The sequence below is a fragment of the Herpailurus yagouaroundi genome, unplaced genomic scaffold (assembly GCF_014898765.1).
Source record: "Herpailurus yagouaroundi ecotype Mexico unplaced genomic scaffold, PumYag 194, whole genome shotgun sequence".
In the NCBI taxonomy this organism is placed as follows: domain Eukaryota; kingdom Metazoa; phylum Chordata; class Mammalia; order Carnivora; family Felidae; genus Herpailurus; species Herpailurus yagouaroundi.
This window is the reverse complement of record NW_024412425.1, coordinates 3,527,822-3,599,910: the sequence shown is the minus strand read 5'-3', so window position 1 is coordinate 3,599,910 and position 72,089 is coordinate 3,527,822. Positions and strand designations below refer to the sequence as shown.

Genomic DNA, 72,089 nt, shown 5'->3' with positions numbered 1-72,089 from the left:
ATGCTGACCCTGCGGAGTCTGCTTGATATTCTCTCCTCCACTCTCTCTGCCTCTACCCCACTTGCTCTCTCTCAAAATAAGTAAACTTAAAAAATTTTAAAAAGGATGGAAAACATGTATACCGTGTAAATACTAATCATAAGAAAGCTAAATTGGCTATAATATCAAACAATACAAATTTCAGCACAAAGAATATTATCAGGGATTAAATAAGGCATTTCAAAATAACAGAGGGGATCAATTCATGAGAGAATGTAACAATTCTAAATGTGAATGCACCTAAAAACAGAACTTAAAAATACATTAAGTAAAAACTGATAGAAAAGGAAAAACAGACAAAACCAAAATTATAACTGAAGATTTCAACTTTCTTCTCTCAGTGACTGCTACACAAATAGACTGAAAATCAATAAGGATACAGAAGTTTTGGGGCACCTGGGCGGTTCAGTCAGTTAAAAGTCTGACCTCAGCTCAGGTCACGATCTCACTGCTTGTGGGTTCAATCCCTGCATTGGGCTCTGGGTGACAGCTCAGCGCCTAGAGACTGCATCCGATTCTGTGTCTCCTTCTCTCTGCTACTCCCCTACTCATGCTGTCTCTCTCAAAACTAGAAAATAACTTAATTAAACCCAAAGTATTGAGAAAAAAAAAAAAGGAAACAAAAAAGATGTGAAGAAAGAGGAAACAGAAAAACAATGGAGTAAACCAATGAAACCCAAAGCTGGTACTTTGAAATGACAAATGAAATTGGTAAAACTCTAGGCAACTGACCAAGGAAAAGAATAAGACACAAATTATCAACAGCAGAAATGAAAGAGGGGCATTGCTACAGATTACACAAATATCAAAAGGATAAAAAGAGTATATTTTTGACAACTTTGTCAATAAATTTGACAAATTCCTTGAAAGATACAAACTATAAAAGCTCACTGAAGAAAACACCCTGATAACCTGAATATCCCTAATTCTACCAAGGAAATTGAGCTGCTAGTTAAACCCGTTCCCACAAAAAAATCTCCAGGTTAACATGGCTTCACTGGTGAATTCTTCTTTTTTAAAATATATTATTATTACTACTTATTCATTTTCAAGTTAGTTAACATACAGTGTAGTTATGTAGTGGCTTCAGGAGTAGAACCCAGGTATTCATCTCTTATATGACACCCAGTGCTCATCTCAGTAAGTGTCCTCTTTAATGCCCATCAACCATTTAATCCATTTCCCCACCCACCTCCCCTCCAGTAACTCTCAGATTGTTCTCTGTATTTAAGAGTCTTTTATGGTTTCCCTCCCTCTGTTTTTATTTATTTATTAAGAAATATTTTTTTTTAATGTTTTATTTTTGAGAGAGAAACAGAGCATGAGCAGGGGAGGGGCAGAGAGAGAGGGAGACAGAATCTGAAGCAGGCTCCAGGCTCTGGCCTGTCAGCACAGAGCCCAATATAGGACTCAAACTAACAAACCACGAGATCATGACATGAGCCAAAGTTGGACACTTAACTGACTGAGCTACCTGGGCGCCCCTCTGTTTTTATTTTTAATTTTTAAAGATTTATTCACTGGTGATTTCTAACAAACACTTTAAGAAGAAATAGTACCAATTTACACAAATTCTTTTAGAAAATAAGAGCGTATACTTCCCAACTTATTTTAAAAGAATTATCCTGATATGAAAACTAAACAAAGGTATTACAAGACAAAATATAGACCAAATTCTTTATGAACCACAAACAACTCCTTAACAATGTACTATATTAGCAAATTCATCAAACATTACATAAGTGGGATTTATCCTAGAGCTAGAGCTTCTAAGTTGGCTGAACACTTCAAAATCAATATAATTCATGGTGTTAATAGAAAAAAGAGAAGGGGCACCTGAGTGGTTCAGTCAGTTAAGTGTCCAACTTTGGCTCAGGTCATGATCTCATGGTCTGTGAGTTTAAGCCCTGCATTGGGCTCTGTGCTGTCAGCTCAGAGCCTGGAGACTGCTTCGGATTCTCTCTGCCCGCCCTGCTCCTATGCGCTCTCTCTCTCTCTCTCTCTCTCAAAAATAAATAAACATTAAAAGAGAGAGAGAGAGAGAAAAGCCAAATAATGGGGAATAACCAATAGATGAAGAAAAACTTTTGAAAAAATTCAGCACCCTCTCATGATAAAAACTATCAGCAAACTGGAACTTCTTTAACCTGATAAATCAATGCAAAATTATAACTAATATCATACTTAATAGTGAAACTCTGAATCCCTTTCCCCTAAGGCAGGAACAAGGCAAAAATGTCTGTTCTCACCATTTCTATTCAACATTATACTGAAGGTTCTAGACAATGCCGTAGATGCATAGTTTGAAAAGCAAGAAGGCAAACAGTCATTATTTACGTATGACATGCTTATCTATGTAGAAAATCCTAAAGAATACAAAAAATTACTAGAACTAATAAGTGACTTTAGAAAGACTGCAGGTCAATATACAAAAATCAATTGTGTTTTCATATATTAGTGAACAGTGAAAATTTGAAATAAAAATAAATAGCATTTACAATAGCATAAAAAAAATACCCAGGGATTAACATAACAAAACGTGTAAGACTGTACACTGAAAACAACAAAACATTACTGAGAGAATTTAAAGATCTTAAATAAAAGGAGATGTACATCATATTCGTGAATTGGAAAACCATTATTATCATTGATTACTATTATTGAATTTAAACTGTTAATATTTTACCATCTTCCACTCCCCTAAAGGGCTATCTTTATACATTCTTCTAATGTGCTTTAGTTCTGATGCTATAAAAAGTATAAGGTTAACAGTCACCGATTAATGTTATAAGTACAGAGTTTCTGTCTGGGATGATGAAAAAGTTCTGGAAATACATAGTGGTACTGGTTACACAACGCTGAATGTATTTCATGGGGCTAAACTATACACTCAACAATGGCTAAAATGGTGAAATTTTACACTACGTATATTTTACTACACACACACACACACACACACACACACACACACACACACACACACGGTTAAACAGAAAAGCAAAAGAAACACAAAGATCCATAAGTGAGCAGTGGGGTGAGCACTTGGAGGAACAAAGGTGTTATATGGTAAGACAAGTGACCAGGATATGAGAGAGGCACTCAAAATAAAGATATCAAGGGACATGAAGGCAACTGTGGTATAAGGAATAAAATCACCACTAAATTGCATAGTGGAAGAGAGATATTTATTTAACTCAAGCTAGCTATATTAGCAGGTGGGTATGGGACTGGGGCCAAAAGCAGATAGAAAACAAAACAAAAAAGAACACGATGGGCAGGAGATAATGAGATAAATCTTGGGCATGTGCCTGAAGTATCTGTGGAATATGCAGGTGGTGATTTTTAGTTGGAGATTGGATATGGTTTTGACACTCAGAACAGAGGTTTAGGTTTACAATTATGTGAGCATTAGAATAATGGTGGTAGACTGTGAATAGGAACAGGGAAATGAAAAAAGAAGAGAACCAATAAAGAATCTGAAGTACAGGGGCGCCTGGGTGGCTCAGTTAGTTTAAGTGTCCAACTTCGGCTTAGGTCATGATCTCACTGTTTGTGGGTTCGAGCCCCATCAGGCTCTGTGCTGACAGCTCAGAGCCTGGAGCCCACTTCAGATTTTGTGTGTGTGTGTGTGTGTGTGTGTGTGTGTGTGTGTGTGTGTGTCTCTCTCTGCCCTTCACACTCTCTCTCTCAAAAATAAATAAACATAAAAAAATTATAATAATAAAAGAATCTGGAGCACAGTAGTATTTAAGAGGTCCAGATATAAAGATGACATTTCTGAAAGAACCAAGAGATAACAACATCTTTGAAACCAAGGGCAGGATATTTCAAGAGTTATACTTGTAATTCAGTATGGTGATCCAAGCATATATATTTACTTCCCTTGCATCCAAATATAAAATTAGAGAAGTTTAAAAATAGGAACACCATTAGCATAATGGGGGAGTGTTATTGGCAGGCCATGGATTTTTAGGAATTGTTAGCAGCTATGGGCAAAACTGGAGGATCAGATAGGAGAAAAGCAAGATTCTCTGTTCTCTGTACAATTTGCCAAGCATAACTCTTTTCTTAAAGCCTCAAGACAATAGTCCTTGCTACTTACTAAAAGCAACATCAATTCCATCTCCATCTTGACTGTTTTTATTTAAACAAGCAAAGTTCATGCAGTAATATATTCTCATTTGAGGAAATGCATTTTTTGTCCCAGCTCTGCTTCTGGGAGAAGACAAAGAAAGATGTTTAATGATAAACCCACTTAATGTGTGAAAATTAGTTAAAATTAGAAGGAGCATTTGTGGAAGGAAAAGGCTTATCTGGCCAATATGGAAAGAAATGGGGACACTTTCCTGAAGGGGAAGATAGGCAGGAGGATTTAGTACAAGAAAGGCAAATGCTCAAATATCCTTAAAAAAAATTAAAAAAATAAAGATTATTTTGGAAGAGAGGAACCATCACCTCACCTGAGCCATGGTTTTGAGATTTGCAAGAGGTGACCAGTCTTCCTTTAGGTTCCTCTTTGGAAAAGAGGCAGTTCCTAAGAAGGCAAAGCCAAGATGAAAAGAAGCCAAAATGACACTATACACGACTTATAGCTCTCTTATGACTTAAGTCTCAATTGAAATCGCCTCCATTTCCCTTGCTTTGGCCTTTGACCACTCTGCACATTCCACATAATTTACAGGAAGGAGAATAAGCTAGACAAATCTTATTTTATCCCAAAATCCAGAGATAGAGGCTCTTGGGCAAGAGGTTAGATTTTGGGCAAGTTCCCCTCCTTTCTAGCACTAATTTTTCTCTCTTAGCAGCCTACCTTCAAGCTGCTCTCCAGAAGGCTCTACCATTTACACTATCACCAGCAATATATGAGAATATACTGATACACCTTGATAAATGCTACTGATACCAACTTCTTGATGTATGCCAATACCTTGATAAATGCTACCGATACCAACTTCTTGATGCATGCCTATCTAATAGGTAGAAATTGTGGTTCTGGGTTTTATTTTTCCCATTATAAGAGAAAATAAGCTTCTTTTCATAAGTTTAAAAAACATCCTTAGTTTCTCATCTGTTAATGGTCTCTTATAATTCTTTCACTTTTCTATTAGATTTTTATTTTCTAAATTGGTTATTAGATCTTTTTTTAAAGGAAGGAAGTACTGTATTCACTTCAAATAATTTATAGTTTCTCATTTGACTTTGTTTTTGCCATGCAAAAATAACTTATAGCAGGGGTGCCTGGGTGGCTCAGTCGGCTAAGCGTCCAACTATTGATCTCAGCTCAGGTCTTGATCTCACGGTCATGAGTTCAAGCCCTGCACTGAGCTCTGCAATGGGCATGAAGCCTACTTAAATACAAAAAAAACAACAACAACAACAACAACAAAAAAACCCAAAAACTTTCAACAGATTATTGGCCATTGGTTTAATACTGTCAGGTGTTCAATAATCTACTGTTTCCTCCACTCATCAAAACTGCCATCTTTATTGCTTCTTGGCCTTTTGGCTAAGATCAAGTATAACCATATACCTTACTTCCTGTATATATCTGAGTAGATCTGGATTTTATATTTAGTTTTACTGATCTGTTCATTTAATTGCAAAGATGACTCGGCAGTTATTAGTTTTAAAACATATTTTAGTATCAGGTAGAGCTACTTCCCCCTTCGTTATTTTCTTTCAGAATTTTTGGCTTATTCATATTCTCATAAGAACTTTTGTTCTTAGAAATTTCTCGTAGAAAATTCAAAATTTTTACTGAAAATTTAATGGAATTGCATGAAATGTTAGGGAGTTTTGACACTTTGTCACATGTCTTCCTGTTCTTTTATTCAAGTCTTATTTTTTGAGTCCCTTAGAAACATTAAAAGAATTCTTTTACTTATACATTATGAAATTCTTTGTATCTCATATTTTTGATGACCATTGGTCATTTTCCATAGTTTTCTGATACATATATATACACATAAGCACACATATATAAATGAAGCTTATTGATTTGTCAATGATTTTTCCAACAACCTCTGAATTTTCTAATTGTTGTCACTGTTTATAACAGCATGGTAACTTATAAATTTTTCTCTCAGTCTCAGCAGATGTTCCAAAGATGGTGAGGAAAGCAAGCTTCTAAGTGTCCCTCATTCTAAAATAAAGTCTTATAAAAAACATAAAGTTTTGCTACCATTAATTTAACTCCTACTTTGTCTAAGAGAGTAAACTATTTTTTAGGACATAGTTTTCCAGGTGAAGAAAAGTGGGTGCTTTCTTATAAGAAACAAGGGGCCCCTCAGATGCTGATGTCACTGGGAAACAAAGTGGTAAAGGGAGTTTTGGGGAAAAATGTACATATTTCAGGATTTGAGAGGGCAAAGTGACTAAGGGGCTAATTCTCACCTGAGCTCTAGATGGGCAACCCATGGATGGAGCCTGCCTGGAATGGCTTGGATTCTCTTGTCCAAGAGGACTCACTGGAGAGACAACAAGACCCACCAGAGCAGGTGGCCAACTGCGTGCCCAGAGGAAACATTGAGAAGACAGCTGGAGAAGTGGCTGTACCCATAAGAAGGGAAGTGTATCTGGAAGTTCCCAGCAGTGGGTTCTCTCAGAAGGTAAGAGATGACTTACAATAAATTATAATGGTACCAATCATGTTAGCCTCTTCTTGTCCCTAACTTCTTGTCTCTTGTTTTCCAGCTCCCAATCCATTCCAGCCAGAGACTACCCACCTAGAGGAAGTAGAGACAAAATAGAAGTTGAAGAATTAGAAAAGAAGCTGATCATGTACCCTTTTCCCAGGCAGGCTTCCAGTAGGAGGGAGGGTTTTTATTTAAAACAAGTTTGAAGTATTGGTGTCTATAGTGAATGTTTTTTAAAATATTCATTTATTTATTTTTTGAGAAGGAAAGAGAGAGCAAGCCAGGAAGGGGCAGAGAGAGGGAGAGAGAAATCTTAACCAGGATCTGCACTGTCAGCAGAGAGCCCAAGGTGGAGCTGGAACCCACAAACTGTGAGATCGTGAACTGCACTGAAACCAAGAATCGGATGCTCAACCAACTGAGCCATCTAGGCGCCCCTATAGTGAATATTTTATTTAACTAAATAGTTATTATGAGACTGGTCTTGTATTTAAATGTTCAACAGATTCAGTCTTCAGAATGAGCAAAGAAATTACTCAATCTGTCTCGCAATGCATCCAGTAGTAGCAGGGAAAAAAAGGGATTCACCCAAATAGAAACTTTGAGTGGCAGTTAGGGGAGAAATTTTTTGTGTCTTGCCCAATTTTTTATGGTGTCCTACTCATTTCAACATACCAATCATTAGTCAGTGTGGGGTTTCCCAATATACAATCCTACCATCTGAAAATTATTTTTATTTCACTTCCTCCTCTCCATCAAAAAAAAATCTCTATTTCACTTATCCAGTTGCCATAGAGTGAAATCTATAAGCATATAAAATGCCAGTATTCAGATAATCGAAACAATACATATTTAACTGGTCATGCATCCAATTTCTCAAGCGCTCCATCTCAGTCACATAATAACATTCACGAATTACTGCGGATTGTACACACAAGATACTTTAAAAATTAGACAAAGACACAGTTATATTACCCACGACACAATCACAATCCCATAGGCACATCACAGGCATAATCTCACAGAGCCCATAACATACTTCACACAAAATAGCAAAATTTTACTCACAAAAACCCCTTACTATCGTCTCTCCAAAGTCGCATGCAGTCTCAAAAACAAATCAACTCGCATCCTATTTGAAAAATTAGACAAACACAGAGACTTTATCACTTTCCAAACAACTGGTTCCACAACGTCACACGGAGTAACACATGCCCAAGCTGCACAAGAACGGGCACAAAAAGCTACACGAACTGAATGCCCGTGTGTGCCAGGCCGCACTCCGAAAGCTGGGGTTTCCACACGGTGTGGGGTGGGGGTGGGGGACAAAATTCCTGCCCTCCCCAAGCTCACACCAACTCGGGCTTCCAGTTCCCTCTTCGGCGCTGTCCAGCCTGGACTACCGGTTCCCCTCTAGGACGCTCCCTGGCCCGGGCTCCCTATTCCCTTCTCGGCCTTCCCGGCCCTGGCTCCTTCTGCTTAGGTTCTCGCCTCCCTCCCGTTCTCTCCAGGGCCCAGAACTCTTGCCTTCTTCCCCGGCCTTCCTGGCCAGGTTCCCGCCTCCCTCCTCTGCATTCCCCCCAGGTCCCGCCATCACCCGCCTCCACCGCCTAGGTGGGACCCACCAGCCTCACCTTCGACCACTGGCCAGCGGTCTGCGCCTGCGTACTCCCGCGCGAGCTGTACCTCCCAAGTGTCTCTGCGGTTCAGTCTTTGAAGCCGCAGCCTCCTTGCGCGCGCTCGACATCCGGGCTTTTCCAGCCTTGAACTACATTTCCCAAAGCCCCCTGTGCAGCTTTTGAAAAGAACTTTGAGCCCTGGGTCCTCTCTGGTTATCCCTCAAAGTCTTCGCGCTCCGAGTGGCCGCCGGAGTCTGGGCGTGGCGGGCGCGCCAGTGAGGAAGCCCCGAGCCCCCAAGGTGCAGACAGGGCGCGTTGAGCCTGGAGCTCAGGCCTGTGTACGGCTGTTTGCGTGTGAGCGTTTGTGGCGGTGACGAAGACGAATGAGAGTGTGGGCGGTGCTGAGGCCGTGACAGGTGTGTGATTGTGCGTGTACGTCCCAACGCGGATGCGGAACGTTTGGGGTGACTGGTCAGCCGTAGTGTGAGGCACGTGACACTGTGGGGTTTGAGACCGCCCATCATAAGACAGTGCTGTTACCTACTGTGATGGAAAAAGCTTTTAATGCTTTGACTGGTACGAGTTCGGTTGTGTAATGGGATAGAGCTTCATTTCTTCAGTTCTGGGTTTAACGTCGGGACTGAGGGGTCTTTTGAAGACCTTTTTGAGAGTATATCTGCGCTTGTGAAGACTGCGATGCCTGTATTAACTTGAGTCGCCCTTGCACTAAAGCATGGTCTCAGCTGCCTTCGTCAGGGCACCGCCTCCCTCCCCTCCTCCCCAACGTCCAGTGCCTAGCTTCCTGCTTAACACAGTGGGGTATCAGTAAAGTGAGTGTTGCCCATCTAGGGGCCAATTTTAGGTTCTAACCTTTTTTAGGATCTGTATTCCTGGGTTCCCTGCTGCTTCTTCTTTTTTTTTTTCTCTTGCTTTACAGCCATGGACCCCAGCTGCAGAGAAATGGTCACCAAAGGGAGTCCGATATTTGAGTGGTAGTATAAAGTTACATGCAAGCAAAAAAGCACAAACCAGTTTTTGGAATGAAATTTTAGAATTGGAAGAGTCCTTTAGGCAGAGTTTGGAGAGCCTAGGAGTGGCATTCCTTCCTTAGAGGATCTCCCTTGGGAGCTGAGGTCAAGTTCCGTGTTTTAGAACCACATCATTCCCAAAGCTGTCTCCCCAGGAAACTTGCTGTGAACTTGGAAAGTTTTCAGCCCTGGATATCAGTGACCCTGGCTTTTCCTTTTGATACTAAAAAGGATTAGCAGTACTCCCCATCTCCCTTTTACTTCTGTCCAGTATGTGTGTGACAGATGGTGAGAGATTGTGTGGTGTTGAAGAATTTCTTCCAGTTTAGCTAGTCTGTGCTCCAAGAAAGGTCTGGTGTCTAATGATTCCTACCCTTCCCATGCCCCTTCCCTTTCCCTACAGAGCTGTTCACTGAGAGAAGAGCTCTGAATAAAGGAAAACATTACTGGGCATATCTGAAACCAAGCTTAAGGTCAGGGATTTTGTTCTCCTTGTTCCCTTTTTGTTTTTCAGAAAAAGGAGTAATTGTTCTGAAATGGTTAGGTTACTAGTAGGCAGGGCCTTTTGATGGACTTTGGCAAAAAGCCTGTGGTGGAAGTGACATTGTAAGATTTGTGAGACAAAACCTTAGGAGGTCCGCTCTTTTCCTCTTCCTGCCCTGAGGCCACCTTTTACTGAAGGTTATGACTAGCTTGCTTGAAGATAGAAGATCACCTGGAGACAGAGGCCCAGCTGACAGCAACAGCTACCAGATATTTCAGAGACCATCTTGGACCATCCAGCCCCCACCAAACCACTGGCTGCTGTTAGATGAGTGGAATCAGTAGACCCACTCAGCCAAACCAAGCCCAAATTGCCAACCCCAGAATGAGCTAATGAATGTTTTTTAAGCCACAAGATTTTGGAATGGTTACATAGCAACAGATAACTGAAACAGTTGTTTAACTTTTTTTTGTATCACTCAATATTGGTATAATTGTATTTGTTAATCTGTTTTGTAAAGTGATTTCTCTACTGATGTTATATCTTGAAATTTTTCTATATCCTTGATTACTTCCTACAGCTTTGGATTTGTTTATCTTAATATTCTTTTACATGGATATTTTGTAATTTATTTAACTATTAACTTTGCTGAGCAGCTCCTTCTTACTGTCCAGCTCCCATGTCTTCACCAACTTTGCATTCCCTTCTAGAACCTTATCAGGATATGAGTTCCAGTCATTTTAGGGGTATGTAGACCCAGGAATGTGGAATTGACTTCTGCTGAGTGGAGTATAGATAACTCACCCCACTCGGAAGAATTTGTTCAAGGGTGTGATAAAGGATCTATGTGTATTTATTTAATCAACTGGGTCTCCTGGATTATAATATCTCTTTTCCCTTTTCCAATTCAAAGTCTGCATCCTAGAGCCATCTTTCTTCACTGTGACTCTTTAGGGTACTTAGCTAATTTTCTGAAGGACTGATTTAAGATTCCTGGAAGTAGAAACGGGCCTCTCTGCTGTGTTTTCTAAATTGTCATCATCCTGATCCTTCAGATTACTTTCTCAACTTCCTTTTCTGCCTAATGATCAAGGGAATGGTCTGAATTTCTACACAGCCACATCAGGCCTAAGTTCCATTTCTTCTCCTATGTGCAGGGTTTAATATTAATTTCCAAGGCAGATGTGATTTCCTTGTTGGAGCAATGACTGGTGGAGGGATTGGCAGGCAATAATACATCTGAGCCTAGGTGAGGGGCAACCAGGAAGAGGAATCCAATGTGTAATAAAATCTTAGTTTCAAGGTTTAGGATCTTTAAGGTAGTAGTTGAGTTATTCATCCGAAAGGCTTCACATCTATGAAGAAACTTCAGGCCACCCTAAGCCAGAATTTAAACCACTACTGCACTACACTCCGTATTTCATATACATCTCTTATTATTTCTTCTGCTCTCAAAGAGGGAGGGATTAGCTCTATTATTTTTTCTGATTGTTATTCAGAAATTTAGAAAATACAGAAAAGCTCAAAATAATGCTCACTTAGAAACAGCTTATTTGAACATTTTATTCTAAATCATTTCATATTTCTCTGTGAATTAACACATGGATATAGGCACATAGGATTTGTTCATTCAAAACAGAATCATACTACAATACTGTTTTGTAATCTGCCTTCTTCATCTGACAAAATACAGTGAAAGTTTTTCATGTCATCAAATTACAATCTATCATAATGTTTGACTACATTGTCTGGATATACTATGTAACCATTTCCCTATTGAAGGATATTTAGCTGCTTTCCCCAATATTGCATAGTGTTTCACTGCACACTCCTTTTTGTGCACACATATAATTATATCTTTTGAACAGAGTCTTAAATATTGTTGAGAATGAGGCTTTCACAGTTAAAACTGACTTACATCATCTTCATCAATTGCCCTGCTTAAAATTTCACCAACATACCATAAGAGTGTCTCTTTTACTATAATATAAGGCATCATCAGTCCTTTAAATCTACCAATTTAGAGCAAGTTGTATTTGTTTAAATGAATTACTTATGCTAGGGTTTCATTTAATATAATAAAATCTGGGCTTCTGGGGCAAAAACCAGAATTGAAAGAGAACTGGTTTTGTAGTTAGAGAAATGTGGATTCAAAACATAGATCTGCCATTTACTGAGCATGTATGATTTCTTTTCCTTATTTTAAATGTTTATTTATTTTGGGGGAGAGAGAGAGTGTGTGTGTGTGGGGGGGGTGCGCGCATGCACACAAACAGGGGAGGGGCAGAAAGAGATGGAGAGAGAGAGAATCCCAAGCAGGCTCCACACACAGTGCTGAGTCATGGGGCTCAATCCCACGACTGTGAGATCATGACCTGAGCCGAAATCAAGAGTCGGACACAACTGACTGAACAATCCAGGGGCAACCTCCATTCTCTTGTTGATGGGGTATTTGTTTCTAGTTTTGGGCTATTATGAGTAAAGCTGCTATGAACATTCTTGTGTCAGTCTTTTGGTGTGCATATGAAATTAGCTCTGTTTGTATTATGTACTCAAAAAATAGAATTGCTAGGTTAGAAAGTACACATATGTTTAGCTTTAATAAATATTGCAAAATAGTGTTTGAAAGTGAATGTTCGTTTACACTCCCACATGCAGTGTATGAGCATTCCAGTTGCGCCACCCAACCAGCATTATTATTGTGTCTTTTGAATTTTAGCAATTCTAATAGGTGTGTAGTGGTACATTTGTATTTAATTTGCATTTCTCTTGTGACCAATGACGCTGCAAACGTAAATTCCAATGGATAATAGAATAATTTCATTATCCACAGAGCTGGGAATGAACAAAGTTGAAATAAATGAAGTTTCACAATAAAAAGTAAGTGCAGAGCTTATCATACAACCCAGCAACTGCACTCTTGGCCATTTATCCCAGAGAAATGAAAACATACGTTTATACAAACACCTATATGTGAATGTTCATAGCAGCTTTATTTGTAATAATCAAAAACTGGAAATAACCCAGATGTCTTTTAACAGGTAAATGGTTAAACAAACTAGGGTATATCTCTACCATGGCAAAACATTGGCAATAAAAAGGAATGAACCACTGAAACACACAATTTGGATGGTTCTCAAGGGAATCATGCTGAGTGAAAAAGAACCAATCTCATAAAGTTCTAATCTGTATGAATCCATTTATATAACATTCTTAAAATGCAAAAAGATAGACATAGAGAACAAGTTAGAGGATGCCAGGGATTGGGTGGAGAGGAGGTGGCTATGACTATAAAAGGGTAGCACAAGGGATCCTTGGGATAGAACTGTTCTGAATAGTGATGGGAGTGGTTGTCAAATGACTCTCCACAAATGATAAAATCACACAGAACTAAATATACACAGAGATACACAAACAGTGCATGTAAAACTGGCAAAGAATGTGAATAAGTTCTGTGGATTGTATCAATATCGAGATCTTGGTCATGATATTGCACTATAGTTCTACAAGAAATTGTCACTGAGGGAAACTGGGTGAAGGTTATATGGGATCTCTATATTCTTACAACTGCATGTAAATCTACAATGATCTCAAAATAAAAAATTAAAATATAAGCACATAGCTCGGACAAGTTTCCTGGTTTGCCATTTGGAAAAAAATAAAATTCTATCCATACCTTACATCATACCAAACAGATTAGGAATGTAAACATCCTAGAAGAAAGCATCACAAATAAAGGCCTAATATTCCTGTACTAGTTTGCTAGGACTACCATAATAGAAGACCACCAATTGGTATGGTTTAAACGACAGCAACTAATTTTCTCACAGGTCTGGAAGTGTGAGATCACGGTGTTGGCAAGTTGACTTTCTCCTGAGATCTCTTCTCCTTGGCTTGCAGATGGCTGCCTTCTGTGTCCTTAGATGGTCTTTGTATGTATGCATCCCTGGTGTGTCTCTCTTTATACCCTAATCTCCTAATAAGGACACTGGTTAGATTGGATTAGGGTCTACCCTAACAGCTCATTTTAATTTAACTAACTCTTTAAAGGCCCTGTCTCCAAGTAAAATCACATTCTAAAGTATGGTGCAAGGGATTAGGGCCTCAACATTATGAATTGGGGTGTGGAAGGGAAATGATTCAGTTCATAAGAATTCCTAATATTTAAAAAAACCTCTTCATTTCAAAATATATACAAATATTGAATCATTATGTTATACATCTGAAACTAATGTTATATGTCAATTATACCTCAGTTTAAAAAAACTCTTAAAATTTAGAGAAATACCAAAAATATTGACAGAAAAAAATGGCTAAAAGGAACAAACAATTCACACACAATAAAATGTAAAATAAAACTTAAATGTATGAAAAGAGAAATTCAAATTAAAATGATACTGGGACCATTTTCCACCTTATCAGAACGGCAAAATTTAAAAGGATAACAACATATTCTATTAGTAAGACAGGGTATAATGGGCTGGATGGTGACTTCCAAAAAAGGTATGTCCATGTCCGAATCTCTGAAACTTATGAATGTTACTTTATTTGGAAATTAATTAATAATTAAATTAGTTATAATTAAGGATCTTGAGATGAAGAGTTTATCTTGGATTGTCTAGGTCAACCCAAAATCCAATGACAAGTGCTCTTGTAAGAGTGAGGCAAAGAAAGCTTTGACAGGAAGAGGTGGCAATGTGACCATGGAGGCAGAAATTGGAGTGATGGGGCCACAGGTCAAGGAATACCTATAGCCATTAGAACCTGGAAGAAGCAAAAAGTAGGTTCTTCCCTAGAGTCTTTAGATGGAGTCTGGCTTGGATGACTTCTTGATTTTGGATTTCCAGCCCCAGAACTGTAAGAGAATAATTACCTACTGTTTTAATCCACCCAGTTTGTGATGATTTGTTACAGCAGTCATAGAAAACAAATACACAGGGGATTAGGCAGTATCATATATTGCTGGTACAAGCCTTACAGTGGGGCATATAATAGTACGCTTAAAAACTATCTACATTAGGAGCACCTGGGTAGCTCAGTCCATTGAGCATCTGACTCTTGATTTCAGCTCATGTCATGGTCCCAGGGTCCCAGGATTGAGCCCTGTGTTGGGCTCCACACTGAGCATGGAGCCTGCTTAGGATTCTCTTTTCTCTCTCCCTCTGCCACTCTCCTTGGCTCCCACTGTCTCTTTCTAAAATAAAAATAAATAAAAGAAATTTTAAAAAGGAGAAAAATACATTAAAAACAAAAATAAAACAAAACTATCTACATTTGACCCTGAACAACACAGGGATTACAGATGTGTATTGTCTGTGCAGTTGAAAATCCATGTATAACTTTTGACTCCCCCAAAATGTATAGCCTACTGTTAATCAGAATCCTTACTAATAAAACAGCTATTGCCTATAAGTGGACCTGTACAGTTCAAACCTATGCTGATCAAGTATATATTTACCTGACATCCAATATTAGGAATTTACCCTGAAGATACACTTCCATCTTTTTTTTTTTTTTAAGTTTATTTACTTATTTTGAGAGAGAAAGAGAGAGAGTAAGAGTGTGTGTGTGAGAGTAGGGGAGGGGTAGAAAGAGAATCTCAAGCAGGCTCAGTGCTCTCAGCTCAGAGACCAACTCAGGGTTTGATCCCACAAACTGCAAGATCATTACCTAAGCCGAAAATCAAGAGCCGGACACCTAACTGACTGAGCCACCCAGGCACCCCTACACTTCCATCTTTAAAAAATACAGCCATTACAGGGCACCTGGGTGGCTCGGTCGGTTAAGCATCTGACTCTTGATTTCAGCTCAAGTCATGATTTCATGGTTCGTGAGATTGAGACCCAAGTCAGTCTCTGTGCTGATAGCGCAGAACATGCTTCAAATTCTCTCTCTCCCCCTCTCTCTCTGCCCCTTCCCTGCTCTCTCTCTCTCTCTCTCTCTCAAAATAAATAAACTTAAAAAAAAAAAGCCATCTGGGTCATTAGTGTATTGCAAAACTCTAAAAGTTAGTTTAGAATTTCCTGGTTATCAATAAAACTATATTTCCCCCATGGTCAATTAAAAAAAAAATACAGCCATTACAATGGATGCTATAGACCTTTACTTGTTGGCATGGAAAAATGTTCACTTGTGTTAGGTAAGGAAGAATAGCAACACGTAGCCAATTCTACTTTTGAAAAGAAAGTCTGTGTATACAAGGAGGGTAAAGAGATTTACAATATAATGTTCACAGTGGGCTATTGTTATTTTAGGATTCACTGTTTTCTGAATTTCACTTTTTAAAGTTTATTTATTTTTGAGAGAGAGAGAGTGAGAGAGTACATGAGTGGGCCGGGGAGGCGCAGAGAGAGAGGGGGACAGAGGATCTGAAGCAGGGTCTGCACTGACAGCAGAGAGCCCAACAAGGGATTTGAACTCATGAACCGTGAGATCATGACCTGAGCCAAAGTTGGATGCTTAACCAACTGAGCCATCCAGGCGTCCCATGTTTTCTGAATTTTAATGCTCTGTGTGTATTTCTTTTATAATCACAAAGTCTATAAAGCTAATCCTCAGAGAATTATAGAAGTAGCTACAGACACAGTCAGAATTGGAATGATGGTGTGTGTCTTTGGGAATTTAGGCTAAAGAAAGTTTCTCGAACATCCTAAAGATCTAGCTCTTCACACCAGCTGGGCTTTTACTTGTAATGGCTTCCCTCTTCCTGGAGCCTGTTTACTCGCTACTTGCTCTACCATTCAGGGCTGTCTCCTTTCCTCTAATAAGGAAATCACATCTGGCTTAGAGATATAAAATACTATAGGATTTTGAAATGGGACTTAGGTCTGCTGTGGTGATGCCAATCGGGGAAGAATAAGAGGGCCAGAGGAAGATCAAGTCACGTTAGGTGTCAAGAAAATGAAGCCTCAGTAATTACAAAATGCAGTTGTTTGTTTCCAATTGTACAAATGCCAAATCAGTTCTTCAAAGGCACTCCAGAGATTCATATTGAAAGAAGATACTTCCAGTAGGCAGATTATAAATAATGAGCCAAAATTTTCTTAATGGAAAAAACAGGCTCCAACATCCCATCCTTGTAGTTACATCCTTCTGAACATCACTCTTCACCAGGGAGAACTTGATGGATATCTTTGGACGTGATAATCCTGCAAATGACAAAAACATTCCAATTCCATAAATCCTAGCGCCATATGATCCTGGAAGAAAGGGGAAGGTGGTCCAGACATGGGAGCTAGGCAGGAATTTCTCTCGTATGGTTCAGTTTTGTCAGTCCAGCAAGAATATACAAATTTAATAAATTCCAAAACTTCCTCACAATAAGGTATTAAGTAGCCATTAAATATTCAATCATACAATAACCAAAAAATATAGAAAAATTCAAAACACACTGACAGTGGCTAAATCAGGTTACTATACAACATATACAACTATCCCATTTACTAAAAAGGTACATATATGTCATTATGGATAGAATGCCAGACATCAGTGATAGAAAAATATCCGGGGCGCCTGGGTGGCTCAGTCAGTTAAGCATCCGGCTTCAGCTCAGGTCATGATCTCATGGTTTGTGAGTTCGAGCCCCGCATTGGGCTCTGTGCTGACATCTCAGAGCCTGGAGCCTGCTTCGGATTCTGTGTCTCCCTCTCTCTCTGCCCTTTCCCCACTCATGCTCTGTCTCTCTCTCTCTTTCAAAAATAAATGAACATTAAAAAAAGTTTTAAAAAAAAGAAAGAAAGGTATCTGGATTTATACCTCTAAATGTTAACATTGTTGATTTCCAGTCTGTGATACTTATTTTTTAAGTATATTTCCATAAACTTATATAAATTTAAAGTATACTTCCTATTTTCTTTACAAGAACTAAGAATGTCTTGATTTTAGAATGTATAGTCTAAGAAATTTTATTAGATTGAAGTTCCTCAAAAATAGGTGAAAAACAGTCTCTGTTACAGGTCTTTATGTTAGATTTATAGCTCAGCATATTCTTTTAATTTTTTTTAACGTTTATTTTTTTGAAAGGGAGACAAAATGCAGGTGGGAGAGAGGCAGAAAGAGAGGAAGACACAGAATCCAAAGCAGGCTCCAGGCTCTGAGCTGTCAGCATAAAGCCCAACGTGGGGCTGGAAATCACGAACCATGAAATCATGACCTGAGCCAAAGTTGGCCGCTTACTGGACTGAGCTACCCAGGTGCCCCTATAGCTCAGCATATTCTAAATTTACTTGGCTATGAATGATTTCTGTTATGTTCCCTTCTAACAGTTTCTAAGCATACTTATGGGTGTTCTGCCTAAAGAGCGAAGAGGCTCAAACCTTGGTGTAGTCGCTTTACATCTTTTTGATGGAAGGATTTATCTCACTTCTGAACTATTAGCCATAATGCCCTGCAACCAGTGAGAGAATCACCTTGTTCCATTAGTTTCCCTTTGGATATAACATCAAGAGAATCAAAACTGTAAGGCATAAACTTGACTAGGGAAAATTCACACTCAGAATTCCTGTGAATTCACAATAATTTGGGATTTGGACATGTAGCTATAGTTAGAATTCTTTCTTGTCAACTTCCATGGTTGATCATCGGTACTTCTCCAGAGGTCTTTGTCGTGCTCAGCCTTTGACCTACTTTTATTTCCCCTGTTGGATTATGAACAACATAAAGGAAGCAATTATATCTTATTCATTTGTGTTTCTTCCAAGTACATAGGCACCACTTTTTGCATACTGCAGTCATGTCCAGTGTCTTACACAGAAATCCCACTTCTAGGATACTTTGTCTTAGGAAAAATTAAAAATGAACAAATAAATATTACAAGGATGTTCACTGAAGAATTCCTGATAATAATTAGAAAAAAGTTTCAGAATAAACAATGTGTAAATAAGATATGATAGACCACATTATAATCATTATAATTTTGGCTTCAATTTAACTGTCAAAGAGGGATACTCATCAGGAATGGCTTAGCGAAAGACAGCAGAAAGTATAGAGTTGGAAAATAGTAGAATCTGTTAGTTAAATAAAGACTGAGTGTGGGGTGCCTGGGTGATTCAGTTGGTTAAGTGTCTGACTCTTGATTTCAGCTCAGGTCATGATCTCATGGTTTCATGAGATCCAGCCCCAGGTCAGGCTCTGTGCTGACAAAAAGAAGTCTGCTTGGGATTCTTTCTCTCCCCCTCTCTTTGCCCCTTCCCTGCTTATGCACACTATCTCTCAATATAACATTAAAAAAAAAGATTGAGGGCTTGGGAACTCAAATTCTGGTTTAATCTCTCAGGAACTCTGCGACATTTCACAATTTATTTCAGTCCTTGATGCCTCACTTGCTTAAGCAGTTAACTGGGAATGGTAACACCTCCCTCACAGCGTTCTCATGAGGATTAAATTAGACAATGCATGTACTTAGAATAGTGTATTAAGAGTTCTCCAGAGAAAAAGAACCAACAGGATGTGTGTGTGTGTGTGTGTGTGCGCGCGCGCGCGTGCGTGTGTACTGAGAGAGAGAGAGAAGAGGTTAAGAAAGAGATTTTAAGGGGGCGCTTGGGTGGCTCAGTCGGTTAAATCTATGACTTAGGCTCAGGTCACAATATCACAGTTCATGAGTTCAAGCCCTGCGTGACAAGCCCTGTGCTGACAGCTCAGAGCCTGGAGCGTGCTTCAGATTCTGTGTCTCCCTCCCTCTCTGCTCCTCTCCAACTCATGCTCTGTCTCTCTGTCTCTCTCTCTCTCTCTCTCAAAAATAAACAAACAAACAAACAAACATTAAAAAAAAAAAAAGAAAGATTTTAAGGAATTGGCTCATGAGATTATGGAAGCTTAAATCCAAAATCTGCAGGTCACATCAGCAGATTGAACACCCAGGGAACAGTTGCAGTTTGAGTCAAAAAGCTTTCTGCTGGCAGAGTCCCTTTCTGCTCTGAGGGAGGTCAGTCTTTAGTCTATTTAAGGCCTTCAACTGATTGGATGAGGTCCACCCACATTCTGGAGGGCAATCTGGTCTACTCAAAGTCCATTGATTTAAATGTTAATCTCATCTAATAAACACCTTCCCCGAAACATCCAGAATATTTGACCAAATATCTGGGCATCATGGCCTAGCCAAGTCACATAAAATTAGCCACCATAAGTCCACCCCTTGTCAACTTGGCACCTATATGTATTTTCCTAAACATACTTAATATCGGAATAAAAACAATAACAAGGTCATACTTCCACCTACATGATACAACTATCCTGTATAAAACCAAAAAACACACTAATCCTTCTCCTAGATGAGGATGCAGTCTTGCATGATGTTTACTTTTCTCTCTTATATCCCATTGCTTAAATATTATGATGTCAAGTTAATAATACTTAAATACTATAAGATCAAAACATTTTATAGTACATGATAAAGGGATAAAAAAAAGGAACAAAGATATTTCTATACATACATACAAACACAGAAAAATAAGGAAGAAAAACTCATGAAAATTATAGTCCTAGTTTCCGAAACTGGTTCACATGGTTGTAGTGGGCATTTAAAACTACCTTCCTCCACCACCCATTGCATATTCCCTTTGCCCTCAGCAAGCACCTCAGCTGGTCATAGTTCTTTACTTGGTAGAGTGACCCAAACATTTATACTTGGAGTCTGGCCCATGAGTAATCCTGCCTTTATAGTTTGTAGTTTGCCATCCACTTGAAACATAGGGCATGGTAATATTAAGAGATGCCCCAAAGTGGGGTGCCTGGCTGGCCCAGTTGGAAGAGCGTGTGACTTTTCACCTCAGGGTTGTGAGTTCAAGCCCCACATTGGGTGTAGCAATTACTTAAATAAATAGATAGATAGATAGATAGATAGATAAAATTTAAAAAAGAGAGAGGGGGTTCCTGGGTGGCTCAGTCAGTTAAGCGTTGGACTTCAGCTCAGGTCATGATCTCATGGTTCGTGGGCTCAAGCCTTGCGTCAGGCTCTTGTGCTGACAGCGAGGATCCTGGAGCCTGCTTTGGATTCTGTGTCTCCCTCTTTCTCTGACCCTCCCCTGCTAGCACTCTGTCTCTCTCAAAAATAAACTTAAAAAAAATAATAAATAATAAAAAATGAGAGAGAGATGCCCAAAAGGATCTCCTGTAATTTAGATATACTCTTCCTCATCTCCCTTGTGGAGCAGCAGTCCAACCACCCCTTGGTAGTCAAGATCATTCACCCCAACCAGCACACTTACTTCCTTCTTTGCCTTTTGATTCAGAGGGATGAGAAACCCAAAGTGGCTGGGTAGCAGTCTTAAATGGAACCATTGTATCTCCTGGTGAAAGCATTCCTCCTTTTGGAACTAAGTCCTCTAGGCAGCAGAGTACAGGTTGTGGGGAGGGAAGCAAAGATTTTGCTGTTGGGTTACTAGGGGTAATAGTGAGTGGTGTCACTCCCATTTCTACCCCTTGATTCCTGGCCTTGTGAATCTTGGCTATGGGAGAAAGAGTACCAGATATTGGATGCTGATACCAGAGCATATACAGCCTTCTGCAGAACCATGCCCCAGCCCTGTCAGATACTGCCATCTAGCTGGCATTGTAACCAAGTCTTCAAAACATCATTCCATTGTTCTGTCAAGCCAGCAGCTTCAGAATGGTGGGGAACTTGGTAAGACCAGTGAATTCCATGAGGATGGGCCCACTGCTGCACTTCATTTACTATGGCATGAGTTCCTTGATCAGAAGCAATGCTGTGGAGAATACCATGATAATGGATAAGGCATTCTGTAAGTCCATTGATAGTTTTGGCAGAAGCATTATGTGCGGTAAAGGCAAATCTGTATCCAGAGTGTCTGTTCCAATAAGAAAAAAATGCTGCCGTTTCCATGATGGAAACATCCAATGTAATCAACCTGCCATCAGAGAATGGCACCACATTGAGGATTCAGTGTTGGTCTCTGCTGCTGGCTGACTGAGCATTCAGCAGTGGCTATAACTAGGCTGGCCTTAATGACTGGAAACCCATGTTGCTGAACCATGCATAATCACCACTTTGTTCAAGAGCTCATTGGATGATGACAGGGATGGCTGAGGAAAGAAACTGACTGTGCCCACAGACTGGGTCATCCTATCCACTTTATTAAAATCCTCTGCTGAGCATTTAGCATGGGACACAAATAGCTTCACTTTTACCCTTCAGAGAGGTCTGTCCATCTTTCTGAGATTTCCTTGGCATGTTCCCTTGGCATTTTCCAATCATGTTCCCTTCCTACCATCCAGCCAAACCACTGACCACAGCCTGTGAATTGCTATGTAATTGCACATCTGGCCATTTCTTCTTCCAAGCAAAAAAATAAAATAAAAATAAAGGTAACAACCAGGTGCACTGCTCAAAGCTCTGCCCAATAGGATTACTTGTGCCTTCAGGGCACCCTTGGCCTAATCACTTATACATCACTTTATGGGAGTGCTGCTATGTACACCTAATTTAATGGCTTGTTGGGTCAGATTACACCCAGTTCATGATGGGCAGCTCAGGTCATGTGGTAACTTGGTGGCCAATGGTTTAGTGTTTAATCTCTAAGGCCCAGTAGCAGGCCAAAATTTGTTTCTCAGAAGGAGAGTAACTACAAGGAACGGCAGTGCTTTGCTTCAAAATTCTAAGGGCCTGTGCTGTGACCCACCTTTGGGTCCTGCCAAAGGCTCTAGACAGCATCACTATCTGCCTCTGATACCTCAAACACCATTGGATCTACTAGTCTTATGGCCCAAGTGGCAAAGTGCTTGCACAACAATTTGGACCCGTTGCAGAGTCACAGAGGCTTCTCTTGTTCTGGACCTTACTCAAAATCTGCAGCTTTTCATGTCAATTGATAAGTGGGCCAAAGTAACACACCCAAATGAGGAATATGTTGCTCCAAAATCCAAAGGTTCACGAGGCTTTGTGACTCTTTCTTACTTGTAGGAGGAGCCAGAATACAATGACTTATCCTTCACTATTTTTGAGAAGAGAGAGCGCATGCACAAGCACGTGGGTGGAGGAGCAGAGAGGGAAACAGAGAATTCCAATAGCTGTCAACCCAGAGCCTCATGAACCGTGAAATCCTGACCTGAGCCAAAATCAAGAGTCAGATGGTTAACTAACTGAGCCACCCAGACTCCCCTATCCTTCACTTTAAAAGGGATATCATGACATGTCCCAAACCACTGGATCCCTAGAAATGTCACTGAGGTTGTAGAACGCTTCTAAGTTCTTGTTGGATTTATTTCCCAACCCCAACATACAGATGTCTTACCAGTAAATCTAGAGTAGTTGCCAATTCTTGCTCACTAGGTCCTATAGGCATAATGTCATCAAATGTAATTGATCAGTGTAACACCTTGTGTAAGGAAAAGATAATTAAGATCCCTGTGAACTAAATTATCATCCCTGTAAACTAAATTATAGAGCTGGAGAGCTGATGTACTGCTGAGGTAGGACATTGAAGATATATTGCTTGTTCTTGCCAACTGAAAACAGCTGCTTCTGGTAGTCTTTATTAACAGGGATGGGGGGGGAATTCTCAGTAATTGCATAGCAGGTACCAGGGGATGCGTTAATTTGCTCAAGCAATGAAACCACATCTGCCGGAATAGCTACAATTGGAGTTACCACCTGATTAAGCTTATGATAATCCACAGTCATTCTCCAAGATCCGTCCTCTGCAGAGGCCAAATAGGCAAGTTGAATGGCGATACGGTGGGAATCACCACCCCTGAATCTTTAAAGTTCTTAATGGTGGCACTAATCTCTGCAATCCCTCCAAGCATGTAATATTGCTTTTGGTTTATTTTTTTTTTTTAGTAATTTCTACTTGTCCTTTCCCATTATATTAGCCCTCACTCAACAGGCCAGAGAGACAGTTGCTGAGTATACCTATTCCAATTATCCATTACAGAATTGGGGGAAAAACACACGATGGATTCATGGGTTCAGGCACCCATTGGGTCTGCTATGAGATGGACCTTAGCTAAAACTCCATCGCTCACCTGACCTCTATAAGCCCCTACTCTGATTGGTAGACCAATGAGGTTTGGGGTCTCCTGGAATTTGTGTCAGCTCAAAACCAGTGTCCAAGGTCTGATTATTTCCTTTTCCTTACTATCGAATCACCTGGTAAAGGCTGTGGGTTCCTTTGGGAAGGCATGGGGGAAAGTTATCAGCATACATTTCTAGCAGTGTGACAAGGGTTTTTCATTCAAGGGGTTCTGTGTCTGTATATGCAAGGGTCAAGTCTGAGAATTGACTGAAGGGCCATAACTGCTTTTATGTTTTTGTTCACTTCACCTAGAACTCTCACTTATACAGATTAAGAACTTAGTAGACTTCCCACCTATTTCACTTCCACAAAAGAATACCAACCATACTCCGAGTTACTCTATAACAGAGATTTAAAAAAAAATCTTTCATGATCATTTTGCATTCATCACAATAAATTACTTCACATTTTTAAAACTTATTTTACTTTTTTAATTAAAAAATTTTATGTTTATTTTTGAGAGAGAGAGAGAGTGCAAGCAGGGGTGGGGCAGAGAGAGGAGACGCAGAAGCAGGTTCCAGGCTCTGTGCTGTCACGGGGCTCAAACTCACCAACCGTGATATCATGACCTGAGCGGAAGTCAGATGTTTAACTGACTGAGCCATTCAGATGCCCCTTAAAATTTATTTTAGAGAGAGCGAGCGTGGGGGAGAGGTAGAGGAGAGAGACAGAGGGAGAATCTTAAGCAGGCTCCACGCTCGGCACAGAGCCCCGTCAGGTTGCAATCCCATGACCCTGGGATCATGACCTGTGCCAAAATCAAGAGTCCGAGGCTCAAGCCACTGAGTCACCCAGGTGCCTCAAATTATTTCATATTTTTAAAATCATGTTTTAAGTTATAGTTAGGGTTTTTTTTAATTTCCCTTGGAAATTTAATTTTCAAGTTAAAACCAATGCTCCAGGAAACTTAATTATCATTATCTTTCTAGAGATAAGTAAAGAGGTATAGAGTGGGTATCACCACATACTCAATTTCACACACTCCAGAATACTGCAACGTCTCATATAGTTACTACATTCAGATAATAACCACTCCATCTTCCATCCAGATTTCTAACTTGCGTAAGTTGCATCAAAACACACAAAAACAAATTAACCAAATCCCTCACATGAGTCACACTCAGTTAAATCTCACATATATCAACCTCAAAGTTACAACGTTTAATCACCTGCCCTTTCACTGTCATAGAATTCATCCAAGACTTGGGTACAGTCACACATCACTTTCACATACTTTGTATATTTCACTCAACACCTTGGACAATATCAAGTGCAAACCATCTCATACACGTAACCAAAAATCAGACTCAGAAACAATCACTTGTCACAGATACATTTCCTCACATCACAGTTTGAAATGGGGTTTCTGGACTTTCAACAAGGTTAGAAATCTTTAGATCTGTCCCTTCTGGCAGCTAATCTGTACTAGCTTCCACCCCTCTCAGTCAATTCTGGTATCTCACACACACTTAGACGTCACATGTCGCTGCATGCCTCTCCCACGCATATATGCAAGGCTCAGTACGCGCTCGCCCCGCCCCTCTGCGTCCCCCGGGTCTCGGGCAGGTCCAGCTTCCTTCCTTCTCGCGACACTCACTACAGTCAACCGCTCCTGCTAGTATGGTAGTAGACTCAACACAAACAGCCTCCCACAGAATGCTACAAGGTCACTGGTCGCACAGCCTCGTCTCCCGCAAGCGTGCGTAATCAATCATACCGTCTCAAATGGCCCCTCACGCATAAGCCACGTCATATTACACCACCTCATAATCACTGAACGTGGCCGTGTTCACCGCGTGAACTCACACGGGTATACAGCACGACCGCTATTTCAAACGGCCTCAAAAACGTTTCACAAACGAGTTTCCTCGCGTATGACAACTCAGTCGGTGTAACGTACATCCTCTTCCTCTTGTGCCCACTCACCCTCGGGCACTCGCACCTTCCGACTCAGACAACATATCTCGCACCGCCACCTTACAGATTTAAGCCGGATCCCTCCGCACCAGACAACAACAATCCTCTCAAACCACAGCACGTGCGCGTCCACGTTGAGGGGGTAGGGACAGCCACGGTGCCAGGCCTGAAATCCGCCCTTAGAGGAATCCGAGGTCCAGAATTCAGACCCCAAATTCGGGTCTGAGCCTTGGAAACGGGGAGGTTGTGACATCACTCGAGGCCCGAACGAAGCTGCGCAGGTGCATCCCGAAGCCTGGAAGATTTACCTGGTTCAGTTCCGGGGGGTTTTCTCTTTCGGACTACGTTTCCCAGAAGACACTGTGGTCCAACGCTACTTCCGGTGGGAAAGTCGGCCGCAGAGGGCGGTGAGGCAGTGGTGTGTGCCGGGCGAGTCGTCCGGCCTCGCCTGGAATGCGAATCAGAATTTGGACTAGAACCTTTCCTGAGGATGCTGAAGGTAAGGAATCCTGGAGCTCGAGGGCTTGGTAAGAGGAGTGTCTGGAGTGTTAGGCCTCTTAAGTGTGGGAGCTGCCCTAGGGTGGATAGATTGGGTTGTTGTGAGTGTGTGAAGGAAACTATAGAGTTTAAGTGTATAAGTAAATTTGGCTGTTTGTTGTGACAGCGACTGGATTCGGGATCGTCTTTTGTGACAGTGTAATTGTCTGCACGACCTTTTGTGTGAATGGGGTTTGTATGTGATTGTGACTGTGATTGCGGGTGGTTATTTGTGTAAGCCCCATATACTTGCATAAAAGAGAAAAGCACAGTTCCACAAATCATTACACCCAGACTCACCTAATCAGTCAGTTAGGGAGACATTCCAGTAGTCACTTGTAGATTCATACAACACAAGGCAAAATCACATTATCCAACCCACGTTTATCATCACACATCCTTGGACAAAGCCACAAGTATGGTAAAACAAAACAAAATAACCCCTCCCCAACCACAAACTGCCCTCATACCCACTTAGCCCTTATCCCCAACAATTATCTGAAGAACTCATACACATCACGAAGTATCATAGAAACATAGTTACCATGGCCACAGACAATGTCTACTCCACATCACCTCAAGGTCACACAATTTTTAAGCTTCAAGAAAGGCTTGGTTGGGGGCTCAGGCCGCAGAGTATGCAACTCTTGATCTCTGGGTTGTGAGTTCCAGCCCCACGTTGGGTGTGGAGATTATTTGGGAAAGGCCTGGTGTCTCCTAGTTCTCCACTCTCTACCTCACTACTTCTGCCATTCACCTTAAAAACACCTAGAGTAGGAGGAAATAATGGCACTATTGCACATCCAAAATCAGTGTCTAAGATTATTTATTATATACTCTTTCTTATCTGAAATGTTCATATTAACTTTAAACATTTTTTATTATACTACTTCATTTAAACTAAAGTTGTCTGTAATTCTTCAACCACTCTGAACACCTTATTACAAATGCTTTCACCTTCCTTATATGCATACATATATGCATATATATATATTTGTGCATATATGTATGTATTTTCCCGCCAAAGATTAGACTACAATACACATTGTTTTGTAATTCTTTATTATAAGATATTTAGGTCTTTTTGTCTGTACTCAGGAATAAATTTCAGAAGATTTTCCAGGATGCTTCCAGGTGTGATTTTTTTTTTTAAAGGGTTTTTTTTTTTTTTTTAGTTTATTTTGAGAGGGGGAGTGGGGGGGGGGGGGGGAGACGGGAGACAGAAAGAATCTCAAGCAGGCTCCTCACAGGCAGCAGGGAACCCAGTGAAGGGCTGGAGCTCACGAACCCATGATATCATGACCTGAGCTGAAACCAAGAGTGGGACGCTTAACTGACTAAGCCACTCAGGTGCCCCCAGGTGTGATTTTTTTAATTTCACCAGTACTTCAAACTGAAGTCTCAAGTATTTATTTTGTTCTGGATATTTTTGTTCTATTTATTTTTTCTTTTCCATCTGTGTACCATCAGTCTCTATTTTTGAAATTCTTGTGAGACATTTGTTGGAACATTAAAAAAATTTTTTTTTAATATTTATTTTTGAGAGAGAGAGCGTGAGTGGAGGACGGGCAAAGAGAGAGGGAGACCCAGAATCTGAAGCAGGCTCCAGGCTCTGAGCTGTCAGCACAGAGGCTGTCACAGGGCTGGAACTCACAAACTGTGAGATCATGACCTAAACCAAAGTCGGGCGCTTAGCTGACTGAGCCACCCAGGCACCCCTCGTTGGATCGTTTTGATCCAAGTGATCATTGGATCATTTTCTATCCCTGATCTTTTTGTAATGTCTATTTCCTTTACCTTTTCCCTTTTATTTCAGTGAAGATCTTGTCAGGATAAGTCTGAACATGTTGGTTGGGTCCATTTTATCATAGGGTTTGGACACTGGTCTGACTCTCTAAATCTTTCTTGCTAAAAAACCTGGCTCCAGTCTTTCTTGAATCCATCCTGTTATACCTGGCTTCCCTCCTTGTTTTGAGTAAGGTTGGGATTTGTCCAATCTCTCTCTAACAGTTTATGTATGTGTGTATGGGGACTGGGCATAGTAGACATGTAGGGGGAAGAAAAATGTCATTCTACATTAGCACTTTGGGCGCTAAGAGGCAAGACCATCTGATGTCTTTTTTTTTAAACCCCTTTCATCCAGCAATACTTTCTTTGGACTGTGAGTTTCTTCTAAAGTGGAACTAAGAAGAGGACTAATAAATACATTGAATTCTAAAAAAAGCCATGGCCCATGTAAGTTGGTGGGTTTTTTTGTTCCTAATTGATACAGTCTTTTTATATATATATAGTCATAGGAGTATTAGCATTCTTTATCCTGATATTGTTGCCCAATTGATTATCATACAATAACTGACTAGTGAGTAAGTGTTGGTTTCAAAAATTCAAAGTCTTCCTTTTTTGCTCCTCTTCTTTCTAACCAGTGTTCTTATACTCATTCAGTAAGTCATTTTTCATTTCCCATATGCTCAGCCTTCTGCCAGGGGAAGGAGAGAACAAAAATACTGTTCTTTTGAGGGAAATATGTTTCTCTTGTGAGAAATATGTTTCTCTTGTTTGATGAGGTGATTTAATAATTATTTATTGAGTACCTGCTATGTGACAGGCACTCTTCTAGGTAACTATGAATAAATCAGTGGCGGGGGGGGGGGTGGGCAGGGGAAAAAGACACCTACAAATTGTCCCTTATGAAACTTAACTTGTAGTGAGAGAGAGAAAAAATAACTAATATATATAACACCAGACTTAAGATTTAAGGCACAAAGGTACACACACACACACACACACACACACACACACACACACACACACAGTGTGTATATGTAAAGAGCAAAATAATTATAAGATAAAACAAAGACCAAAAAACAAATATATGTCCTATCAGTAAATATACATGATTTTTAACTCACCTATTAAAAGAAAAAGTCCTTTAGATTGAGTCTCAAAAACTCAACTCTCTGCATTAGACACTTAAGTGATTCAGAAAATTTAATGAAAGATGGATAAAGTATACCACACAAACGGAAACCAAAAACAGACAAAAATTCAGGCTATATCCCACCATTAAACATGGCAAAGAAGGGCACTATGTAATTCTAAGGTATACATTTCAAAATGAAGACAAAATAGTTATAAATGCACATGTATCAGATAGTATACCATCAAATTTCCTTGAGCAAATAGGAAAGCAGATAGAAACAAGTGGTAGAGGATACTAATTAACGCTTTCAGTCAAAGTCAGGCCAAGTGAACACATTTTGTAAGGATGAAATACTCCATCAAATCTACCTTTTTGATATATATTCAATTCTGTATCCTAGTAATGATGAATATACATTCTTTTCAAGTCTCCATAGACCATTCAGAAAAAATGATAAAATATTAGGCCACACTGAAGTCCAAATAAGTAGAAATGATAAACCATGTTCTCTGAACACAAATGCAGCTAAGATAACAACAAAATCAGAAAAATAAAGTTACTCTTAGCAACAATTTGTAAAATCCATCTTAATAACTCCTGGATCAAAGAAGAAATATAATCTAAAAGCAAAGGATCTCTAGTACGCAATGATAGTACTATATTTTGGAACCCATGGGATTTAGTTTAAGTAAGACTCTAAGGGAAAAGTTACAGCTTTAAGTCCTTCTAACAAAAATAATGAAAATATTTAAGTTGAAAGGAAGTAGTAGGAAATATGGAGGGGATTTATAAAAATAAAAATTATATGTGTTAGAAAACAGGAAAAACATTATTAATAAGATAATATGACAAATCTCAAATTAGGAAAGAAAAAGAAAGCACAATATAAAAATTTTAAAGGGAAAATCCACAGAAGTGAAGGATCTTGAAAAAATACCTTATTGGATTATTTGCAAATGCGTCCATGTATATACTATTTTCAGCTACTCTCACTTCTTGAGATCTGAATTTCTGTTTGATATAATTTCTTTTTGTTTTTAATTTTAAATTTTATTATTTTTTTTAACATACATTCATTTTTTGAGAGACAGAGACAGTGCAAGCCAAAGAGGGACAGAGAGGGAGACAAAGAAAACGAAGCAGTGAGAGAGACCTGTCAGCACAGAACCTGATTTGGGGCTCAAACCCACAAACTGTAAGATCATGACCTGAGCCAAAGTCGGGTGCTTAACCGACTAAGCCACCCAGGCGCTCCTATATCATTTCTTTTTAGCTGAAAAATCTTCCTTCAGCATTTCCTATAGTTTGTGTTTTCTGATGATAAATACTCTCAACGTCCTTTATGTGAAAATGTCTTTATTCTACGTTAATTTATAAAATAAGTCAAGAAATGCATCCTCTTTTGTTTTCTGGAAGAATTTTTTAAATGGTGTTATTTCTTCCTTAATTGTCTGATAGACTTCAACAACAAATGCACCTGTGGTAGGCAGAATAATGACCCCCAGTATTATCTACATGCTAATCCTGGAACCTGTGAATATGGTACCTTATCTGGCAAAAGGGAATTTGCAGATGTGATTAAATTAATGATTTTGAGATGGGGACATTATTTTGGATTATCTGAAGAATCAGGGTCAGAGGGAGATGTGAGAATGGAATATGCATACTCCTGGCTTTGAAGATGGAGGAAGGGGTCCATGACCTACCTAAGTGGCCTCCAGAAACTTGGCAAGGCAAGGAAAAGGCAAGGAAATAGACTCTTTCCTAGAGTCATCAGAAAGGTACACAGCCCTGCTGGCACCTTGAATTAGTCTACTGAAACCCTTGTTGGACCGCTAACATACAGACTGTAAGATGATAAATGTGTTGCTTTAAGCTACTGTATTTGTTGTAGCAGCAGTAGAAAGCAAATACAATGGAGTTTTCTTCATGGAGAGACTTTAATTTCTTTAATTGACAGGGCTTTTGGGGATTTTATTTCTTCTTGAATCAAGTTAGTAATTTATCTTGTAAGGAATTAGTTTATTTCCATTTTGATGTCAAATTTATTAGCATAAAGCTGTTTATAATATTCTCTTATCCTTTTAATGCCTGTCAGATATTGATAATTCATGTCTATTTTTCTTGGTCAATATACAAGCAATTTATCAATTTTATTGATCTTTTCAAAGAACTAGCTTTTAGTTTTATTGATTTTTTTTCTCCAGTTTACCATTGGTTAGATTGCTATTTCATTGATTACTGATCTTATTCTTTCCTTCTTTCTGCATACTTTGTGCTTAATTTTCTCTTCTTTTCTGAGTTCATATTTCTGTTTTTTCTTTTAGCGATGGGCCACTTAGAAGAGTCTTCTTTAACTTCCAAATTTTGGGGGACTTTTTAGATCTTTCTGAATTCTGAATTCAGGTCTTTCTGAATTTCTTTCTTAATTCATTTAATTCATGATTTACTTCTGTTGTGGTCAGAGAACATACTCTGGAACATTGATCCTTTTAAATTTATTGAAACTTGTTTTATGGTCCAAAATGTGTACTGTCTTGGTCAATGCTCAATGTGCATTTGAGAAAAAAAAGGGGTGTTATACTATTGTTAGATAGCGTGTTTATCAATGAAATCAAGTGTTCTATGTTTCTAATCTTTTTTTTTTTTTTTTAATTTTTTTTTTTCAACGTTTATTTATTTTTGGGACAGAGAGAGACAGAGCATGAACGGGGGAGGGGCAGAGAGAGAGGGAGACACAGAATCGGAAACAGGCTCCAGGCTCTGAGCCATCAGCTCAGAGCCCGACGCGGGGCTCGAACTCACGGACCGCGAGATCGTGACCTGGCTGAAGTCGGACGCTTAACCGACTGTGCCACTCAGGCGCCCCTGTTTCTGATCTTTTGGTCCCTTGGTCTATCAATTACTGAGAGAGGACTGCTAAAATCTACAAATAAAGCTGCATATTTATCTGTTACAGTTCTGTCAGTTTTGCTTTATGTGTTTTGAAATTCTGTTAGGTGCGTGCATATTTAGGATTGCTGTGTCCTCTTTTTTTTGTTTGTATTTTATTTATTAAAAATTTTTTTTAATGTTTATTTTATTTTTGAGAGAGAGAGAGAGAGAGAGAGAGACAGAGTGTGACTGGGGGAAGGGCAGAGAGAGGAGACACAGAATCTGAAGCAGGCTTCAGGCTCTGAGGTGTCAGCACAAAGCCTAATGCAGGGCTCAATCTCACGAACTGTGAGATCATGACCTGAGCTGAAGTCAGCACTTAACCGACTGAGCCACCGAGGCGCCCCTGTTTATTTATTTATTTTTAAGTGATCTCTACACCCAACATGGGGCTCAAACTCACAACCCTGAGATATGAGTTGCATGTTCTTCCAACTGAACCAGCCAAGTGCCCCAAGATTTCTATGTCCTCTTGATGAATTGACCCCTTTATTATGAAATGTTCCTTTTGGTAATACTCTTTTTCTTGCATTCTGTTCTCTTTATTAATATAACTGCTTCAGGTTTCTTTTATTGTTACATCATGGCATATCTTTTCCCTATCCTTTCATTTTAACTGATTTTAAGTGTATCTCATATAACAGCACATAGTGCAGTTCTACTTTTTTATTTAGTCTGATAATCTCTACCTTCAAGTATCTAGACTAGGGGTTGGCAATCTGGCATGCTGGCCTAGTCCAGCCTACAGCCTCAATCTATGAAGGATTCTGCGTTTCTGAAGGGTTATAAATAAAGAAGAATATGTGGTGGGGACTATATGTGACTTATAGAGCCTAAAATATTTACTAAGTGAGCCTTTTCAGAAAAAGTTTGCTGACCTCTCCATGGACTGTTTAAATTCAACGTAATTATTAAGTTTTAATTTATTTTCTTGTCATCTGTTCTTCCTCCCCACCCACCCACCCCCATTTTCCTGCCTTCTCTTGGACACATGTTATATTTTTTAGTATTTCATGTGTCTCCACTACTTTTTTAGTATTTTATTTATCTCCATTATAGGATTATTAGCTATACTATTTTACTCTTTTATTGTTTTAGGGACTGTTCTAAGGTTTCCAATATGCTTTTATTTTAATTTTTTAAGTTTGCTTATTTATTTTGAGAGAGAGAGAGAAAGCAAGCACAAGTGGGGAAGGGGCAGAGAGAGAATCCCAACTAGACTCTGTGCTGTCAGCATAGAGCCAACTGCAGGGCTCAATCTCATGAACTACGAAATCTGACCTAAGTGGAAATCAAGAGTCAGATGCTTAACCAACTGAGCCACCCAGGCAGCTTCCAATATGCCCTTAAAAATAGATAATTATAGTCTTCTAGTATTTAAAAAGAAAAAATATTTTTTTTTTACATTTGTTTTTGAGAGAGAGAGGGCGCGAGTAGGGGAGGGGCAGAGAGAGAGAGACACACACACAGAATCTGAAGCAGGCTCCAGGCTCTGAGCTGTCAGCATAAAGCCCGACGTGGGGCTGGAACTCACGAACCATGAAATCATGACCTGAGCTGAAGTCGGACGCCTAATCAACTGAGCCACCCAGGTGCCCCACAGTCTTCTAATTATTTTATACAACTTTACAAATAATGCAGAAATCTTATAGCTAGACACTTCCATTTTCCCCTCACACTTTTTTTCTGTTGTCATATATTTTATTTTTAAATACATAAAACCACAGTGCTTTTCTTTCTTCGATTATCTTTTGAAGAAATTCTGAAATTAAAATTATATCTTTTCTATTTATCCCCCAATTTACCATTTCTGGTACTCTTCATTCCTCTGTGGATAGAAGGTTTTACCTAATGTCAATTTTTTATCCCCCTGAAGAACTTGCTTTAACATTTTTAATAATACAGGTCTTCTGTGCTACAAACCTCTCAGCTTTCATTTCTCTCAAAAAACAAACCAGAACACACACACAAAACCCCAACCTTTATTTCCCCATCAATTCTGAAAGATTTCAGTTGGATATAGAATTAGGGGTTGACAGCTTTCTTTCAGCATTTTAGTGATACTGTCTTGCCTCCATTGTTATTAGATTTTTTTTTTTCATTTTCCTTGGTGTTCAGTGGGCTGTTTATAATGATCATAGGTATAGTATTCTTTGTGTGTTTTTTTTCAAACTTTTATTTAAGTAATCTCTACACCCAATGTGGAGCTCTAACTCGTGACCCTGAGATCGTGCTCTCTCAACTGAGCCAGCTAGGTGCCCCTAGTATTCTTTGTTTTTATGTTACTTGGGGTTCATTTAGCTTCTTGAATCTATGAGTTGCTTTTTTTTTTTTTTTAAATTTTTTTTTTCAACGTTTATTTATTTTTGGGACAGAGAGAGACAGAGCATGAACGGGGGAGGGGCAGAGAGAGAGGGAGACACAGAATCGGAAACAGGCTCCAGGCTCTGAGCCATCAGCCCAGAGCCTGACATGGGGCTCGAACTCCCGGACCGCGAGATTGTGACCTGGCTGAAGTCGGATGCTTAACCGACTGCGCCACCCAGGTGCCCCTATGAGTTGCTTTTTTAAAAATGAAATTTGGGAGTGCCTGGGTGGCTCAGTTGGTTAGCTCAGGTCATGATCTCATGGTTTGTGAGTTCGAGCCCCACGTTAGGGTCTGTGCTGACAGCTCAGAGCCTGGAGCCTACTTCAGATTCTGTGTCTCCCTCTCTCTCTCTCTCTCTGCCCCTCCCCCACTTGTCCTCTCTCAAAAATAAATAAATAAATATTTAAAAAATGAAATTTGAAAATATTTTCCCAAATGTTTCTGAAGAATTTTTTAGCCTTGTTTTGCTCTTCTGAGTCTCCAATTACACATATGTTGGATTGACAAGTGTCTCATGGAACATTATGGCTCTTTTCGCTTTTTAAATTTTTTTTCAGTCTTCTCTCTGGACTTTCAGTGAGTGATTCCTATGGACTTGTCTTGAAATTTACTGATCTTTTCTTCTATTGTGTTTAATCTGCTATAGATCCATCCAGTGAATTTTTATTTCTCAATTTCAGGATTTGCCTTTGGTTCTTTTTAAAAGTACCTAAAGTTCTCAAATCTTTGCTAACTAATTTCAACATCTGAATCATTTATTTGTGTTTCTATTAAGTGATTTTCTTTTGAGTATGGGTCACATTTTCTTCTTTTTTGTATTTCTAGTAAATATTTTACTAGTAATCTAATGATTAAAAAAATTATTTTTAATGTTTATTTTGAAGGAGAGAGAGAGAGAGAGACACACACAGAGTGGGGGAGGGGCAGAGAGAGAGGGAGACACAGAATCTGAAGCAGGCTCAAGGTTCTGAGCTGTCAACACAGAGCCCGATGCAGGGCTGGAACCCACGGACCGCGAAATCATGACCTGAACCGAAGTTGGGCACTCAACTGACTGAGCCACCCATGTGCCCCGCACCCCTAATGATTTTTGATTGTGTACTCAACTTTGTATATTATATATTGTTTACTGTGATTCTGAATCTTGTTAATCCCCTATTAGAGAAGAAATAAGTTCTACCAGATAATTTATATAATTATACATAATGTAAAGCATGATACTTAAAACACCATGGTACTGATTTATAAATAGATCAAAAGAATGGAATAGAAAAATCTAGAAATGTGCCTGCAGATGGTAATTTAATTTGGATAAAAGTGACATTTCAAAACAGTAGGCTAATGATGGACTTTTTTATTAAGATGTAATTGGCCTGTCATGTTAGTTTTGGGTGCACGATATAGTTCAGTATATGTGTATGTTATGTATATGTTACAAAGTGATCACCATAGTGAGTCTAGTTAATATTCATTACCACACATACTTACAAGTTTTTTTCTTGTGATGAGAACTTTTCAGATCTAGTCATTTAGCAACTTTCAAATATACAATAGAGTATTTATAACCATAGTCACCATGTTGTACATTATATCTCCCAAGGATTTATTAATTTTATCACTGGAAGTTTATAACCTTTTGACCACCTTCTTCCATTTTGCCCACCCATCTCCCTGTGCCTCTGACAGCCACCAGTCTGTTCTCTGTACCTATGAGTTTGATTTTTGTTTTCTATTTTTAGATTTCACACATAAATGAGATCATGTGGTGTTTGTCTTTCTCTGTCTGACTTACTTCACCTAGTATAATGCCATCAAGGTCCATCCAAGTTGTTGGAAATGGTAAGATTTCCTTGTTTTGCTTAATGGCTGAATAATAGTTGTGTGTGCGTGTGTCTGTATCACATTTTCCGTATCCATTCATCCTTTGGTGGACATTTAGGTTGTTTTATTGTGTTGCCTATTATAAATAATGCTGCAGTGAACATGGAAGTCCCAGTATTTTTTCAAGTAGATATTTTCATTTCCTTTAGATAATTACCCAGAAGTGGAATTGCTGGATCATATGGTAGTTCTATTTTCAATTTTTTTGAGGAATCTTCATATTGTTTTCCCATGGTAGGTTCATCAGTTTACATTTCTCACCAACAGTGCACAAGGGTTCCCTTTTCTCCACATCCTTGCCAATGCTTGTTATGTATTGTCTTTTTGATAATAGCCATTCTAACAGGTACAAGGAGATATCTCATTGTGGTTTTGATTTGCATTTCCCTGATGATCAGTGATTTTAAACACCTTTTCATGTAACTGTTGGCTGTTTTTATGTCTTCCTTGGAAAAATGTCTTTTCAGATTCTCTTCCCATTTGTATTTTTTAATTTTTTTTAAAATATAATTTATTGTTGGGGCGCCTGAGTGGCTCAGTCGGTTGGGCATCTGACTTCAGCTCAGGTCATGATCTGGTTCATGAGTTTGAGCCCCCCATCGGGCTCTGTGCTGACAGCTCGGAGCCTGGAGCCTGCTTCAGATTCTGTGTCTCCCTTTCTCTCCGTTCCTCCCCTGCTCATGCTCTGTCTCTATCTGTCTCTCAAAAATAAATGTTTAAAAAAAAATTAAAAGTAAATAAATATAATTTATTGTCAAATTGGCTAACATACAGTATTTATAGTGTGCTCTTGTTTTTTGGGGAAGATTCCTGTGATTCATCACTTACGTAACAACACCCAGTGCTCATCCCAACAAGTGCCCTCCTCAATGCCCATCACCCATTTTCCCCTCTCCCCCGTCCCCCATCAGCCCTCTGTTTTTTTGTATTTAAGAGTCTCTTATGGTTTGCCTACTTCCCTCTCTGTTTGTAACTATTTTTTCCCCTTTCCTTTCCCCATGGTCTTCTGTTAAGTTTCTCAAGTTCCACATATGAGTGAAAATATATATCTTTCTTTCTCTGACTGACTTATTTTACTTAGTATAATACCCTCCAGTTCCATCCACATTGCCCCAAATAGCATGATTTCATTCTTTCTCATTGCCAAGTGGTATTCCATTCTATATATAAGCCACATCTTCTTTATCCGTTCATCAGTGGATGGACATTTAGGCTCTTTCCATAATTTGGCTATTGTTGAAAGTGCTGTTATAAACATTGGGGTACATGTGCCCTGTGAGTCAGCATTCCTGTATCCTTTGGATAAATTCCTAGTAGTGCTATTGCTGGGTCATAGGGTAGTTCTATTTTTAATTTTTTGAGGAACCTCCACGCTGTTTTCCAGAGCAGCTGCACCAGTTTACATTCCCACCAATAGTGCAAGAGGGTTCCCGTTTCATAATATCCTTGCCAGTATCTATTGTTTCCTGAGTTAATTTTAGACACTCTGACGGGTATAAGGTGGTATCTCAGTGTGGTTTTGATTTGTATTTCCCTGATGATGAGGGACTGAGCATCTTTTCATGTATCTGTTGGTCATCTGGATGTCTTCTTTGGAAAAGTGTCTGTTCTTGTCTTCTGCCCATTTCTTCACTGGATTATTTGTTTTTTTGGGAGTTGAATTTGGTAAGTTATTTGTAGCTTTGGGATACTAACCCTTTATCTGATATGTCATTTGCAAATATCTTTTCCCATTCCATCAATTTCCTTTTAGTTTTGTTGATTCCTCTTCCCATTTTTAAATCAGATTATTTATTATTTATTTTCTTTTGATATTGAGTTGTAGGAGTCCTTTATATATTTTGAATATTAAATCCTTATCAGATACATGATTTACAAAAATTTTCTCCCTGTAAGTTGCCTTTTCCTCTTTTTGATGGTTTCCTTTGTTATAAAGAAGGTATTTAGTTTGATATAGTCCCATTTGTTTATGTTTGCTTTTGTTGCCTTTGCTCTTCTGGCTTTTCTTCTGCTCTTGCTCTTCTTTGCTCTTCAAATCCAAAAAAATCATCACCAAAACCAGTGTCAAGTACCTTTACCTGTATGATTGCCTCTAGAATTTTTATAGTTTCAGGTTCTACATTCAAGTCTTTAATCCATTTTGAGTTGATTTTTGTGTATGGTATAAGATAGTGCTACAGTTTCATTGTTATGCATATGGCTGTCCAGTTTTCCCATCACCATTTATTGAAGAGACTGTCCTTTTCTCATTGTATATTCTTGGCTCCTTTGTCATAAATTAATTGACTGTATGTGGTATTTGGGTTCCCTGTTCTGTTTCATTGATCTGTGTGTCTGTTTTTATGCCAATACCATACTATTTTGATTACGATAGCTTTGTAATGTGGTTTGAAATTAGGACATGTGATGTCTCCAGCTTTGTTGCTTTTTCTCAAGATTTTTTGGTTATTTGAGGTCTTTGGTGGTTCCGTGCAAATTTTAGGATTGTTTGTTGTATTTCTGTGAAAAATGCCACTGGGATTTGAAGGATTACATTGAATCTGTAGATTCCTTTGAGTAGTGTGGACATTTTAACAATGTTAATTCTTCCATTTCCTTATGCATAGAGTATCTTTTCAGATGTGTCTTCTTCACTTTTCTTTCATCAGCATCTTACAGTTTCCACGGTACAGTTCTTTTACCTCCTTGGTTAAAGATAGACTTGATGAATGGTATTGGATAGCTAGGTAGCCATGTTGGAACATAATAAGCCCAGTCTTTATCTCATGTACCATATAGGATAAGCTCCAATTAAATTGAGTCATTTAAGTTTTTAAAATGCAATTATAACATTACCAGATTAAAACATGGGAGCATTCCTTCATAACTTTGATGTGAGGAAGGACTGCCTAACTAAGACTCAAAATTGTAGGAACTAAAAGAGAAAGTATTAACAAGTTTGACTACATAAAAATAAAAAAACTTCTGTATGGCAAGAAACACTGGTAAGCAAAGTCAGAAGAGAAATTACAAAATTGGGAAAGTATTTACAATTCATGTACAGATGCTAAACTTATCTATTTTATAAACACTAAGAAATTTATTATTTTTTAATTTTTTTAACATTTATTTTTGAGAGAGAGTGCACACAAGTGGGGGAGGGGCAGAGAGAGAGACACACACACAGAATATAAAGCAGGTTCCAGGCTCTGAGCTGTCAGCATAGAGCCTGACGGGGAGCTCAAACTCACAAACCATGAGATCATGACCTGAGCCGAAGTCGGACACTTAACCAACTGAGCCACCCAGACACCCCTATAAAGACTAAGAAATTTAAAAAAGAGACCAACAGCCCAGTAGGATAGAATCAAAGTATATGAACAGAATTTTCACAGGAAAAGAAACATAAAAAGCCTTAAAAAAAATACTCAATAAATAATTCAAGAAATACCAATTAAAATTCTACTGACATACAATTTCTTTACCTTATTAAATGGATAAAAACAAAATATTTTGACAAAACACTTTGCTGGCTTTGCTGTGAGGAAACAGGTACTCTCATATATTGCTGGTATCTGAGAAAATCGTCCAGCCACTGTGGAGGGCAAATTTGATAGCATCTACCAAAATTACAAGTGCATTTTCCATTTTGACCTAGCAATCTGATTTCTGAGATTTTCTGTTACAGATATATCAGATATACAGATATATACAAAATGACATTTTTATATAAGTACTCATTGCACTGTTGCTTATTATAGCAAAAGATTAGAAACAACCAACTGTCCATTTATAGATGCCTGGTTAAATAAACTATGATAAATACAAAAAATGGGTGATAAGTACCTATAGGAAAATAAGGAAACCATTAACCTTAGAATTCAAAAATCAAATACAAAACAATGTATATATTATAGTATGTTACCTTTTGTGTAAAAGTGTGAAAAATAATACATACATATGTATTTATAATTGCTTAAAAACTTTGCAAAGACATACAAAAAAACCTTATAAAATTGCTCATCTATAGCGGTTAGGAGGTGGGAGACAATGGAAAGGAAAGGGTTGGGAATAAGACCTCTGAATGTTTATCTTTTTTGTTGTTGTTGTTCTGAACCATTTAAGAAAGGAAAATAAAATATAAAAATGAAAACCTGTCATTAAGGTTGGTTATTTTCTCTAGTCATGTTTGGCTACATAGATACAGTGACAGAGTAAGAAGAGAGTTAGATTTATGTAGGATTCAGGCTTTGCTAAGCAAGTATGAAAAGGAAGTTCATCTTAGCAGTCATTATGAAGTTAGATGATTAGTTGAACATAGAATTTAAGTTGGGTAAGAAGAGAAGAGGTATGAGTGGGGTGAGTGACAATGTAAAGGTGACCAGAGATTGCACTCTAACAGCACAGAACCTGCTTGGAATTTCCTCTCCCTCTTTCTCTGCCTGTCCCCTGTTCATGCACACATGTTGTCTCTCTCTTTCTCTCAAAAGAAATTAAATAATTAAAAAAAAAAGGCGGGGCGCCTAGCTAGGTGGCTCAGTCGATTAAGCGTCTGACTTTGGCACAGGTCATGATCCCGTCATTGGTGATTTTGAGCCCCACATTGGACTTTCTGCTGTCAGTGCAGAGCCTGCTTTGGATCCTCTGTCTCCCTCTCTCTCTCTGCCCCTCCCCTGCTTTCTCTCCCTAAAATAAAATAAAACATTAAAAAATAATAATAAAGGTGACCAGAGAGAAGGACACTGATATTTTGGAGATGTTGCAGTTACTAGGGTAGTGACCTGAAGAGTAAACTAGAGTGGAAGGCAAGATCATTGGAGAGGAGGTGAGAGAATTGGGAGGCCAGGTTAATAGTTGGAATACTTATATAGATATTTGAAATTACTGAGAATTAATATAGGAGTAGTATTGGAGATAGTGGCACTGAGCCAGGAGCTAAAATTCCTAGGGGGGAAAAAGCCGGATGTCAGCTAATCACTATAATAAGTAGAAATAATGCATGTATAGTCTGATAAAATGACGACATTAGATTTTAGAGAAGGAGGGACAGTTGTTGGCACCAGCACTGAGGAGCAGAGAGGACAATGTGAGATTGAGAGCAGAGTAAGACTGTAGGAGAAAAACCAGCCACCCAGCTAAGATGTCCTCACTGGAAGTGCTGTTGTCAGGGAAAAATGGTTAATTGAATCACACATGAGAAATCTTCGAATTTTTCCACAATTTTTACTTTTTCAAATCTACATTATAGGAATTGGTGTAGGTTCTCACTGGATAGATAGGGAGACATTTTTATATTCTAGCTTCAGAAGTTATTTCTGCTATACTTTAAGTTGAGTAAGTTAACTTGTTTTCTCAGGATCCGGTTCAAGGGCAGAAACATAGTTCCTATACAAGTGGTGTGGGGGCATGTCCAGATTACACTGAAGAAGAGCATATGGGATGGGAAATGTTGTTCTATCTATCCTTGGAAAATACAAGCTATACTAGATATTTACTAAAGAATTTGCCTGAAAAGTAAAAAATGCTTATGACATGATATCATAATAATGAAGAAAAATCTTCAAGTCCTTTTTCTCAAGATGGAGGTGTTCATGACACATCTGGAAAGATTAAAAAATTTCCAGCTATTTAACTTAGTTGGGAACCTCTACTTATTTTTTAAATTTCTAGATGACTAACAGTTTTCCACCCTGTGTAAGGGATGTGTCTGCAGAAATTGAATTTTTAAGAACCTGTAGGCACTCCATGTTAGTCCCACTAAACCCTTTTTTAGTTTATTTTTGAGAGAGAGATCATGAGCAGGGGAGGGACAGAGAGGGGCGGGGCAGAGGATCCAAAGCGGTTCTGTGCTGACAGCAGAGAGCCCAATGAGGGGGCTTGAACACATGAACTGTGAGATCATGATGACCTGAGCTGAAGTTAGACGCTTGACCGACTAGAGCCCCCAGGTGCCCTGAATCCCTTTTTGACACGTTACAAGTTTCCAACCTTTGCCTATATACTCACTATCCACTATATACACTACTCCTGTCTTGCATGTTTTCTTTTAGCACCTCTCCTTCCTTTTGAAAAATATTTCTTATAATTTCAAAAATAGTACTGTGATTTGTCATTTTAGGGGTTGGTGATGTTCAAAGATGTGGCTATAGATGTCTCTCAGGAGGAATGGGAATGCCTGAACCCTACGCAGAGGAGTTTGTACAAAGATGTGATGTTGGAGAACTATAGCAACTTGGTTTCACTGGGTAAAATTATCTGCCTCTTATAATTTAGAATGTGTTTCTTGGTTTCTTGTTTTCTGCTTTCTTTCCCATGCATTTTAGGGCTACTTTTCAAATAACTAGGTGATTTTTCTCTTTGCAGAGAAATGAGCACACCTAGATAGAGGTGCACATTCATTTTCCCTTTTCCCCATCCTTACACCTTCCTCTGGTACTTACAATTGACATTCTTCCTTGATAATTAAAGAACAGAATTGGAATTCTGTACCAGGAAAGCTTATGCTTAATTATTTAATATTAACTTAATATTAATTAATTATTAATTAGTTTAGTGGTCAAAGACACCACTTCATCTTTTGTTTTCATTTGCACTGTACTAAACCTGCAGATGCCCTAGCATAGGTTAAAACTAAATAGCTTTCCCAATTAATGTAGCAATGGGCTGCATCAAGAAGTATCATTTACTATTTAGTGCTCAAATGAACACTTCCATTTCCTACAACTAGTGTGCTGTCTTTTAAACAATTTGCATTTGGGAGTTACAGTCTAAGAACTTTTCACATATCATTGAAAAATATCTGAAATAAGGATACTCAGGAAGCTGTTTTCTTTTTTTTTTTTTCTTCATAGCAAAGTAGGGACAGAAATCTTACCTAATTTAAGCAGCATTTTATCACCTATTTATTTGTATTTTTTTTAAATCTTGAGTTTACCTAAATATGAGTGTTTAATTTTTTCTTTTTTCTTCTGTAGAGTTTATCAAGTGCCATGTTGTGCTATAGTTTATTTATTTTGATCAGTTCTGAATCATAGTATTTGGGTACTTTGATTTCCACTTCATCTCCATTTCTTTTCTTAAAACCAGGACTTTCTATTTCTAAGCCGGCTGTGATCTCTTCATTAGAGCAAGGGAAGGAGCCCTGGATGGTTGTGAGGGAAGTGACAGGAGAACAGTGTCCAGGTGAGTGAGCAATGATCAGGAAGCAGGAAGCTGTTCCAAGGAGTAGGCCAAGTGGTCAGAATGTTACGCTGGGAAAGTGATTTTAGACACATTAGGGAAAATCTGATTTCAAAACTAATTACAGGGGTGCCTGGGTGGCTCAGTCGGTTAAGTGTCCGACTTCGGCTCAGGTCATGATCTCGCGGTCCGTGGGTTCGAGCCCCGCGTCGGGCTCTGTGCTGACAGCTCAGAGCCTGGAGCCTGTTTCAGATTCTGCGTCTCCCTCTTTCTCTGATCCTCCCCTGTTCATGCTCTCTCTCTCTCTGTCTCAAAAATAAATAAATGTTAAAAAAATTTTTTAAAAACCCTAATTACAGCATTATGTAAACAAACAGTGCAGTAGTACTGGCATAAAGACAGACATATAGATCAGTGGAATAGAATAGAAAGTCTGGAAATAAACCCTCAGCTATATGACCAGATGATTTCAGACAAAGGTACCAAGACCATTCAGTGGGGGAAAGGACTGTATCATTAACAAATGGTGTAGGGAAAACTGGATATCTGCATGCCAAAGAATAAAGTTGGATCCATACCTTATACCATATATAAAAATTAACTCAAAATGGATCAAAGAGCTAAATGTAAGACCCAAAACTAGAAGAGAACTTAGGGAAAAAGTTTCATGACATTGGATTTGGCAGTGATTTCTGGGATATGACACCAAGCAAGGTATAGATAATCAAATCAAAAATAGATAAATGGGAGTACACCAGACTTAAAAACTTCTATTCATTAAAGGACACAATCAATAGAGTGTTTATTAATTTTTAAAAATGCCTGTGAATTGCTTTACTGGGTGACAAGAATACCTTTTTTTATGTGTTAACAGTAGTGGATCAATAACTATGTTCTAATGTTATAGTAGGAAAAATTAAGATTGATTAGAAATTGGTAAAGTTAAAGAAAATTGCATTGAGGAAGTAGAGATGGCAGAGGGATGACTGGGAAGGAAGGAGGTCATCTAGGAAAGTGTAGGGTCCTGGAGGCCAAGGGCAGGTCCATTCTACACATTAGAGGTCTTTGATGATATCTGCGATTCAGTATTAATGCTCCAGAAGTGTGAGAGAGTATATTTCTCTTGTTTTAAGCCACAACAGCTTTGTTCTTTGTTATATCAGCTCTAAGAAACTAATATGGAGGGAATCATAGAAAAATGATACCTACTCTCCTAAATGTTTTGTTTTCCTTTAAAGTGTCATTCTTCTATCAGTTTTTGATGCCTGGCCATGCCTTTTTTTGGTATGACAAGTGACTTGTTGTATCCTAGACATTTTAGTTATTATGTTAAGAGAGTCTTTTTTCTTTTAATTTTTTTAACCTTTATTTATTTTTGAGAGAGAAGATAGCGCAAGCAGGGGAGGAACAGAGAGAGGAGACACAGGATCCAAAGCAGGCTCCAGGCTCCGAGCTGTCAGCATAGAGCCCAACGTGGGGCTCGAACTCACAAATCATGAGATCATGACCTGAACCAAAGTTGGATGCTTAACCGACTGAGCCACCCAGTCACCCCAAGAGAGTCTTGAGTCTACTTAAATCTATTGAAATCTCCTATGTTAGCAGGAAGTCTTGCTGCTAGGTTTAGTGCATAGATCTGGCCTACTTTTGTAGTCTTTACAGCTTAGTAAAGCTGTACAGCTTAATTTTAGCTGTACAGCTTAGTTTTCAGAGCCCTTTCAATACTATTCTGATATGCTTTATATTCTGGTACTGCTGGGACTCCTGCTCAATGGTGATATCTGCAGAGACAGAAAGCTACTGTGGATCCCCAGTGTAGCTGGGCTACCTTGTGTGGGATGAGGGAGGCAGAAGCCATTGAGATACATTGAGCTTCACTGAGATACAGAAGCCACTGGGCATGGATTTCCTTATGTCACTGGGCAGAGGACACAGGGAGATGCAACACTCTGCTAATAGTACCTTTCTGGGTGAATCAGTCTGTCAGCCAGTGCCCTGGTTGTGAAGTGGGAGCTTGTACATCAAGAGACTTTCTCTTGCTGCTGTTAGTGGTAGATCGGTCACTGAGAATTCTTGCCGCTTCTGCAGCCAGCTGATGAAACTGTTGCTAGGATCTAGCTTGTGGAGCAAGTGCTAGGAATCCCACTAAGTCTGTTGGGCTTCCCTGCTCCTGGTCTTTTGGCTAGATAGAGTAGCTTTCTCTAGGTGTGTGTATGCGCACACACACCCGTTATTGGTTGCAGGCCTGCTGTCCAGTGCCCATTATGGTGGTATATGAGAGATAAAAAGAAAACCCAGGGAAAAACCTCCTGGGATGATCATAAAATAAGAGGATCCTAAGCTCACCTTGTCCCACAGATACACCTAGGTAATACCCACATCAGTGTGAATAACCTAGAGAATGACCTGAAGACTGCCAAAACAGACTGTCCACAGCTAAGTGTAGGGAAGCCACCACATTGAAAAGGATGGGAAGGGCGAAGATGTGGGCAGGAGCTAAACTGACCTGCAAGACTGACTGCTGGAGGGAGGGACACCACAGGCAATGACAAGGAAGAGGAGCAGATCCCACCCTAGGCATCCCGGGCATGGGAGACCCACAGTGGGAAGATGAATCCCCATAATATTTGGCTTTGAAAGCCAGAGGGGCTTAACTTCACAAATTCTTAAATCAGTGGCACCTAACACCTGGAACTTTAAAAATTCAGCAGGCTCAACTCTGGGAGAGCAAGGACAGTGATAGGAAACTGAATCCCCACCCTTAAAGAGACAGCATAACAAACAGCCCTGGTGAGATATAGCATAGAAGCAGCAATTTGAAAAACACCTTGGATACATAGGAGGATTTATTTGCTAATCTCAGAATGTGTGTTAGAGGGGCAGGGACCTGCAGGAGACTTCTCCAAGAACAAAAGAGCTGGTGGGCACCGTTTCCCTCCCTGACTCCCAGCAGAGATACTTGCAAGAACCAGCACAGTATGCACACTCTCCACCTACTTTGCCAAGGACAGTATGCCCAGTCCCTTGCTAACAGTGGACTTGCCCTCAGCTGTTCTCTAGAGTAGCTACAGGTCCTCTTCCACTGCAGACCAGTGCAAACCTTGCTCACACTGCATGCCTTCCCACATGTTCTCCTATGGATCTTGCCCCTCCAACCTGGCCTGGCAGGAGTTCTCCAAAGTGGGCCACAAGCGTGACTGTGTAAGTGCCTCCAACAGGGGCCAGCACCACTTCAAAGTGACTCCTGCCCTGGGAATGGGAAGATAACCACACACACCAGTTCGAACTTGGGCCCAGCAGTGGATGGGGGGCTGACATCTGGTCTGACTGCTGGCCCTGCTCACCAATGAAAGCCTCTCAGGAAATAACACAAAGAGAGTGTCTTGAAGTTTGGTGCTACTGCATCTCTGGCAAACCCTCAAGCCCCAAACAGCCCCAGACTGGCCCACTAACAACACAGGCACCAAGCTCTGCTCAGAACAAAGCCCACTAACAACACAGGCACCAAGCTCTGCTCAGAACAAAGCCCACTAACAACACAGGCGCCAAGATCTGCTCAGAACAGGCAAAGAGAACCTTTGCAGATGACTAGACTGGAGGTAAATGTGGCTCAGCTACAGCAATAGGGTACATGTGACACACATAGGAGACACCCCTAAAGTGCCAGATTCTGGTAAACTGAGGATACTACACTGAGGGAACAACAGGACCTCGTTATAAGGCCACCACTTTCTGGCACCTAGGTGGCTCAGTCAGTTAAGCGTCTGACTCTTGATTTTGGCTTAGGCCATGATCTCATAGGTTCATGAATTCAAGCCTTGCAGTGGACTGTGTGCTGGCAGCGTGGAGCCTGCTTGGGATTCTCTCTCTCTTTCTCTCCCCATCCTCTGCTCGTGTTCTCTCTCTTTCAAAATAAATGAATGAACATTAAAAAAAATAAGCCCCCACTTTCAAGAGGAGACATGGCTGACTTTCCTAACACATAGAAACAGACACAGAGAGCTAGGGGAATATGTCCCAGTTAAAAGAACAGGACAAAAATCACAGCAAGAGACATGAGTGAAATGGAGATAAGTAATACGCTTGATAGAGAATTTAAAGTAATGGTCATAGGGGCGCTTGGGTGGCTCAGTCGTTTGAGCATTCGACTTCAGCTCAGGTCATAATCTCACTGTTCTGGAGTTCAAGCCCCAAGTCGGGCTCTGTGCTGACAGCTCAGAGCCTGGAGCCTGTTTCAGATTCTGTGTCTCCCCGTCTGTCTCTGCCCCTCCCCCGCTCATGTTCTGTCTCTCTCAAAAATAAACATTAAAATTTTTTTTGAAGTAATGGTCATAAAGATAATCACTGGACTTGTGAAAAGAGTGGATGGAGGAACTCAGACCCTCAATAAAGAGATAGATAACATTTAAAAAGAACCAACCGGAGATGAAGAACTCAACTTAGATTAATAATACACTACATAGAATAAATAGTAGACTAGAGGAAGCAGAAGAATGGATCAATGACCTGGAGGACAGAATAATGGAAAGCAATTAAGCTGAACAGGAGAAAGAAAAAAGAATAATAAAAAATGAAAATAGATTAAGGGAACTCAGTAATACCATCAAGCATAATAATATTCACATTGTAGGGATCCCAGAAGAAGAGAGGATAAAAGAAGAAAATGTATCTGAGGAGAAAATAGCTGATTTCAACATACACAACAAAGTTGTAGTAACCAAAACATTATGGTCCTGACACAAAATTAGACACATAGATCAATGGAACAGAATAGAAGATCCAGACATAAACCCACAATTATATGGTCAATTTATCTAGGACAAAGGAAGCACACATACCCAATGAGAAAAAGACCATCTCTGCAACAAACGGTGTTGGGAAAACTGGACAGCTACATGCAAAAGAATGAAACTGGACTGCTTTCTTACATCATACACATGAATAAATTCAAAATGGGTTAAAGACCTAAAAATGAGACCTGAAACCATAAAAATCCTAGAAGAGAACACAGGCAGTAATTTCTCTGACATTGGCCATGGCAGCATTTTTCTAGATATGTCACCTGATGCAAGAGAAATAAACTATTGGGACTTCATCAAAGTAAAAAGCTTCTACACAGCAAAGGAAACAATCAACAAAACTAAAAGGCAATCTACTGAAATTTGCAAATGACATATCCAATAAAGGGCTAGTATCCACAATAGGTAAAGAACTAATACAACTCAACACCCAAAACCAAATTATCCAATTAAAAATTGGGAAGAAGACATGAATAGACATTTCTTCAAAAAAAGACATACAGATGGCCAACAAACACTTGAAAAGATGTTCACCGTTACTGATCATCAGGGAAATGCAATTCAAAACCACAATGAGATTGATACCACCTCACATCTATCAGAATGGCTAAAATCTAAAACAAGAAAAAAGTGTTAGGATTTGGAGACAGGGGCGCCTGGGTGGCGCAGTCGGTTAAGCGTCCGACTTCAGCCAGGTCACAATCTCGCGGTCCGTGAGTTCGAGCCCCGCGTCGGGCTCTGGGCTGATGGCTCGGAGCCTGGAGCCTGTTTCCGATTCTGTGTCTCCCTCTCTCTCTGCCCCTCCCCCGTTCATGCTCTGTCTCTCTCTGTCCCAAAAATAAATAAACGTTGAAAAAAAAAAATTTAAAAAAATAAATAAATAAATAAAAAAACAAAAAAGGATTTGGAGACAAAGGAACCCTCCTGGTGGGAGTGCACACTGGTACAGCCACTGTGGAAAGCAGTATGAAATTTCCTCAAAAAATTAGAATTCCCATATGATCCAGTAATTACACTACTGGGTGTTTACACAAGGAATATGAAAACACTAATATGAAAAGATAATGTACATATATGCAATATGTATATTGCAGCATTATTTACAATAGCCAGGATATGGAAGCAAACCAAGTGTCCATCAATAGATGAGTTGATGAAGATGTGGTGTATATATACTATGGAATATTACTCAGCCACAAAAAAGAATGAAATCTTGCCAGTTGCAACAACATGGATAGATCTAGAGGGTATAATGCTAAATGAAACAGAGAAAAACAAATGTATGACTGCATTCATATGTGGAATTTGAGAAACAAAACAAAGAAAAAAAGATCCAAAAAACACTCTTAAATACAGAGAACAAACTGATGGTTACCAGAGGGGAGGTGAGAGGGAGGATGACTGAAATAGGTGAAGGGGATTAATTGTACACTTAATTGTGATGAGCAGTGAGTGATATATAGAATTGTTGAATCCCTGTATTGTACACTTAAAACACATTTAACATTCTGTGTTAATTTTAATGGATTTAAAAAATAAACAGGAAAAAAACAAAAAAAACCCCAGAGAACTCACCATGTGGTAGTTCCTCAAGGCCAGAGAATCCAAATCAATAAACCTTCTTCCTTTCAGCTCTCAGAATTATTTTATTGTTGTGTGATAGTTAATTTCTAGGGTTTTTAGTTTTATTTAAGGGAGAGGCAGAAAAAGAGTGAGTCTACACTATCTTTGTAATTGAGATTTTAAATCTTTTCAGAATGAACTTTAGAATATGCATTTTCTGTGATATTTGCTTTGATTTCTTTAAGGAGGTGGGAGATCATAAAGACAGTGTGTATGTGGAGCACTTCTGGATTTTTTTTTCTTTTTTTAAGTGTATTAGAGAGAGAGCATGGGGCAGGGGCAAAGACAGAGGAAGAGAGAGAATCCCAAGCAGGCTCCATGCTGTCTGCACAGAGCCCTTTGCAGGGCTTGATCCTACGAACCATGGGATCATGACTTGAGCTGAAATCACAAGTCTGATCCTTAACTGATTGAGCCACTCAGGCATCCTTGAAGTACTTCATTTTTACTTTGCCACCACCACCACCACCAATCTTTTTCTAGTAGCATGTTTGTTTGTATTTTTTTGCTTTTTCTTAAATAATTGTCATTGTGTGGTCTTTCCAAAACAACTTAGTGAAACAACCAGTTTTCATATTCACTTCATCTATTGGTATCAACAGGGAGGAGAACAAATAAAGCTGACTTCTGGCAGGCATACACCTTGGCTGTTGTGATCATCTTGGATCTTGGATAAGCTTTATAGTTTTTCCTTTAATTTGTAGGTCTTTAATCCATTTAGAGTTTGTTTATTTATGGTGTATGGTAGGGGACCAGAGTAATTTTCTTTATATCTATAGCTAGTTCTAATATCATTTATTAAATTATTCTTTCATCATTGATCTGTAATTCTTCCTATGTGAGTCTGCCTCTGGTCTTTCTATGGTTCAAGTGAAAATACCACATTGTCTTAATTTTTAAGTCTTTATGATGTCTTTATCATAGGTAGGATAAGTGCTCTGACTTTGTTCTTTAGTAGTATTTTGGCTGTTAAACTTTGTTTTTCCAAATATGTTTTTGAATCAGTTTTTCAAGCTCCTCAAGCAACATCGTAGGGGTTTTATTAGATTTGTATTGAATCTCTCTGGTCTCCAGGTCTCTGTTTTCTCTTACTTGATTTCAGCTATCCTAGTCTCCTTGCTGTTTCTCTAATAAGCCAATGTAACTTTCGTTTTATGGACTTGCTATATTCTCTGCATGAATTGCTCTTTCCCCAGATAGCCATCACTGTCTTCTCTCCTACAGTTTTTTTTCCCCTTCAAATGTCACTGAAGTAAGGCTTTTCTGACTACTATAAAATTACACCCCACTTCCATTATTTGGAACTATATCTCTTTCCTTCTTAATGTATTTTTCTGTAGCCTTTTTTTTTTCCATCTGACACACTGATTCATTTAGTAATCATTTATTGGATGTTATTCTACTAGAATGTAACTCTATGAGGGGATGGCTTTCCTTCTGTAATGATGTCCCCATTTTCACTTGTCATGTTGGTTATTTGTACTCTCTTTTATAAGATAGAAATTTATTTTAAATTAATTTTAGACTTAAGAGATGCAAGAATAGCAAAAGAGCTCCCATATACCATTCACCTAGATTCACCACTTGTTAATATTTTGCCATAGTTGCTTTATTATTTCATTTCTGTTAAGTCTCATTACCCTGAATAGTTAAGCTTATCTTTTCTGAGAATGAAGATATTCTCTTACATTTCATAAATTCAGGAAATTTTACATTGATGCAAACTATTACCTCATATATTGTCTGTATTCATATTCACTAATTATCCCAATATTGTTTTGTTCACTTGATTTGGGATTTCACATTACATTTCTCTTCACTTTAATCTGAAAAGTTCCTGAACCTTTCTTTGTATTTCATGACATTCGTACTTTTGAAGAACATGGACCAGTTTATAGAATGTCCTTCCCCTTATTGAATTCAGGTTATACATTCTTGGCACAATTATTGCATTAGTGGTATATCCTTCTCAGTGTATCATTAAGGAGGCATATAATGTCGTTCTGTCCCATTGTTGGTGACGTTAGCTTTGATCACTAGGTTTGGCTGGTGTTTGCCACATTTCTCCACTGTATTTTTTTTTTTTTTTTTTTTTTTTGTAGCACACATGTAATCTGTAAGGAAGATAGTCTATTTTTCTTGATCAGTCTTGCTGGAATCCTCTCTATTTTATATTTGTTTTTGTTTCATTTATTCTGCTCCATCTTTATTTTTTCCTTTATTCTACTTTTGGGGGTTTCAGTTTGCGATTCTTCTTCTAGCCTCTTGAGATACATGTTTAGATGATTCATTTATTTTTATTTTTTCAGGGACTTTTTATTTATTTGCTTATTTATTTGTCTGTCACCTATCTGCTTATCTTTTTATTTACTTTCAGAGAACCCGCTGTTAAATCTTCACCAGCACACCACTGCCCCTGGGGTTGCAGGATGTGGGTGATTCATTTTAATGATTTCTTTTTTCTATTTGCATTTAAGGCCATAAGTTTGCTGCTACATACAGCTTTAGTTGTACCCTACAAATTTTTATCAGAGGGATAGATAGAAAACAGAGAATATAGAACCTTATAGATCATTATAAGGATCTTTTTTTCCTAAATGTCATGGGAAACTATTAAAGGGATTTGAAAGCAAAAGTTATATGAAATCATTTAGATATGTTGTGCTTAGTGGAACAAGAAAGTAAGCAGGTGACCAATTTGAGAGCGACTGCAGTAGTAAAATAGTAGTAGCTCACACTGTGATAGAAATGATAGTAATAACTGATCAGAAGTTATTATACATATTAAAGAATAAGTTGACCATGCTTGCTAATGGATTGGAAGTTTGATAAGAATTAAAGAACTAGGCCTTTGGCTTAACGTATTGGTAAAAAAGGTGGTTGCATTTACTGAGTTTAAGCTAGTGTGATGAAAAAAGGGAGAATTGAAAGTTCTCTCTGGACAAGTTATGATTGAAACACTTATTACATAGTATTTGAAGATTTCAAGTAGGCAGTTAGATTAATGTGGAACTCAGGGATAAGATAAAAGCTAGAAGTATATACAAAAGAACACATAAAATAAAAAGTTAACCTATGGAATAGGAGAAAACATTTATAAATCATATACCTGACAAGGGGTTAATATTCAGAATGTATAAAGAAATTCTACAACTCAACATCAAAGAAACCGAACAACTCAATTAAAAAAGGGGGAAAGGATTTTAATAGACATTTCTTCAAAGAAGATAAACAAATGGCCTGCAAACAGTATGTGAAACAGTATGATCGTTCCTCAAAAAAAAAATCAAAAATAGAATTACTAAATGATCCAGCAATTCCACTTCTGGATATATAACCAACAGAATTGAAAACAGCAGCTTTCAATCATTCAGAAATCATTCATTTTAATCATTCATTTTAATGATTTCTTTTTAACGAATTATTTCAATGCTTCAGATTGTGTCTCCCTCCCTCTCTCTTTGCCCCTTCCCCACTCATGCTTTTTTATTTGTATACCCATGTTTTTAGCAGCATTATGTACAATAGCCAAAGGTTGGAAGCAGCCTAGGTGTTCATCAACAGATGAGTGGATCAACAAAGTGTGTGTGTGTGTGTGTGTGTGTGTGTGTGTGTGTGTACACATATATAATGTAATGTTATTCAGCCTTAAAAGGGAAGTATTCTGACACACACTACAACATGGATTAGCATGTTGAGGACATTATGCTAAGTGAAATAAACCAGTCACAAAAAGATACTGTATGATTTCACTGATTTGTAGTATCCAGATTAATCAAATCCATAGAAACAGAAGTAGAATGGCCGGTGCCAGGAACTGGGGGAGGAAAGGGTGGAGATGAGTTATTAGTAAGCTCAGAGTTTCAGTTCTGCAAGTTGAAAAAGTTCTGGAGATTGGTTGTACAAAAATGTGAACATACTTAACACTACTGAATTATATAGTTAAAAATAGTTAAGATGTGGGGAGCCTGGGTGGCTCAGTCGGTTAAGCGGCCGACTTCGGCCCGGGTCATGATCTCGCGGGTCCGTGAGTTCGAGCCCCGCGTCGGGCTCTGTGCTGACAGCTCAGAGCCTGGAGCCTGTTTCAGATTCTGTGTCTCCCTCTCTCTGACCCTTCCCTGTTCATGCTTTGTCTCTCTCTGTCTCAAAAATAAATAAACGTTAAAAAAATAAATAAAAAAAATTTAAAAAAAATACTTAAGATGTTAAATTTTATGTTATGTGTATTTTGCCACAATCAAAATTTTAGAGTTATAGGGCCACCTGGATGGCTCAATCGGTTGAGTGACCAACTTTGGCTCAGGTCATGATCTCACGGTTTGTGGGTTTGAGCCCTACATTGAGCTCGCTGCTGTCAGCATGAAGCCCTCTCAGATCCTCTGTCCCCCTCTCTCTGCCCCTCCCCTACTTGTGCTCTCAAAGATAAATTAAAGATTTTTTTTTAATCTAGAGTTATAAATTTAAGACTTAGGAGTATAGGACTAGAATTTAAGCCAGACCTGTTACAGGGAAAGAGTATATAGATTGATGGCTAGCCAGAGCCTGGGTTCTGGGACATTCTGATAGTTAGAGGGCAGGTAGTAAATGCATTAAGGGGAACTGAATACAAAGAGAAAGGTAGGAAGATAACTAGGAGAATATGGTATATAGGAAGCTGAGGGATTGATCATTTGTGTCAAATACTGCTAATGAGTCAAGTAGAGTTATGACTAGCACTAGAGCACTGATTTTGACAAAGAGATTTTGTTAGTGACTTTAGCTAGAAATTTTTCAACATAATTATGGGAGTTGAGATATTTATTGGAGTGGATTACAGAGAAAGGTAGGCAGTACTGTCTTTTCAGTAAATGGTGCTGAGCCAATTGGATAAATATATGAAAAACTAGGCTTCTAGGGGCACCTGGGTGGCTTAGTCAGTTAAGCATTCGATTTTGGCTCAGATCATGGTCTCATGGCTCATGAGTTTGAGCCCTGCGTCAGACTCTGTGTCTCCCTCCCTCTCTCTTTGCCCCTCCCCCACTCGTGCTCTGTCTCTCTCCCTCAAAAATAAACGTTAAAAAATTTTTTTTAAATAAAAAAACAGGGGCGCCTGGGTGGCGCAGTCGGTTAAGCGTCCCACTTCAGCCAGGTCACGATCTCGTGGTCCGTGAGTTCGAGCCCCGCGTCAGGCTCTGGGCTGATGGCTCAGAGCCTGGAGCCTGTTTCTGATTCTGTGTCTCCCTCTTTCTCTGCCCCTCCCCCGTTCATGCTCTGTCTCTCTCTGTCCCAAAAATAAATAAACGTTGAAAAAAAAAATTAAAAAAAAATAAATAAAAAAGCAACAGCAACAAAGAAACTAGGCATCTTGATTCCTATCTCACATCATAAAATGTAATGTAGGTAGATTATAGATCTACATATGAAAAGTAAAATAGCAAACGCTTCTAGAATACAGTATTTTTCATGACCTTGGGATTAGACTGCCTTAAAATTAAGAACTTCTGTACATCAAAACATAGTATTAAGAGAGTGAAAGTGCCAGCCCCAGAGTGTGAGAAGATATTTGCAATATGTTGGTTGTATTCATAATATAATAAGAATTCCTAGAAAGAAAACAATACAACCCAGAAACAACTCAAGTGACCCTTGACTGATGAATGGATAAGCAATATATGGTATATCTATACAATGGAATATTACTTGGCCATAAAAAAGGAATGAAGTACTGGTTGATCCTTGAAAACTTTATACAGAGTGAAAAAGACCCAAAAGGTCACATATCGTATGATTCCATTTGTATGAAATGTCAGAATAGATTCATAGAGACACAAAGCAGATTAGTGGTTGCCAAGGGCTGGGAAGAATAGGGGAATAGAAAATGACCATGGGCATGGGGTTCTTCTTGGCATGATGAGAGTTTTCCGGAATTAGTGATCTGATGGTTATACAACATTGAGAATGTATTAAAAGTTACTGAATTGTATACTTCAAAATGGTGAAACTGGTAGATTTTATGTTATATGAATTTTAACACACACACACACACACACACACACACACACACAGTCAGTAAAAATGGACAAAAGACCTGAGTTGGCATTTATTAAAAGAGATATCCAATTGGCCAATAAACATATGAAAAAGTGCTCAACCTCACAAGTCATCAGGGAAATTGCAAATTAAACCACAATGCAGTATCATGACATATCTGCCAGGATGCCTGAATATAAGATTGACAATAACAAGTGTTGGGAAGGATGTGAGGAACTGGAACTCTTTTCCAGTTAGATGGGAAAATGAGGAAACTATTGGATAATTTCAACTAAAGCTGAACAAATGCATATTCTGTGTGCAACAATTTCACTCATAAATGTATACATCTAGCAGAAAGGAGTCCTATTTCCACCAAAAGAAATGTACAAGAATGTTCATAGCAGTACTGATCATAATAACCAACAATTGAAAGCAACCCATATGTCCATCATTAGGAAAATGAAAAAATAAATTGTGTTAGAATAGAATGCTTTATATAGCTGTCAGTCTTAAGCTTTTTCTTCTGAAACAGCCTCTGAAAAGCTCTAAGATAGGAAAGACTTTGGAATGTCCTAATTGTTGAAAGGAGATTAATGTTGTAGTACATGGATAAAAGGAAAAAGGACTCAAAATGAGGTCTTCTAAGTAGGCAGAGGCCCTGTGTTCTCATGGAAAAAATTTGGATTTTTAAATTTCAGTTCAATAGGAAGCTACATTAGTTTGGTTATAGGTTTGGCTACATGTGACAGAGACTCAAAAATAATAATGGCTTAGACCATATGGGTTAATTTTCTTTTGCATTAAAGTCCAGGCTGGAGGGGAAGCTCTGCTCTGCAAAACCATCATGTGACATGACACCACATCCACAGTGGAGACTAAGGAAATGGGAGAATAGAGGATATAGGACATGGGCCAGCTGGCTGTTAAAGTTTCAGAAGCTACTATTTGATACTTATGCTTTTTTTTTTTTTTTTTTTTTTTTTTTTGAAAGGCAGAATCCAGTTACATGGCATATTCTTCTGCAAAAGAGCCTGGGAAATGCAGTGTTTATATTGGGCAACCTTGTTCTCAACTAAAAACCATTGGTTCAATCCATATATAAAAGGGGAATAATAGACATTTGGGGACAATTAGCAGTCTCCATCTCATAATCCCTTGGTCTGGTGGAAAGTGTTAAACATACACTCTTGTAGATTCTGATTCAGTTGATCTCGTTCTGAAACCAACTCTGGTAGATATGGATTCATTTGATCTAGAATGTTTCCTAAACATCTATAATTGCAGCAAACTCTGAGGTAGATCAAGATTTCAGAACAACTGGGGCACCCGGCTGGCTCAGTTGGTGGAATGTGTAACTCCTGGTCTTGGGGTTGTGGGTTTGAGCCCCATGCTGGGTGTAGAGATTTCTTAAAAATAAAATCTTAAAAAAAAAAATTCAGAACCATTGACTTGATTTGTTAATTAACTCCCTCACTTTCTTTTCTGAGCTCTCATTTCTCTGTGTTCTCCTTACCGTTTTTTTTTTTTCATTCAGTTGCATGATGATATTTTAGAGTTCTCCAAGACTCATCTTTTACGTGAATTATTTCCAGTTATCTCTCTTTGCTACCATATATATTTTCTTTTCTGACACGAAACCAGCAATTAAAGTGTGTTTCTTATCTTTCAGACTTGGTGTCCAGGTGTGAGGCCAAGAAGTTATCTCCAAAAGACATTTATGAGACAGAGTCATCCCAAAGGGCTATCATGGAAGACTTTAAAAGTCATAATCCTGAGAAATCCATTTTCAGAGATATTTGGGAATGCAATACTCAGTTTGAAAGACAACAGGAACAAGAGGGCTATTTCAGGCAATTTGTTATCAACCATGAACATATGCCTATATTTAACCAACATTCTTTACTAACTCAGGAATTTTATAATAGAGAGAAAATCTTTGGATGTAAAGAATGTAGAAAAAACTTCAGTTACCATTTATTTTTTAGTGATCACAGAAGAGCTCATTCTAAAGAAAAACTGTCTGAATGTAAGGAATGTGCAGAAATTCTTAATATATCATATCTTACTAAACAGAGAATTCAAAATAGTAACAAGTGCAATGAATGTAAGGAATGTTGGAGAGCTTTTATTCATTGTTCACAACTTAAGCAACACCTGAGAATCCATAATGGCGAAAAACGCTATGAATGTAAAGAATGTGGGAAGGCCTTTAATTATGGCTCAGAACTTATTCTGCATCAGAGAATTCACACTGGTGAAAAACCTTATGAATGTAAAGAATGTGGGAAGGCCTTTAGGCAGCGATCACAGCTTACTCAACATCAGAGACTTCATACTGGTGAAAAACCTTATGAATGTAAGCAATGTGGGAAGGCTTTTATTCGTGGCTTTCAACTTACTGAACACCTACGACTCCATACTGGTGAGAAACCCTATGAATGTAAAGAATGTGGAAAGACTTTTAGGCATCGCTCACACCTTACCATACATCAGAGAATTCATACTGGTGAGAAACCCTATCAATGTAGAGAATGTGGAAAGGCCTTTAGCTATCACTCAAGCTTCTCTCATCATCAGAAAATTCATTCTGGCAAAAAACCTTATGAATGTAGTGAATGTGGGAAGGCATTTTGTGATGGCTTACAACTTACCCTGCATCAGAGGATTCATACCGGTGAGAAACCCTATGAGTGCAAGGAATGTGGGAAGACTTTTAGACAGTGCTCACACCTCAAAAGACATCAGAGAATTCATACTGGTGAGAAGCCTCATGAATGTATGATATGTGGTAAGGCCTTTAGACTTCATTCACACCTTATTCAACATCAGAGAATACATACTGGTGAGAAGCCCTATGAATGTAAGGAATGTGGAAAGACCTTTAGCTATCATTCAAGCTTTTCACACCATCAGAGAATTCATTCTGGGAAGAAACCTTATGACTGTGGAAAGGTTTTTAATCATGGCTTGCAATTTAATATACATCAGACACTTCATACTGTTGAGATGCCAGTAAGGTTTCCTCTTCTCTCTCCCCATCCTAGTCTAGCATCATGAAATTATTTTTAGAAATTTACATTTTCTTTTTTTTTTCTTCAAGATAAATGTTGGTAAAATAATGAATTTCGTTAGTATTGATTTATTTCAATGATCCTTGAAAAAAACTTCAAGCAGGGAAAAAAGAAAAATTATTAACAGGTAAAAATTGCTCTAGTTCCAATGCTGTTTCTGAGTTATTATAATCAATATTGGAAATAAATTTTATAGTGTTTTCACTGAAACCAGTGAAGTGGCAGAAATAAAATGAAAACAATTTCTTCCCTTCCCACACATCTGTGAGAGCCACTATGTGTGTGTTGCTCCTTCCTGCTCAAACATACCTGCAAATATGGAGGATTTATTGCATGTATATGGAAGATTTTACCGCCTATAGTGACATATTTCACAGCAATTTCTTTTTGCACTTAAATAATTGTGGACTTTTTTCCAGGTGAATACATACAGATCTAACTTATTGTTTTTAAAGCTCCTGAATATTTCTGGTATAGGATGTATATACATATTTTAAGCCATTCCTTACTATAGACATTTGATTGTTCTATTTCTTTTTCATCCCAAAGGATCATACAGTAAATATTCTTATCTCATCATTCTTTTATTTCCATTGGGTAGATTGCCAACCGTGAGAGTGTATGTAGTTTTGATGTTACATTAATTTTTTAGTTTAAAAATTTAGGTAATAAAAATACATGCTACAAAATTCAAAAGTTATCAAACAAGTAAAGTAAGAATTAAAGCTTTCTTAATACCTGATTCTATAGGACCAGCTGTCAGGTCTTTTGTATTCTTCCAGGGATTAAATTTTTTAAATTCTTTGGATGAAAGTGGATTAATCATAATCTTTGTCTCATGAAATTCTCATCGTTCCAAATTTAGCCCTCTTTCATTTCAGTATTTCCAAGGGATTTACAGACGTGCCAACTATCAATTTACTGCCTGTCTTCTCCAAATCCTTCATTGCCTGCAATCCTTCGCTGCAATATTGGAACTCTCTCTTTTGTTTATAACATTATTTATCTGAGTCCTCTGTCTCTTTGTTTTTGGTTAAGTCAGACTAGCTAATAGTTTTTCAACTATATATTTTCAAAGGGCCAACCCTTGGTTTTATTGATCTTTTCTATTGTCTTTTAAGTATCTTTCATTTATATGCTCTTATATCACTTCCTTCCTTATGCAAACTTTGGGCTTAGTTCTTTTTTCTAGTTTCTTGGGGTGTGAAGTTAGGTACTTAAGATTGTTTCCCCTTAATGTAGCTTTTATCCCTGTAAACTCCCCCATTAGAACTGCATTTATTATATCCCATATGTTTGTTTCCATTTTCATTTTTGTTAAGATATTGTCTGATTTCCATTTTGATTTCTGTTTTGATCAATTGGTTGTTCAGGAGTGTGTACTCCTGAATATGTATAATTTTCACATATTTGTGAAATTTTCCAGTTTTCCTCCTGTTAATGATTTGTAGTTTCATACCATTGTGGTCAAAAAAGTTACTTGATAGGATTTCAATCTTAAATGTGCTAAGACTTATCTTATAGCCTAACATACGATTTATGCTGGAGAATGTTGTGTGTGTTCTTGAGAAGAATGTGTATTCTGCTGCTGTTGGGTGGAATATTCTGTGTATGTTCGTTAGTTCCATTTGGTCTAAAGTGTTATTCAAGTCCACTCTTTCCTTATTGATTTTCTGTCTGAAAAGAGCTACTGTTGAAAGTGGGATATTGAATTTCTCTGCTCTTTTTATTGCTATCTACTTCTCCCTTCAGATCTGTCAGTATTTGCTTCATATATTTAAGTGCTCTGGTGTAGGGGCGCCTGGGTGGCGCAGTCGGTTAAGCGTCCGACTTCAGCCAGGTCACGATCTCGCGGTCCGGGAGTTCGAGCCCTGCGTCAGGCTCTGGGCTGATGGCTCAGAGCCTGGAGCCTGTTTCCGATTCTGTGTCTCCCTCTCTCTCTGCCCCTCCCCCGTTCATGCTCTCTCTCTGTCCCCAAAAAATAAATAAATAAACGTTGAAAAAAAATTAAAAAAAAAATAAATGCTCTGGTGTAGGATGCATATATATTTACAATTGTTATATTCTCTTTATGAATGATCACTTATATAATGACTTGTGACAGATTTTGACTAAAAGTCTATTTTTAGTGATATAACCACCCCTGCTCTCTTTTGGTGATCACTTGAACAGAATATCTTTTTCTGTCCTTTCACTTTTAGTCTATGTGTGTCCTAATGCTAAAGTGATTCTCTTGTAGTCAGCATATTTTGGAATTCTTCTTCGTCTCTGTCTCCCTGTCTCTCTCCCCTTCCCTCCTCCCTCCTCCCTCTCCCTCCTCCCTCCTCCCTCTCCCTCCTTCTCCTTCCTCTCCCTCTTCCCTCTCTTCTGCCTCCTCCTTCTCCTTCTACTCCTCTTTCTCCTTCTTTTTTTGGTCCATTCAACCACTCTATGGCCTTGATTGGAGAATTTAATTCTTTACAGTTAAAGCAATTATTGATAGGTAAGATCTTATTGCCATTCCATTAATTGTTTTCTGACTGCATTGTAGTTCCTTTCTTCCTCTCTTGCTGTCTTCCTTTGTGATTTGATGATTTTTTTTTTAAAATAGAAGTATGCTTTGGTTCCTTTCTCTCTTGTGTATTGACTATAGGTTTTTTTCTCTTGGTTACTATGGGGCTTACATAAAACATCTTACAACCTTAACAGTCTATTTTAAGGTAATAGCAACTTCAGTTGCATAAAAATTCTCTTTTACTTCTGCCCTCCCCCTAAGTTTTATTATATTGATGTCATATTTTACGTCTTTTTATATTGCATATCAAGAAATTACAGTAGCTAGTTATTTTTAATGTTTTTTGGTTTTTTTAACTTTTATACTCAAACATGATTTATGCACTACTTTTGCAATATTATTGTGAATTTGACTATTTACCTTTTCCAGTGAGTTTTATACTTTCCTAAGATTTCATGTTGTCACTTAGTGTCCTTTCATTTCAACTTGAATTCCCTTTAGCATTTCTTTTAAGACAGGTCTAGTCATGATGAACTACCATAGGTTTTGTCTGAGAATGTCTTAATCTTGCCTGTGTAGCTTGCCATATACATTTTAAGTTATCAAAATCTACTTTACCTGTGTATTAATTCCAGAGAGATACAGAAATGTTACCCATATATAGCTCTGTTTCTTGTTCTTCCATTTTGTGTTATTATACATATTACATCCTGTTATGAACCTAAACTTTATATTTTTTGTGTCTACTAAAGATGCTGAGTAAAGAAAAGAAGCAAAGTATATACTATGGAATTTGTTATATTAACCTTCTTATTTACCATTTCTATTTCTCTTTGTTTCCAGTGGATCCAAATTAATATCTAGTATCATTTCTTTATTCTAATACAGCTTTGCTCCCACCTGCCTTCTTTGTGTTGTTTAATATAGTAATTTCTGTATGTTCTAGGTCTAACAATATAGTTATATTGTATACAGTTGTATAGGTATTGTGTAGTGTAAGTCCTGACAGTTTTTCTTCTTTAATAATGCAAGTGCCTGACTTAAACCAAGGCATCCACTTCAGAGATGGCTATCTCCAACACATTGCCAGCCACATGACTAGATAAAGAGCCAGGCCTCCCCTCTCTCAGGGCTTTGTAGGTTTAGAGATCTTGGTTGATTTCAATAACTGACCATTTGGGCTCCTTTTTTTTTTTTTCTCTTCCTGCACTTCAAATTCCTGCTCTTATGTTCTAACCTCATCAATAAAGAGTAAGCCCCCTAAACCCTAGGCCTCCACCTATGAGCCCTTAGTCAAACAATAAAAGTAAAACCCTTCACTTTCTGTCTCTCTCTCTCTCTCTGTGCAGCCTCACTGTATGGCTCCAGATGTGCCGTGTAATTTTCAGGATTTGCAAATAATAAACGTTCTCTCTTTTTTTAAGTTTATTTATTTTTTAAGAGAGAGAGAAAGCAGGGGAGACAGAGAGTGAGGGAGACAGAGAATCCCAAGCAGGCTCCATGCTGTCAGCACAGAGCCCAATGTGGGACTTGAACTCATGAACCCATGAGATCATGACCTGAGCCAAAATCAAGAGTCAGATGCTTACCCAACAGAGCCACCCAGGTGCCCCATTGAGTGTTCTCTTTCAGAGTTTCCTGATGTTTATTGTTGAGGGCATCTTGTAATTATAGTAAGAACCACAAGGGCTAGTCCAGCCACAACATTCATTATCAATAGCATGGGACTGGCACAAACATTGTTTTATATATATAATTGCTTTTTAGACCAAATAAGAGAAGAAATATGCATTTGTGATATCTTTTATAATTACATCATTACCTTTACTGGTGCTTTTTTGGTCACTTGTTTTCATTCTGAAGAACTTTCTTTAGTGTGTTTTGTAAGGTGGGTCTGTTACCAACAGATTGTCTCAGTTTGAGTTTGACTGGCATGTCTTTATTTCACCATTTTTTAAAGGCAACTTTACTTGCATATAAAATTTTTTGTATACAGATCCCCCACCCACCCTCAACCCGACCAGAACTCCTCTCAGAACTTTGAATATGTCATCCCATTGTTTTCTGGTCTGTGTTGTTTCTGATAAGAGATTTACTGTTCACTTTATTGGGGCTCCCTTGTAAGTGATGAGTCTTTCTGTTGCTTTCAAGATTTTCTTCTTGACTACCTTTTAGCAATTTTACTATGAGGTCTTTGTGGATCTTTGCTTAGTTTCTTTAGCTTCTTGGATGTGTATATTAAAGTTTTTCAGTGCACTGGGAAATTTTCAGCCATTATTTCTTAAATGTTTTTTTCTGATTCTCTCCTTTACATGTATGTTGGCATTCTTAATGATGTCCTGTATTTCTCTGAGGCTCTGTTCATTTTTCTTCATTCTTTTTTCTTTCTGTTCTTTGAATTACATGATCTCCATAATGGTCATATTCATTGATTCTTTTGCCAGCTCAGATTTGTTGAGTTCCTCAAGTTAGTTTTTCATTTTGGTTATTGCAGTCTTAAACTCCACAATTTCTATTTGGTTCTCTATAATTTTGATTTCTTTATTAATGTTTGCTCTTTGATGAAGCATTGTCATCATATTTTCTTTTGCTTCTTTAATCATGGTTTCCTTCAGTTCTTGAACATAATTTTAATGGATGCTTTGATGTCCTTTTCTGTTAAGTGAGATACTTGGGCCCTCTCACAGACAATTTCTATTGCTTGCTTTTTTCCTGTGTTTGGGTCATATTTTCCTGTTTCTTTGTATGTCTCATAATTTTTTGTTTAAAATTGACACTTGAGGTAATATATCATGTTACATACTTTAGCAACTCTGGGTACTGATTTTTCCACCCTGGTTTCTGAACGTTGGTAATCTGTGGCCCTTAATCAAACCCAGAGTCTTTCTTGTTTGTTTGTTTGTTTGTTTTCCAGTGGGCTCACATCTATTGTGGGGCTTGAACTCATGACCTTGAGATCAAGAGTCAGATGCTCTACTGACTGAGCCACCCAGGTGACCTGTTTCTTGTGTAATTCTACAGTTGGCTAATACGGTGATATTGTCTTACATTCTTTAAAGGGGTGGTCATAAAGCATTCAAAGCCACTTTCCATAAGGGACTGTGCCACAGAGTTCCATGAGTTTTTTGTTTTTTGTTTTGTAACTCTGAGGATCAGAATCTATTTTGCAGAGGCATAGGCTGCAGCACCAGCAACGATATGTTATAGGATGTTAACCATCTGGTTTTAGGAGTTTAGGCTTTAGCATGCCAAATGGTGATATGCTCTTCTTTCAAAGAAGCCATCACCCAGTGGTCCTGAATACTGCACAGGTTATCACTCTTTCTCCTGCATGCACTTTAGAATGAGTGTTCAGTGCCTGCTTAAAACACACAACTAATTGTCCCAGGGTAAGTGTGATTTCCCTGAGCCTAGCATCAGTAATGACTTATGCCGGAATTGAGACATATGATTCAATCTGAGGTAGAGATTTGGGCAAAGACACATGACCCAGGACTACTTTAAGGAGGGTCTGAATCTCATTTCTGTAAATACCAGTTATCAAAACTTGTGATTTAAGTCAGTTAAGTCTTTAACAGAGGTTTTGTAGGACTCAGAAAATACAGCACAAAGCGGCAAAACTCAAAGCACAAACTCTCAGACAGCAGCACAAGTCAAACAGTGTGCTTTCAAGTTAGCAACTCAAAATGCACAGTTGCCAAAAGGCAACAGAGCTTATTAGCAAACCCAAGCATAGAAGAAAGACCCCTGGTAGTGGCAGTTATTGCTTAGATGCTCTGATCACTGCCTTAATTTTTGCAGCCACAGTACAGATGTGGGATATACCCCCAACTCAAAATTTTGTTTGGTTGTCAAGGCTGATGTTGCCACACATGCACCAACAGAATATGGAAAGGCTTATTACTCACATAATGATATTTTCTGGGGAGAACAAAGCAGGATTCCAAGCAGGTCTCAAAATGGATTGAGAGATCAGGGAGGGGAGAGTGACTTGGGTTTTTATTGTGCTTAGGGGTGGGGCTGTGTAAGGGTTCCCATGAAGAGGCTGGGGTTTGTGTAGTTTGAACTTCCCATGCACTAAAAGAAAGGACACACAACAGTCAAACACCAAAAATGGAGTCATACCCTTTATTACACTGTATTATCTGTTACTTTGTAACAAGCTACCACAAACAGCAGCTTAGAGCAACACACAGTCATTCTATTAACAGTTTCTGAGGTTCATGAATCTAAGCATAGCCTTGCTGGGTCCTCTACTTCAAAGTTTCTTATAAGGCTACAGTCAAGGAGGATGTGGCTGGCTTGGTTGGAAGAGTGTGCAACTCTTGATACCAGGGTTGTGAGTTTGAGCCCCACGTTGGGTGTAGAGATTACTTAAAACTTAAACAAACAAAAAAACCATGAAAAAAAGGCTACAGTCAAGGTATGGATCAAGTTTTACCTGAAGGCACAACTGGGGAAGGATCACTTCCAAGCTCACATGGTTATTTGCAGGATTTAGTTCCTTATAGGCTATTGGGCTAAGGACCTCAGTTTCATACTGGTTGCTGGCCAGGATCCAATTTCAGTTCATTGCTGTCTGGGCTTCACCACTATGGCATCTTACTTCATCAAAGCCAGCAAGACACAGTCAATAAAGAGTCTTATAGCAAGAAAGAAGTTGTCTTTTGTAACTTTAATCATGGAAGTGACTTCCTGTGACCTTTGCCATATTCTGTTGGTTAGAAATAAGTTGATAAGTCCACTCTCAAAGGAAGGGGATTACACAAAGGCATGCATGTCAGGATCAGGGATCATTGAGGGACATTGTAGTCTTTCTGCCACAGGGACCTATGGCCATTTACTTGAGCAACTTTACATTGGAAAAAGGAAAATACTCAGACATCTTGAAATCGTTGTCTGACTTGACAGTGATACCCAGAGACCTAAAGCATTATCATAGTCCACATGTTAAAATAGTCTTATGTGGGTGTCAGGTAATAAGTTGATTCTAGTTTACAGGGGATCTATTGGGTTCATAGACGATCTGGTGGCTCTTTTATGTATCCCTAAATTTACAATAAGTATTGACATATTTTGGAGTTGAAGTTAATCCACGTATGGGATCCTTGGCCTTTAGTGTTAGAGTTGCAGTAGAAAAAACCAAGTGGAAACCTCTGAGATTATTCCTGTTCCCTCAAGCTACAATGGTAAATAAAAAATTGTATCACATCCCAGAGAGATGGTAGAGATTTGTCCCACCCTAAAGATCAAAAGGATGTAAGGTTAGTGGTCACTATTATACCTCAGTATCATATGTCTATTTTTTTAACTTGTTTTATTTTTAATTTTTTTAAATTTACATCCAAATTAGCATATAGTGCAACAATGATTTCAGGAGTAGATTCCTTAGTGTCCCTTACCCATTTAGCCCATCCCCCCTCCCACAACCCCTCATATAACCTTCAGTTTGTTCTTCATATTTGAGTCTCTTCTGTTTTGTCCCTCTCCCTGTTTTTACTCATACGTCTGTTTTATATCCCAGTCTGTGAATGTAACTGCAAGCTCTACCAATTAGCAGCCTTTGGAAGTGATATTTTTGCTATAGCAGGTGTATAGTATACAGTGATTGATTTGAATGAGTTTATTCTTTTCTATCCCAATCACAAAAGAAAACCAAAAACAGTTTGCAAGTGACAGACAAAATATGTATTTATGATTTTGCCACCTCTGTCAAAATATAACAGGAGAATTGGACATTCACAGTAATTAACTTCATTGATGAAATCAATCTAATAAGACAGCATGGGGGAAGGATGTCATGCACATTGGAAGCCTTGTTAAGACACATGTTCCTCAGAGGATGAGAGGAGAACCTATAAAGATTTAGAGACCTTCCACTTAGTAAAATAAAAGAAATTGCTCTATTTGTATCCTCTACTACTGAGAAGAAAGTGTGCTTCCAGGCAAAATTCTTTGTGCTATGAAAGCAACACATTCAACATTTTAGAATACCCATATACAGAGTGGCAAAGAATGCTATCAGCTTTGAGCGGATCCTAACATAGTAAAGGGCTCTGTAGCATGTCCTAGCTGAGGTACAATCAGTGCTTCCACTGGAGCTACGTGATCTGAAATAACTGTACTGTTGGGAGATATGACTGATGAAAATGATGCAGTGTGGAGTTCATGGCAAGCCATAATCAGAGCAGGATGAGCAAGAGTATGTCATCCAAAGCAGATAATTACAGTTTTTGAAAATAAGCTCCTGGTGTGCTACTGGACCCTGTAAGGACAGATTGCTTGGCCATGTGAAACCAAGTCACCATGCACCCTGAACTGCCCATTGTGAGGTATATCCTGTCAGAACCACAAAAGTGATAACGTTGGATGAGCCCAGTGCAATCTTTGAAAAACTGGAAATGGTACATTGAGGATTAAGCACAAGAAGTACTAAAGGGCACACAGAATCTACATGAGCCTGTCACCCATCACTTCCACCAGTGTCTCAGATCACTCATATGGACAAATGGGAGTCCCATATAACCAGCTGAGAAAGAAAGAAAAAGGCTGACCTTGGCTTACAGTTTGTTGACTCTATATGTGAATGTAAACTGAAGTGGAAAGCAACAGCGTTACACAGAAGCTTCACAGGGGTGGCTCTGAAAGAGAAATATTTCTCATTGGATGAAACTTAATGTATTGCATTTGGTCATCCACTTCATGTAGAAGGAGAAGTGGCCCAAGAGAAGAATAATCACACTCCTTGGGTAAATGGCCTAGTCAGGGGCCTGGAAGAAGAAAGGTTAGAAGATAGTTCTATCAGTCAATATTTAATCAGAGAAATAGAAACAGTATATATAAAGACTTATTGTGGTGAATCTGCTTATGTGATTGTAGGGGCTGTCTAGGCAAGCCTAAAATCAGGAACAGCATGCTAGAATTCTTGGACATGAGATGAAACTGCTATCTACAGGCAGAATTTTTTCTTTTTCAGGGAATTCCTCGGCTCTGCTCTTAATGTCTTTCAACTGATGAAATCTAGGATAATCTTCCTTAAAGTTAACTGATTATGGACTTTAGACACATCTACAAAATACCTTCACAGCAACACCTAGATTAGTGTTTGATTGAATACCTGTAGTCTAGCCAAGTTGACACATATACATGATCTTAACTGTCCACCGCTTATCAACTTGGCACCCACACACATTTCCTTTAATTAACACTCTTCAAATGAAGACCATGAGTCCTACTTCCAACTAACATGAAACATTCTGTGTACAATTGAAAACACATTAACCCTTTCTCCAGGAGAGGATGCCTTTGGATGAAGTTCACTCTTTTTTATACCCTGTAACTTAAATATTGTGATATAAAGTTAACTATTTTTTAATGTTTATTTGTTTTTGATAGAGCACAAGAAGGAGAGGGGCAGAGAGAGAGAGAGAGAGAGGCACAGAATTTGAAGCAGGCTTCAGGCTCTGAGCTGTCAGTGCAGAGCCTAATATAGGGTTCAAACCCACAAACTGTGAGATCATGACCTGAGTTGAAGTCAACCAACTGAGCCACCCAGGTGTCCCTGAAGTTAACTATTATTAATAAATCTTATGTTTGATGGGATAATAGAGGGAAGGAAACAAAAATATTTGGTTAATAAATATACATAACAAAATGAGGAAGAATTATGCATACTATTACTGTTCTCATTTTTACAACTGGTCATGTAGCATTTATAACTACCTTCTTTCACTACACATTTCATATCTACTTTGCCCTCAGCAAGCACCTCAGCTGGCTTTGATTCTTTCCTGTCAGGATAACCCAAATATTCCTAAAGTGTCTGAGTCCTTAGGAGTTCTCCCTGAATCCAGGTGCAGTTTTCCATTAACATTAACTGCAGGATGCAGCAGTAATGAGACACCCTAAAGGATCTCTTATATTTCACACATAATCTTCTTACATCCATTATGTAGTACCAATTTCCTCATGGTAATCAGGACCAATCACTCATTCAGTACAGTAACCACCTCCTTTGCCTGTTGATTCAGAAGCATGAGGAGCCCAAAGTGGCCTCAATCCAAGGTGGCAGCTTCATCTTTGACTTTAATGGAATGATTGTTGTATCTTCTGGTGGAAGCATTCTTCTCTTTGTAACTAAGACTTCTAGTCCAGCAGAGCCTAAGGTTGCTGGGATGGAAAGCAAAAATTTTGCTATTGGATCACTAGGGGTGATAATGAGTGGAACCACTCCCATTTGCACCCCTTGATTCCTGGACTCTGGGAAAAACAGCACCATATATTGGATGCTTATTTAAAGCATATACATCATCCTCAAAGACACTTCCCCAGTCCCACAAGATACTGCTACCTCACTGACACTGAAACTGAGGCTTCAAAAGGTGATTCTAATACTGCATCAAGACCACTTCTTCAGGATGATAGAAAACATGGCAACACCATGTGAGTAGCATGAGTATGGGCTTGTTGCCACAATTCATTTGCTGTGAAATGAGCCCTCTGATCAGAAGCAAATGTTACTTGAAATACCACAGTGATGCATAAGGTGCACTATAAGTCCCCAGATGGTGGTTTGGTGGAAGCATTGAGTGCAGGAAAAACAAAGCCATATCACCCAGGGAATGATGCCATATTGGTGACTCTGTCGGTCTCTGCTACTGGCAGACTGGGAACTCAGCAGTAGCTGTAACCAGGACAGTCACGATGAATGGAAGTCCATGTTGCCGAGTGGATGCAGAACCTCCATCTTTGGGACCATGGCCACTTTGTTTTATGAGCCTACTGGGCAATGACAAGAGTGGCTGAGGAAAGAGGCTGACTGATATCCACAGAGTTGGTCATCCTAAACATGTATTAAGATCCTCCTCTGCTGAGATAAACATTCACATTGGACACAAGTATCGTCACATCATTTGCCTACTCAGACCTATTCATATACCACTTCCCTAGACCTCCTTATCACACATTTTTCCAGTCATATTCCTTCTAAATCCCTGACCATCCAACCAAACTATTGGCCATTGTCTATGAATATAGATTCTTGCTTCTGGCCATTTCTCCTTCCAGGCAAAATAAGCAACCAGATGCTCTCCTTCCAATTTTTCCCACTGGGAAGATTTCATTTCATCATTGTCCTCCAAGAATGTCCCAGAAAGGGACTATAGTACTGCAACTGTCCTTCTTTGGGTGGTACTTGCATATCTTACAGAACCATCTGTAAACTACGTTCACATTTTTCTCTTTGTCAGCCAGCTGGTTGTAGGGCACTCCCCATGTATGGGCTAGGAAAAGGTAGTATCATAGAATTGGAGGTCATGTGCATTTATTTAGTCCACTTCTTCATGCAAATTTGCCTTCAGGGCCTGCTTGAGCCAAGTCTCCTATATACCACTCTCATTTGGCAATGTGGTGCTGCTGTCCACATCCAACTTTGTGGCCTGGTGGGCAGCTCAGATCTCATGGTGATTTGATGGACTATGATTAATTGTTGAGTCTCTACTAAAGCCCAGTAGCAAATCAAATGCTATTTCTGAAAAAGAGAGTAACAGCAAAGGATGGCAGGACTTCAAAATCTAAAGGCTCTGCACTGTGATTCACCAATAGGGGCCTGCCAAAGGCTCCCAATAGCATCTCTATTTGCCACTGATACTTCAAGCACCATCAGATATTATGGAACATATGGATCAAGTACGAAAGCAGCTGCCTAGAAGCCTGGACCTGTTGAAGAGCTTTCTGTCATTCTGGGTCCCACTCAAAACTAGCAGCTTTTCAGTTCATTAAGTAAATGGGCCATAATGGCATATCCAAATGAGGACTATGTTTTGTCTAAAATCCAAAGAGCACACTACATGTCATGGCTCTATTTTGGTTCTAGGAGGGGCCAGTTTCACTTAAAGTTTCACTTTAAGAAGGATATCTCAAGGTGCCTGTGAAGCGTCTGAATTTGGCTCAGGTCGTGATCTCGCAGTTAGTGGGTTTGAGCCCCACATTGGGCTCTGCACTGACAGCCCAGAGCCTGGAGTCTGCTTCAGATTCTGTGTTCTGTGTCTCCCTCTCTCTGCCCCTCCCTCATCTGTGCACTCTCTCTCTCTCTCAAAAGTAAATAAACTATATAGATCTATAGATATATACCACCACTTTGACTCCATAGAAATTCCACTATGGTGGAAGGCCTTTGAATTTTTGCTAAAGTATTTCCCACTCACTGACCTACAGATATCTTAACAATACATCTACCATCCTTATACCTTATTAATGTAATGGACTAACATGATGACTTGGGGAAGGGAAGTGTGATCAAGGTGTAGGTGGACTAAATTATGATATAGAGCTGGAGAGTTGATATACCCTTGTGATGGTTAATTTTATGTGTCATCTTGGGTAGGCCACAGTACGTATTTGCTCACATATTATTCTAGATGTTCTTTGAAGGTATTTATTAGATGAGATTAACATTTCAATCAGCAGACTGAGTAAAGCAGATTGCCCTTCATAATATGTGTGGGCCCCATTCAGTCAGTTGGAGGCTTTAATAGAAAAA

The 72,089-nt window shown here is 38.8% G+C and overlaps 2 protein-coding genes across 12 annotated transcripts in view; one reads left to right on the top strand and one right to left on the bottom strand.

Annotated features, from left to right (window-relative positions):
* The window catches only part of ZNF567 (zinc finger protein 567), a 20,459-nt gene extending 11,562 nt beyond the window's left edge, over positions 1-8,897 (bottom strand). The window contains exons 1-5 of one of the 6 annotated variants that reach the window (XM_040445678.1): positions 8,309-8,897; positions 7,749-7,806; positions 6,664-6,764; positions 4,500-4,573; positions 4,142-4,254 (exon numbers count right to left, since the gene is read on the bottom strand). In XM_040445678.1, coding sequence (XP_040301612.1) covers positions 4,142-4,168 — 27 coding nt within the window. In that variant the 5' untranslated portion in view covers positions 4,169-4,254; positions 4,500-4,573; positions 6,664-6,764; positions 7,749-7,806; positions 8,309-8,897. Of the gene's footprint in view, positions 1-4,141; positions 4,255-4,499; positions 4,574-6,432; positions 6,546-6,663; positions 6,765-7,748; positions 7,807-8,308 lie in introns of those variants that run through there. The other 5 variants (XM_040445680.1, XM_040445675.1, XM_040445676.1 and 2 more) reach the window with 5 other exon arrangements.
* Positions 8,898-26,137: 17,240 nt separating this feature from the next.
* On the top strand, positions 26,138-59,797 carry ZNF461 (zinc finger protein 461). Of its 6 annotated transcripts, none has more exons than XM_040445728.1 (5): positions 26,138-26,251; positions 28,433-28,524; positions 42,490-42,616; positions 43,458-43,553; positions 57,654-59,325. In XM_040445728.1, exons 2-5 carry the CDS (start codon positions 28,516-28,518, stop codon positions 59,039-59,041), a joined length of 1,620 nt encoding a protein of 539 aa, XP_040301662.1. In that variant the 5' UTR covers positions 26,138-26,251; positions 28,433-28,515; the 3' UTR covers positions 59,042-59,325. The 6 variants fall into 6 exon arrangements, with proteins under 6 accessions (XP_040301662.1, XP_040301666.1, XP_040301668.1 ...); XM_040445732.1 differs by having other exon boundaries at positions 42,469-42,616; XM_040445730.1 differs by lacking the exon at positions 28,433-28,524 and having other exon boundaries at positions 26,149-26,251.
* The last annotated feature ends 12,292 nt before the right edge of the window (positions 59,798-72,089 follow it).

What these genes read in the sequence shown, in the direction of transcription:
- ZNF461 (XM_040445728.1), top strand. An exon ending in TAGCAACTTGGTTTCACTGG is followed by an intron (nt 42,617 to 43,457) that starts GTAAAATTATCT and finishes TCTTAAAACCAG; the next exon opens with GACTTTCTATTTCTAAGCCG. An exon ending in GACAGGAGAACAGTGTCCAG is followed by an intron (nt 43,554 to 57,653) that starts GTGAGTGAGCAA and finishes CTTATCTTTCAG; the next exon opens with ACTTGGTGTCCAGGTGTGAG.